This window comes from Urtica dioica, chromosome 9 (genome assembly GCF_054948205.1).
Source record: "Urtica dioica subsp. dioica isolate 48M chromosome 9, U.dioica_male_clone48M_v1_H2, whole genome shotgun sequence".
Taxonomy (NCBI): Eukaryota; Viridiplantae; Streptophyta; class Magnoliopsida; order Rosales; family Urticaceae; genus Urtica; species Urtica dioica.
In genome coordinates this window covers 6,720,701-6,792,789 of record NC_142764.1, presented here as the reverse complement: position 1 = coordinate 6,792,789, position 72,089 = coordinate 6,720,701, and the positions used below count along the sequence as shown (strand labels likewise).

At 40.9% G+C, this 72,089-nt stretch overlaps 2 protein-coding genes and 1 long non-coding RNA gene across 5 annotated transcripts; 2 read left to right on the top strand and 1 right to left on the bottom strand.

The window, feature by feature from the left end:
• The first annotated feature begins 24,038 nt into the window (after positions 1-24,038).
• Positions 24,039-24,390, top strand: LOC149384737 (uncharacterized). Its single transcript, XR_016301185.1, has 3 exons — positions 24,039-24,075; positions 24,173-24,222; positions 24,310-24,390. It is a non-coding gene; the product is annotated as an uncharacterized LOC149384737 (long non-coding RNA).
• Positions 24,391-31,382: 6,992 nt separating this feature from the next.
• HAP2 (hapless 2) lies at positions 31,383-38,940 on the top strand. Its single transcript, XM_089626146.1, has 18 exons — positions 31,383-31,592; positions 31,666-31,809; positions 32,122-32,210; positions 32,297-32,336; positions 32,505-32,562; positions 32,788-32,848; positions 32,949-33,027; positions 33,130-33,264; positions 33,353-33,547; positions 33,670-33,750; positions 33,849-33,949; positions 34,048-34,165; positions 34,282-34,314; positions 37,552-37,645; positions 37,758-37,846; positions 37,941-38,056; positions 38,141-38,241; positions 38,315-38,940. The coding sequence occupies exons 1-18, from the start codon at positions 31,383-31,385 to the stop codon at positions 38,725-38,727; spliced, it is 2,157 nt and encodes a 718-aa protein (XP_089482272.1). The 3' UTR covers positions 38,728-38,940.
• Positions 38,941-39,301: 361 nt separating this feature from the next.
• LYK3 (protein kinase family protein / peptidoglycan-binding LysM domain-containing protein) lies at positions 39,302-44,175 on the bottom strand. 3 transcript variants are annotated; one of them, XM_089625656.1, is made up of 11 exons: positions 43,242-44,173; positions 42,317-42,394; positions 41,771-42,070; positions 41,248-41,393; positions 41,034-41,123; positions 40,842-40,947; positions 40,464-40,615; positions 40,286-40,380; positions 40,066-40,207; positions 39,810-39,917; positions 39,302-39,701 (listed from the first exon to the last, which is right to left on the bottom strand). In XM_089625656.1, the coding sequence occupies exons 1-11, from the start codon at positions 43,852-43,854 to the stop codon at positions 39,537-39,539; spliced, it is 1,995 nt and encodes a 664-aa protein (XP_089481782.1). In that variant the 5' UTR covers positions 43,855-44,173; the 3' UTR covers positions 39,302-39,536. The 3 variants fall into 3 exon arrangements, with proteins under 3 accessions (XP_089481782.1, XP_089481783.1, XP_089481784.1); XM_089625657.1 differs by having other exon boundaries at positions 41,909-42,070; XM_089625658.1 differs by lacking the exon at positions 39,302-39,701 and having other exon boundaries at positions 40,061-40,207; positions 43,242-44,175.
• Between the last annotated feature and the right edge of the window lie 27,914 nt (positions 44,176-72,089).

Below are 72,089 nucleotides of genomic sequence, written 5' to 3'. Positions count from 1 at the left end.
TTCTCAAACCCTAGATCGATTCCAACAAATGGTATCAGAGCTATGGTCAAAGATTAGCATGTACATGTTTTTAAAATTATGAGCTTGAAAATCGTTTTCAAAAGTTTACTAATTTTGTGACAAGTTAGAATTGTTATCTTAGATTTTTTTTTAATTTATTGCTCTTGCCTTTAAATTAAAAACCATGTTGTTTTTCTATGATTTTGGGATGTTTTTAAAACACATTAGAATCAGTTCTAAAATTTTTTAATTTTTTATATTGAAAAACGTGTTTTAAAGGTTTGAGAAATTTCGAGTAAAATTTTGTGACTAGTTTTGATATCTTGCTAGTTTCTTATTTTTACTTGATTCGTTTTATGCTTGTTGTTATCTCTTTTATTCTATGTTATTACCCTGCTAATAAAACACAAATAAAAGCTTTAAAAAACATCTTAAAACGTTCCGTTACACTCGATTCTTTTTCGCACCTAAAAAGGACCAAACTTTAATTTATTTCTTTTTCTTCGAGCTGGAGTAAACCCGCATTAAAAGTGGCATAACTCTCTGCTCAGAAATCGAAATTTAATGATTCTTGAATCAAATTAAATCTCTGTCTGTCCTCTGTCCAATGCCACCGGTTTCGGCTGAAAAGGACATTGGAGCCGCCAGATATGGCGATTTTACTCCGAGGTGCGCGGCTGTTTGAAACTCCAGTTTTTTAGAAATCCGGATTTTCAAACCCCTCTACCATGAGTTATAGAACTCTAATGAGAAAATTTTCTTGAGCAAAAATGTTTTTCATATGATTATAAACATGATGTGTAAGATTAAAATGTTTTGATTTTTGAAAGTTTAATTGAAATTGAATTTTTACAAAACTAGTTTGAATTTTGAAAAACCGTTTTCACTTTCAAACTAGAAAATATTTTGTCATCCAAATCAAATAAATTTTCAAAATGTTTTCAAAACTATATCTATATCACATATGTTCAAAATCTATATGCTCTTGAAAATTTGAGTGGGAGGTCTCTTTGTAGACAAGCCGAAAAATAAAAAGATGTGTAATATCAAACTTTCAAGTGTTCGAGTGAGTTGAAGTTCACACTTCCCTCACGCACTTTCCCGAAATAGAAAATAGGAAAAGATCGAGTATGTACCTTGTGCCTTTATGCACTAATACTGCTCTGAACATGTCGATCTAGGATTCTCTTCTAGTTGTCCGCTCTGTCGCTCTCTAACTAGGAAATCTGTTTCCGAAATTATAAGGGTCGATGAACCAACTCCAAAAACTAAGTGGGAGGGTTATACTTGTTGTTTGTAACCCACGATCCCCAACACTAATGAAAAGTGCAAGTGTCGCCGGACTAAGAGTCACCCTCGTGGCCCTCTCTTAAATGAGAGTACTCAAGGGCGCTTTGCTCTGATCATTGCTCAATGAGCTACGTCCGAGAGTGAGACGATGATGGCAAGGCCTCCCCTTGGGGGATTGTTTTTCAAAGTTGACCTTTTGGACTAAGTGGTTGGTTGCACACTTAGGCTCAATCCCTAGTAATCCTCCCTCGAGGCCCTGCGAAAGGATGTGAGTGATCAAACCAATTTACAAGGTGGCTAGTCAAAATTGATGTATTGACATCTTGGCTTAGCATTAATGATGTGTCATTTACTTATAAATGGAGATTTTTTGCGGCCTTCTCTTGAGGGAGTAAATTATCGTTTGGTTTATAACACCTTTGGATTTTATAAATGTCTTAATAAAACTTAAATCCTAAACCAAAGACTAATCATAAACTTGTTTCAACTTTTATAGGCAATATGTCTCCCAACCCTCTCTCTTTCATTCTTTCCTCGAACAAACTCGAAAACGAAAACTACATAGACTCGAAACGTAACCTCGACATAATCCTTACCAAGCACAAATGGGTACTCACCACCCCGTGTCCTCCTCTGACGAATGATGATTCAACTCAAGAGGACAAAGACGCCTTGGCGGCCTGGCTCTGCTCCGATGAGATTGTGAGGTGCTATATCTTAGCATCAACGAACAATGTGTTGCAACAACAACATCGTGACATCGAGACTGCCGCCGACATGCTCACCAATCTCCATGAGATGTTTGGAGGGCAAAGGCGTCAAGCAAGGCAAAAAGCAGTCCGACAGTTTATGAACTGTCGCATGAAGGCTAGGACTCCTGTTGGAGACTTTATGATATTGATCATTAGTCATCTGAGTAAAATGGAAATCCTAGGATCTGAGATTGATGGGAAGAATGTCATAGATGTGATCTTAGAAACTCTCCCCGCATCTCTTGATACCTTCAAAATGAACTACTCCATTAACAAGCTAGAGTACACTGTTACCAAGCTTATGGAGGAACTTCACACTGCTGTAGGTTTCACTAAGAGAAAGAGGAATCAAGGAGAGGCACATGCTACTGAGCAAAAAGCCTCCGCCTCTGGAACTGTGAAGAGACCTTACAAGGCCGATAAAAAGAACTGTCCCGCCTATCTCAAAGCAAAGGAACATAGTATTGTACTAGTTACCGAAGCATGCTTAGTAGCTGATAATGTATCATTGTGGATTATTGGCTCCGCTGCTACTAACCATATTTGTTGTTCCTTGAATGGTTTCAAGAAAACCAAAAGCTTAGAGGAAGGCGAGTTTTGTTTCAAATGGGGTGATGGGAGCCTGGTGTCTGCAAAGGCTGTGGGATCCGTGACGCTGTCTTTTGAAGACCGCACTTTAAACTTGAATAATGTTTATTTTGTTCCTACCTTTGGGAAGAACTTAATATCCGTTGCTCGTCTTCGTGAGCAAGATTATTGTTTAAAGTTCATTAAGAATGGAATTCGTATTTCGTTTCCTGATAATTCTTTTGTCACTGATGCATGTATGAAGAATGCTCTTTTCTACATCTATCCCACTCAACCTTCTCTTTTAGACACCGAAATAGATAATGATCTAATTAGGGAGCCAAAGAGGATCAAACTTTCTGAATCCTCCGATCTAACAAAATCAACATACCTCTGGCACTTAAGACTTGGTCATATCAGTTTAGATAGGATTAAGAGACTTGTGAGGGATGGTCCACTCCAAGCCTCTGCAATAGGTTCACTACCTACTTGTGAATCCTGTATAGAAGGAAAAATGATAAGCGACCTTTCTCTGATAAGGGTCGAAGAGCCACTGAGTTGCTGGAACTAATACATTCTGATGTATGTGGTCCGCTCAACTAACAGGCACGTGGAGGATACGAATACTTCGTTACCTTCACTGATGATTACTCAAGATATGGGTTTGTCTATTTGCTCAAACACAAATCCGAGACCTTTAACGTATTTAAGGTCTTTAGGGTTTTAGTGGAAAAGCAAACTGGCAAAGTGATCAAAACCCTTCGATCCGATCGAGGTGGTGAGTATATGTCTGGAGAGTTCGATGACTTTCTTAAAGAAGAAGGTATCGCTTCTCAGCTTACCGCACCTGGCACACCTCAACAAAACGGAGTGTCAGAGAGAAGAAACCGAACTCTTATGGAGATGGTTAGATCAATGATGAGTTACGCATCACTCCCGCCTTCCTTGGGGGGATATGCCCTTGAAACAGCCGCCTATATTCTGAACCAAGTTCCGTCCAAAACGGTTTCTGGTACTCCTTATGAACGATGGACTGGCCGTAAAGTGAATCTTGGCCGCATCCGAATTTGGGGTTGCCCTGCACACGTGCTGAGGCAAAAGACTAGCAAGTTGGCTAGTAGGTCAGAATTGTGCCTGTTTGTAGGATATCCGAAGGAAACCAAAGGTTTTACTTTCTATAGTCCCGAGGACGATAAGACTTTCGTTAGCACGAATGCTCGTTTCCTCGAGGAGGACTTTATGAAAGATGCAAAACCTAGAAGCAAAATTGTGCTTGAAGAAAAGTTGGGTGAGGAAGCTTCTACCTCATCTGTAAGAACTGTTCTTACCCCAACTGAAACACAACCTAACTCATCAGAATCTCGTCAAGTAGTACTTAGACGTAGTGGGAGGGCTACTCAAAAGCCTGACAGGTACATGTCTTATGGAGACTCTCTTGTAGCCGTCTCTGACATGGATGACCCTGTTTCCTATAGCCAAGCGATGGCTTGTTCTGAATCAAACCTTTGGCTTGACGCCATGAAAGTTGAAATGCACTCGATGTATGTCAACAAAGTCTGGAAACTTGTAGACCTTCCTGAAGGGATTAAACCCGTAGGGTGTAAGTGGATATACAAGAAGAAAAGGGGTCCTGATGGGAACGTTGAGACGTTCAAAGCACGACTTGTGGCGAAGGGTTATACCCAACAAGAAGGGATTGACTATGAAGAAACCTTCTCACCAGTCGCGATGCTTAAATCCATCCGTATACTCCTATCCATAGTTGCAGCTCTCGACTATGAGATCTGGCAAATGGATGTCAAGACAGCCTTTCTGAATGGCAATCTTGACGAGCGCATTTACATGGCTCAACCAGACGGTTTAGTGGATAAAGGTCAAGAGACCAAGGTTTGTGAGTTGCTTAAATCCATTTATGGACTAAAGCAAGCATCTAGGTCATGGAATATTAGATTCGATGAAATTGTAAAGAGCTTCGGCTTTGAACAGTCAATAGATGAGCCTTATGTTTACAAGTTAATACACGAAGGCAAAGTTGTGTTTCTGGTACTATATGTCGATGATATACTACTCATTGGTAATGACGTGGGTAAGTTATCTGAGGTTAAGGTCTGGCTAGCAAAGCAATTCGATATGAAGGATCTACGAGAAGCCGCGTACATTCTGGGGATCCAAATCTTTCGAGATAGGAAAAACCGGACCCTGTCGCTCTCTCAAGCATCTTATATTGATAAGGTGATGGATCGCTTCTCGATGCAAGACTGCAAGAGGGGTCAAACACCCTTTAGGCATGGAGTTTCACTCTCTAAGGACCAGTCTCCCAAGACTGCACAAGAGATTGAAGACATGAGGAACATTCCTTACGCCTCTGCCGTAGGAAGCCTCATGTATGCTATGCTTTGCACTAGACCTGACATCTGTTTTGCCGTTGGCGTAGTTAGTCGTTTCCAATCCAACCCTGGACCCGAGCACTGGATTGCTGTTAAGCATGTTCTTAAGTATCTTCGAAGAACTAGGAACTTGATGCTTACATACTCAGGTACTGACCTGACTATGGCGGGATATACCGACTCCGATTTTCAAGCGGATAAGGATTCCAGGAAATCCACTTCGGGATCTGTGTTCATCCTTAATGGTGGAGCTGTTGTGTGGAGAAGTATTAAGCAATCTTGCATTGCTGACTCCACAATGGAAGCAGAATATGTGGCTGCTTGTGAAGCATTCAAAGAGGCTGTATGGCTTAGAAAGTTCCTTAAGTATTTGGAAGTTGTTCCAAACGTCGATGAGCCCATGACCCTTTATTGTGATAATAGTGGGGCTGTCGCTAACTCAAAGGAACCTAGAAGCCATAAGCGCTCTAAACATATTGAGAGGAAATACCATTTGATTCGAGAAATCGCGCAACGCGGAGACGTGGAGGTGAAGTAGATCTCTGGAAGATCCATTCACCAAGGCCCTAGCGAACATGGTCTTCGACCAACTTCGAGAGGGATTAGGCATGTAGGACTACACACATCTTCTTTGAGTCAAGTGGGAGTTTGTTGTCAATGGTGCCCACAAGAAGAGTAGTAGTGTCTATTTATGTACATTTGATGTCATATAGTCTTACGAAGACTCTTGCTTGTAATTGCTTATTCTTTAATAATAAAGTTGAAACGTTCATTCATTCTTTCTTTGTTTGAAGCTTTATGATAAAACCTTAGTCTTTTAGTCCATAAACAAACTAAACAACTTACGAAGAGACAAATGTAGATTTGCATGAACAAACTCTTCGTAGTTTGCTTAAAACGATATATTCGCAATCTTAGGGTCAAAGGACTATTGACCTCAGTATGATTGTTAGAAGAATCTATGATGTCTGGTTATGAGGCATTGAGAGTTGGGGACTCTATAGTTCTTCTAGGTATCTTCCGAAGGTACTGAATTGACCAGTGCACTTCTAGAGACAATATAAGAACAAACCATTTAACCTCTTATGTCTCGAAGTCACTATGTATGAATTGCATCATGCTTACCTTAATCCTGAAATGAGACATGCCATTTCACACCTTAGTATTCTCATTTGAGAAAGTCAAAGTTCGGACTCACTATGTGATTCCGAACAAGGCCTATTGGTGAAGTACTAAGTTGTGAGTCTGTCATGAGTAACTTTATGAAGTTCTCATAGATATGGAATTCATGTACAAGATTGCTGAAATGCAATGTATGTCACCTCATGCTTTGTTCCTTGGAGTGTGAATAAATGAACTGGCCAGTGTCCAAATTGAGTCCTGACTCTTTTGGATGAAACAATGTGACTTGTTAGCTCCTCGTCAATACATTGTTTCTAACTTATTCACAAGCGACAAAGGAGTTGAGGAAATAACAGCTAGAAGGGTAAAATGGTAATTTAGTAAATCCCGACTAGCTGATGACATTCATGAAGGGTAAACATAGATAATATTCAGTGGATCCGCTCATCATAATTAGGTCGAATTCTTGAGTAGAAAATAAATTCATTTGAACCGAGAGATTTTCAGTGTCAACTCTTTAGTGGAGTCAGTTGGCATTAAGCTAAACTTGGAAAAGGTTTGTGAACTTTTGAGTCCAAGTGTTTAGCTCAAGCTTTGTTCATTTGGGTCCATGAGGTCACTATCACGAATCACATCGATAGGAATAGTTAAACTGGAAGCTAAGTCAAAACAAGAACGAAAATTGTCAATAGGGTATTTTTGTCTTTTGAGACATATGATGAAATGAATGTCAATAAATTTTTTGACAAGTTCATTTGATGACTTAATGTCACTCGGCCATTACTTGATTATTGGGCCTTGTGAATTAATTTCATTTCATAAGAATTTTATTGAAAATTCTTAATGGGCCTTTTCTTATGTTGTCATGAACAAGTGAAGAAAATTCTAGAAGCCTTTTCTAGTGAATATAGGCGCCCAAATACCCTAGAGATAGAGAGAATATTTTGTGCATAAATGTATGAAGATACTTGCCAAAAGAAAAAGAGGAAACAAATTTCCTCTAAAGGAAAGAAGAGGTAGGCGCCCAAGTAGAGAAAGAAGCAAGGCAAGGAACAAAAAAGGAAACAAATCCAAGGCTTAATGAAGCCTACCTTGGCCGAGTGCATCATAGAGGAAAAGAGGAAATTGGCTCATGAATATGTGATATTCTATAGAAGAGGAAACTACCTTATTGAAGGTGAGACCTCTCCTATAAATAGGAGCCTCATTCTTCTCATTTTTCTCATCCCACATAAGTTAGAGATTGAGAGTCTCTCTCTCTAGAACTTGTGGCCGAAAATCCTCTCTCTCTCTCTCTAGTTTATTTTCGATTTTTTATTGTCTTCGCACCTAGGTCCTCACTCGACCTAGTGTTTAGCTCTGCGACTTCAAGACTTGTTCTTAAGTCGTAGTGTTTAAAAGTGCCCACTCACTGATTCCTTCTTTTCGAGTGATTTAGTGATAGAAACTTTCGTGGTTGCTCGAGGTGCCGAGGAAAGAAAGAGAGACGTGCTGTGAGGGGAGACGAGTGTTGCAAACTTTCCACAAGCTTCTTCAAAGTTCAAGCTTCAAGAAAGGTTAGTAAACTTCTAGCTCATATTGGTTTTTAATTACATGTACTTGCACTTGTCTAGGTTAGTAAAAACTGTTTTACTTGTAAAAGAAAATTTTTAAAATTCCGCCGCTTATCGAAGCGTTAATTATTTTCTCAAACCCTAGATCGATTCCAACATAAGTGACTTACGTTCTTGGAGCGATGACACAAAAAACTTAGCAACCCTTGTCTCACCTTTGTCTTCTTCTTCTTCTTCTTTTTCGAATTTTCTCGGTTGCGAATAGACTTTGCCTGCGAGACATAAATTCATTTCATTCGATAGTATAAGAAATTTTTTAAAAAATTCAACTCATACCTTATGCTCTGGCGTTTCGAACACATCTATTGCCTTCAACCAAGCTTCTTTGTTATAGCCCTCGGGTGTTTCATTTTTGGCAAGATCCTTACTCCCGCAAAACTTCTTGAAGAATAACTGCGACAATCTCAACTTTTAGCCACGTCGCATCCTCTTGGAATCGCGAACGATAGCCATATCAATCTCATGACGAATGATATATGCTGACACTAGCTGGCCAGTCACTGGATCACTGTACACGAAGCGGTACTCGTTATGGATCGAACTCATCAGAGCTGCCACACTCTGAGGGTCTACATGTTTCCAGTCAGGGAGGTCGACGGGAATGGTGCTCCTGATCAGGTTTCTAATACGGTTTTGGAAAGTGCCGATCAATGGATTTTATTCCCTGACGTCTTGAAAGAACGCCTGTTGTATCTGATCGTAGCGAACTACGTTCGCACTTGGAGTCTCAACTCATGCTCTCGTAGAAACGATGTCAGTCGTTGGTCCCCGCTTCTTCTTCGGTTCCCCAGAACCTGGCGTCTCTTGGGGATCATGGTATCCTCCTAACGAATCCTGGCCTTCACCCGCTCCTGAAGAAGTCACCATCCTGCAAAATGAAAAATTTTAGTATTACTCATTAAATGTCAATATTACTCATTCATCGTCATCAATTATGTTATTAATATTCAATCGTGATTCCATGGTATTACTCATTCCTCGTCGTCGCTCGATGTAATGTTAGTACCCACTTCTATATCGACATCAACATCTTCTCCCTAAAAAATGACGCATGCCTCATCTTCTTCATCGACCTCTTCATCATCGTCAACAATTGTAACTAGCTCGGCCGCAGCGGTTTCATGTCGATGATTAAGACGGTCGATGTTTGAAAATTCTATTGTCAACGGGACCGAGGCTGAGGTGGTCAGATCAACTTCAAGAATGTTCCATATCCCTCGATGATTGCATTCTTAAACGATTTCCTATTCACGACCCTTAACGAGATCTTGGATGTAAATGACTTGCTTAGGCTGAGTCGCGAGTATGTACGGCTCTTCTGTAAACCACTCTTTAGCGGTATACGAACTCGTCGCTCCGGTGGTCTTATCAACATGCACCGTGCGCCCTGCATTGTACTTGTTACTTGGATTTGACATTCTGCTGAACGAGATGGTCAAAGACGGTTATTGTTAAGGGACGGGGAACGAATTTAATAGAATGAAAGAGAGATTATGAAACTAATTAAATCGAAACTCTACCGAAATTTCGGCTGAGTTGCCCCTATAATACTGATAAACCAAAAAACATGCAAACATGTTTAAAATAATATACAAACCATCCAGAGCTATCATATTAATAAACTCAACTCTAAGGCACTAACATTTTACCTTAACATAGCAATTATAGGTTAATTTCCTAACAATTGTAAATGAAGTAACAATTGTAAATCCTAAACCGAATAAATATTAATAATTAATTAAATGCTACACATATTAAAATTAACTTAATTTAACTCATTTATAATTATAATAACTTAAAACAACATCTTAAACATGTTACTAAATTTATTACAATTAAATTTAAATCACAATTAAATTAATCAAACTACCTAGCTAATTTTAACATGTAAAATTACAATTAACTTAAACTAATTATTCATATTCTAAACATATTTTAAATTAAGTGAAATTAAAATACTTCATTTGTAATTAACAATTATTATCCTAGACTAATATTACTTACTACTAATTATTAATTAGAATTAGAACTAATTATATTTACTTACTAATTAAATAAATACATAAAAAAAAAACTTACTTTGGACCGTTTTTGGCACGGAGAGGCAAGCTGGGACAGCGGCGGCAGCAGACTCGACAAGCCGGGGCTGCGATGGCGTTGGGCGGCTCACGAAGGTCGGCTCCAGAGAGGCAGCAATGACGTCGAGGCGTTGGTGACAATGGAGGGCAGCAGTGACGTAGAGTGAGCGAGAGGATGAGGTCCGGCAGCGAAGAGGGGCGACGCGCGGTGGCCAGATGGGCTGAGGTTGTCGGCCGACATATCGGAGAAAGAAACTGAATTAGCTACGCTCGGCGAGAGAAAAAAGAGTGAGAAAGAGAGTGAGAGAGAGAGATCTTACCTTGGCTCGGCGGCGAGGAGGAGGGGCGGCGACGAGGAGGACTGGCGGTCAGGGCTAGTTGGAGAGGCCGGGGAGGGCTGAGGTCATCGGCGGCGCTGATCACAGCCAAGCGAGCGGCCGGGCGAGCAACACTGGTCGCGAGCGAAGGTCGGGCACAGGCGGGCGAGCGCGCGCAGCGGTGCTGGGTCACGGTCGGGTGCGGGCGGCGGTGCTGGGTCACGGGCGGGCGGGTGGCGACGCTGTGTCGCGGGCGAGAGAGGGTGAGAAGGAAAAATGTGCAGAGTGAGGAAGAAGAAGAAGAAGAAGGAGTCCGGGTGGGTTTTAAATAACCTAAAAGTATCAGGTGCGACGACGTCGCACCTATTGGGCTTATCAGGTGCGACATGTGGCATGTCGCACCGGAATATTCACTGCGACGACGTCGCACCCGATACCACTTATATTAATAAAATAATTTTTTTGCGTGTTATATTTGGTGCCACTTTGAACATATTAGGTGCGACATGTCGCACCTATTGGGCTTATCAGGTGCGACATTGTCGCACCTAAATGTAAATTCCACAGTGAAAAATATTCTGAGGGATTTAAGGTCCGCTTAAAAATTTTGAAACCTTTAGGTGCGACAATGTCGCACCAAAAAATATTAGGTGCGACTTGTCGCACCGGATACCACTTAAATTTATCGAAAATTTTAGTTTTCCGGAAGGGTATCCGGTGCTACATATCGCACCTAATACCCACTTAGGTACAACTTTTAAGTGCGACATGTCGCAACTAATACTCTTCCGCACCAAAAAACTGAATTTGTAGTAATGGTTGTTTAGAATAGCATATGAGAGTTTATTTATGATGTAGGCAGAAGTTCTAACAACCTCATCCAAGAATTTGAAAGGTAAAGAGGCCTGAGATAAGAGAGTTAAGGTTGTTTCTACAAGATTCCTATGCTTTCTTTCTACTAAACCGTTTTGTTCATGTACATGATGGCAATAGAGTCTATCTTGAATTCCCATTTCTAACAGAAGATTTATGAAAGACCTATACTCCCATCCCCAGTAACTTTGGATTGCCTTAATTTGGAATCCTAATTGTAAATCAACCTGGGCTTTGAACTGTTTAAAGGTGCTTGTAAAGACTCAGATTTGGCTCTAAGGAGATAAATCCATGAATATATTCAAAAACTGTATGCGAAATGGATGTAATACCTAAAGCCATTTGTGAATATTGTTGAGCTAGGACCCCATAAATTAGTGTGTACTAGTTCGAATAGTTTTGTATATTTTATTACAAGAGTCTGAAAAGGGCAATTTGTGTAATTTTCCATGACAACAAGCTAAACAGACAAAATCTTGCATTTTTATTTTGAATTGAAAAATTACACTTTCTTAACACGGTCTTGATCACTTTATCAGGAGTGACCAAGCCGGTTATGCCAGATTTGAAAGTTGGGTGTTGTAGATTTACATTGCACTCAAGATTGGGTAACAAACTTGTAGACACTGAAAAACACTTTGGCATTGGACTAGGATTTTGTGTACATTGACCTCTTGGTATTGATTTTGTGTTTTTCTCTGAAGAATTGCTGGCATGGCTTGATTGTTGAAGATTGATCTGTGAGTTGTCAAAGATTTATAGACCTCCTTTGATTTTGCCTTTCATCATAATGGAGTTGTTGTCAATGTCCTTAACAAAACACACCAGGTCTAAATTCAAAGAACACATAATTATCTTGTGCAAATTTAGATATGCTTAGAAGGTTCTTTGTGATCTTTAGGACATGAAGTAATTGTTTGAGACACATTAGTTTATTTTGTGCATATGGAGATTGAAAGCATGTATAACCAATGTTCTGAATACTAATTCCCTTACCATCTCCCATATGGACCTGATATGTGTTATGGAATTCTTTCTTTGTGGTGAGGATGCTCATATCCGATGTTAGGTGGTTTGTGGCTCATGAGTCCGGGTACCACTCTGCTTCTTCATTTTGACTCCAGCTTGGGTCTTCATAGCTTGATGAAGATGCAAACATTGCAAAGGCACTTTGATCTTCAGAAAATTCTTCAATTTGACACATCTGAGCATAATAAGGATTAAGCTGGGTAAATCCTTGGTCCTGATTCAGATTAGCCAAATTTCCTTGGATTCGTGCTTGCAATTGGTTTGGTCCGGAGAAGGATTGATCAAAACAATAGTAACATTGTGTTGCTATGTGACCAATCCTTCCACAGACTTGGCATTGAACACGATTATTCTGCCAATGACCTCTTCCATGTGGATCTCTCCACCTCTTCTTCGTTGTCGTTGTTGTTGAGGACCACCTCTTCCTCTACCATTGTTAGAGTTGAATCCGTTGTTAAAGCTTTGACCTTGCAGATTTGGGCATTGTTGATTGTAGGTGGTAGAGGAGTAACTGTTGGACTGGAAAGGCTTTCGTGGATGGTGATTTCCTTTCGCGTAGTTCGCCGATGCCGTATGACCTAAAATCTCGCTCTCATTGTTTTTCCTCTCAAACATGACTTCATGATTGAGAAGCAATGATTTTAGATCTGTGATTGAATATGGCTCTACACAAAGATTGATAGAGGTAACGAAAGTCTCGTATTCCTCAGCCAGACCATTCAGAACTGCATCGATTTGCTCTTTTTTCGTTGTCTTGTGACCGACTAGGGATAAAAGATCCACCACGAAATTGCGAACCTTCATGAGGAATTCATTGATTGTGCGAGATTATTTCCTTGTATTTTGCAGAGCAAGCTTGTATTGTGAGACTTTGGCGCAGACTTGAGATTCGAAAAACACTTTCAATGTAGAAAGAAGTTGAGCCGTGGTTTCGCAATTCAAGTACCTAGAAACTAGTGTCACTCATCGAGGGAAATAGCCAAGGCAATATCAATTGGTCTTGCTGTTCCCAATCCATGAATTTTGGATTCATTATGTCGACGCATTCATCTTCTAGTGATAGAAACTTCATTGGTACTCGATAGGTTGTGGACAAGAAATTTTCAAGTCGATGACCTCGAATTGCCAGTAAAACCTGTTTTCGCCAAGAGAAGAAGTTGTTTTGATCGAGCTTTGTTGCAATCGGATGATTGAACGAAACTGGTGAGGATGAACGAATTGTCGCCGTTGTCTCTAACGTTTGATCGTCGAAAGTTGTGGCGGTGAAGATCTGTGGATTGACCTGCTCTGATACCATGATAGATTTCAATGTTGAACGAAGAGAATCAAGAACGATGTATTGAATGAGAAGAATGTTGTGAACAATACAATCTCTTCATTGAATGATACAATGTTAACTAACTATATTATATACTATTATTACCTCTAACTAACTAACGATCTATCTCACAGAATTACAACAATGCCATTAGGCTTAACTACCTGACAATGAGCTTAACTAAGGTCGATGTTCAGCTGGTGTGCCACCTCACCCATCTATTCTAATAGAGAATTTCATCGAACATCTGATGAACAATCGTCAAAATCATCGAACACTGGTTAAGAGTGAACCAAAAATAAAGCCAATTTTGACAGAAAAGAAAAGCAAGACCCAATTTCCAATTCACGATCTTTTTCGGTCTTACTGTCTGTCGTCTCAACCTATAAGCTAGGCACGCAAGTGGATCTCACTGTTCTTTTTTGTGACAAGAGCGCCATGAAGATGATACCTTTACGGCACAGTCGCCATGGAGCTGCGCAGCTTCTAGAGGATCGACAACAAAGCAACTGATGGTTATGGCTACGCAGCTCTCCTTCGTCCATGCAAAAGGCTTCGGCCATGGAGGTTTGGTGATCGGAATGGTTTTTTTTCATTCATTCATTGGCTTGATAAAAAAAGGGTCAGGAACAGCACGAAGAATGATAAAATAAGAGAGAGAAAAACTTTATTTCTAAATCAAATAATAATAAAAATGAAATCAATAACTATTAAATCTAGACCATTGAGCTGAAGTAAATAGTAATGGTGGAATTATAATGTAATATTAATTATTTTTGCCGTCGGAAAAAAAAAAGAATAAACAGTAAAATGTATCCAGACCAAAACATTAATTAATTTTACCGTAATTTCCTCTCTCTTTCTTGCTCTCTCTCTTTCTTGCTCTCTCTCTCTCTATATATATATAAAATAATAATGTTGGTATATTGCATCCAACGATATTATTTTATAGAAAATAAGAGCATCTCCAATGGAGACCCTCAAACTTTCATTTTGAAGGTTTTTGGACCTCTAATGGAGCATAAAACCCTCATTATATGTTTTAGGACCTCAACGGAGCACCAAACCCTCATTATGAGGTTTTGAATAGTGCACCCTCATATTTGAAGGTGCACTATTTGGATCCTCAAAAATTATGGTTCAATTATTTATTAGCTATGGTCTTTGTATAACTTGATAAAAATTATCCCATTTTACAAAATTTAGTAAAAACATTTATTTTTTGGTACATAAACATAAAATATTTATAATTATATCATTTTTAATCAATTGATATATTTACTAGTGGATGAATAAAAAAACACACATACTATTAATATTATAAATTTTAATTAGCACAAACTATAATTCAAGAGTACAAAATGTAATATACTAGCACTCAAATTATAAATAATAAAAAAAAACATTAAGACTTAAAAACACAAGATACAGCTTTGCTAAATAAAATTGAAACATACTAATAATCTGGCAAATCAAACCCCAAACTTCCAAGGTCACTAAAAACTTGGCCATAGTAAATAGGCACAACTCGTGGTTGTTGTTGCCTGTTTTGATTTATTCTTTCTTGCTCGGACCGAATAAATTCACGTGTATCCGGATCAGTGATAGATTTTAAATCCGTTAACAATATTTAATTTTCCTCCTCAATTTCTTTAAGGGCTAACTTTTTAGTTCAATTTTGTAACGTTGTTGAGCTATCTCATTATTTTTAGGGCACTGTAGATATGTAACCAAAATTAAACTATAAAATTGGGATGTAGCTAATGTTTGCAAACGTTTAGGAAAATAGTCAATAACAATTATATTTGACTTAAATATCCTCATATCAAACATGTTATAATTAACCAAAAAAAATATAAATAATTTTAAAAAATTCGACAATTAATTACAATTAATGTACCACTGGTGAACTCTAGCGGAATTCTACAGTAGTACATGTTGTCGCTCGTTTTCGGACAACGATTTAGGGACCGAAAGCGGTCAAACCCAAGGCCGGACCAAGTGATCTCGCTTCGGTTCGAGCGTTTCGGACTTGGTATCCCAAGTCTTCCCTTAGATGTTGATGATGTCTATCTCGTCCAAACACCTGAAAAGCAGAAAAATGAATGTGAACTACAAAGGGGAAAAAGAGTGAGTGCCTCTGTTTACCTCTCCGACGCTCAACATTAGTAGGATTGAGGTGGATATAGAGGGTTTAGGTGTTTAGAGGCCAAATATGAGCGAAACGAGTGAGGTATGAATTCGACAGCGTTTCAGGACTAAAAAATGGATTACCTGTCTCAAGGGGTCGAGCCTCATATTTATAGGCGACCAAGGGACGTTTTGAAGGTCCCTTGGCCGAGTGAAGCTGAGTCAGCCATCGGCCGGGTGAGACTCGGTCGGCCGATGGCCGAGTGAAACATTGGACGCCGGGAGAGGTTCACTCGGCCATTGGCCGAGTGAATTGCTGGACGCCGGATGAGACTCACTCGGCCATTGGCCGAGTGAAATGCCTGGGCCGAGAGAGGATTCACTCGGCCATTGGCCGAGTGAACTGTTGGGCCGGCTGGAGGTTTCACTCGGCCATTGGCCGAGTGAACTTGATGAGCCGGCTGAGGGTTCACTCGGCCATTGGCCGAGTGAATCTTGATGGGCCGGCTGAGGATTCACTCTGCCATTGGCCGAGCGAACTGCCTGGGCCGGCCAATGGCCGAGTGAACTGGGCCAGCTATTGGCCGAGCGAGCTTGTCCGGCCGCCCGAAAGATCGATCGCGTCGTCGGACCTCGTCGGACCGATAACATTAGCCCCCCGAGTTTGCCACCGAGCGTAGCCCGTGTGGTAAACTCAAGTGAGCTCCGCCCCTCGTCGTTTCGTCGGACCGCCTTGTATTGAATCGGTAAGCCTCCCTCTCTTAATTATTATTTTATTATTTTTCTGACGCCCTCCTTGTTTTACACATGCTCATGGGTCCCGCCAACTACATGTCGGGGTGTGGGACCGTCGAAGATGACCTTTTCCTTTTCTCGGGAATCAAAACGTGGATTTGGACAGTTTTTGGGCACAATTTTCGTCCCCTTCGGTCACCTGCAAACACCGCCTTCATTCTCTTCGGGCAATAGCGTGGTAGAAATGGTTGGGGGCGATTTTTCCTCGATAGAGGCGTGGCTGGCTGGCGGGGACGAGGACGCGCGCGCTGGAGATGGCTCATGCCGTCAGGGGGACATCGGCCCAGGAGCGCCGGGCGCTGGGGAGAGCCGAGTCGACCGGCGCGGGACCGGCCCGGTCGAGGGATGCGCTAGGAGCGTCGCGCGCGCAGGGTCGGCCGCCCAGGAGGTCGTTGGCGAGCCATCCAGCGCCGGGGAAGCCGCTTCTGGTGAGATTGGCGTCGGGGAGGCGAGTCGGCCATGGGCGGCGCAGCGCAAGCCGCCGCCGGCGTCGGGGGAGGCCCCTCGCAGCCGGGGAGGGGCGATCGGTCGCGCCCAAGCGTTGCAGGTGGCGCGCACATCCCGGGAAGAGCCGCGCCCGGCGAATCGATCGCCGGAGAGGGCGCGCCGTCCCTGGACGGCGACGCCGGGGCCGCTGTCGGCGCCGAGAGGGACCCTACCCTCTCGGGTAGGGCTGTTCTGCAGGTGGATGGCGGCGATGGAGGCCCAAGAGGCACGGGCCGGGCCGCGCCTGAGGATGCGCGTGGCAGTGGCGGGCAGCCGGAAGCGGGCGACGCTGCAGGCGGGGGCGCCGGCGCCGGGAAGGACCCCACCCTCTTGGGTGGGGCTGGTTTGCAGGTGGCCGACGGCGTTGGAAGCCCGGGAGGCTTGGGCCCGGCCGCGCCTGAGGGCGCGCGTGGTGGTGAGGGGCCGCTGAAGGCGGGCGACGCCGCTGGTGGAGGCGCCAGCGCCGGGGATGAGCAATGCCGACCGGGCAACGCCGGTCGGGGGGTGGCGGTCGAGGCGCTGTTCGCCCATGCCCTAAGGGCTGGTGGGCTAGGGCTACGCGAGGGCAGCCCACCCGGTCACGGGCCGGGCCGCGCCATTGGGCCGGGAGAAGGCCCAGTAGGCCTAGGCGGCCTGGGCGCGCGAGGGAGTGCCCCAGCCAGGCCGGACGCCGGTGAGGCCGGCCCAATAATCTTGGGCGCTCAACGCGGGGGCCCGGATGGGCTCGTTGGGCTGGACGCGCATGGAGGGGCTCGTTCGACCGGGCCAAATACGGGCGAGGATGATTTTTGGGCCAAATACGGGCGAGGATGATTTTTTGGCCGGCCCGGGGGCGAGGAAGCACGCCCGACCGGCCCGGGCGCCGGCGTGGAAGACCACACGGCCGGCTCCAGCGCGAGCGAGAGGACTCAGCCGGCCGGCCCGGGTACTGACGAGGGAGCACGATCGACCGGTCCCGAAGGCTCAGCGAACTCGGAAGGCTCAGGTGAGTCCCTTTTACTTCATTTGCCGGCGGCCGAGGTGCGTACCTCGACCGCTCGAGAGGAGGAGCGTGCCTCATCATTCCCTATAGGGGAACCGGTGATTCGACGCGGCTTTGATTGTTCCGGGGTCGACTTCCCGAGCTCTCTTTCACTTGCAAGTTTCAGAGGCTTGAGGAAGCGATTCAGCATCCCAACCTCAGTATCGTTGTTACGACCATTGCCTGACGATCTTCCGACTCGCCCGCGGACGGGGTATGCCGCCGTTCACGAGGCGAGTCTTCGCGGGGGGTTACGGCTGCCCTTTCAACCCGTGATCCAGGATCTCCTGGCTCGACTCAACGTCCACGTGCCACATGATGTTCTACCGAGCGAGGAACAGGGCCGTGACGGCCGACGATGTCTGGAAGCTCGTGTCTGTCTACGATGTCCCTGGGAAGCCGGGCTTCTACAAGGTTCAACATCGCAAGCGCTTTCCCATACTCACCAAGCTATCTTCCAAACACCGCTACCCTTGGGTGTGGGTATCCGAATCCGCCTTCGGGGCGGCGCCTCTCACCTTCGGCCCTGCGGCCGATTTTCCGGCCTATCACGACATCGAGAGTTTCGAGCTCGCGCTCGTGGTTGGGGCGGTACCGGATTCGAGGCGACAGAGATCGGTCTTCGAGTCCCCAGATCTCATGGCGACTACCGGGTGGTTCGTGCCTGGCGATGAAGGTCCCCAATGCCCCGGCCCCGGCGCGGAGGTTGCGGGGGACCCCGAGTCAGAGGCGGGGGGCTCGTCTGCTCCCCTTCCCGACGTAGGGGTATTAACCACACATATGCTCTGTGCTATCGCAGCTTCCTGTTGTTTACGCTTATTGTTACGTTTTAACCGACTGACGCCTTTTCCTTTTTGCAGATACCATGGTCCGGAATCGATCGCGCGCGCGAGTGCCGAGGGTAGAACCTACTGCTGAAGCTGTGGCCGCGGCTCGTTCTCGAGTTGAGGCTCGTCGCGGGGGATCGCAAACACGGGCGAGGAACGAGGCGATCTCTTCGAACAAGCGACCTCGTCGTCGATCTCCCTCGGCTCACCCTCCGGCCATAAGCGTGCTCATACGTCGGCAGCGTCAGACGGCATGGATTCGATGCTCTTAGCGGAGGCGGCGGAGCTGAGAGGCCAATGTTCTCAGGGGATCCTCGAAACTTCCCTGCGAGACTTCAAGGGTCTGCTGACGACGAGCGACCTCGAGTACTTCCAAAATGGAATCAGCGACGCTCGAAAGGTATGACTCGCTTGTTTGAATTACGCATAACCATTATACTTGTTCTGATTGTACGTACAACACCCTTTTTCGCAGATGCTCGCACGTCAAGAACGAGGCAACCGCATTCTCCATGACCTGTTGCGGCGAATGCAGATCATGAAGAAGGACATGGAGAGCGCGGCGGCCGACCACGCTGTTGCTTTAGTGGGGGTTCGAACAGCCCTAGAGTTTCAGGTGCTCGAAGAGGAGTCGAAGCGAACCCGCGAGGAATTGATGGCCGAGAGATCACTGCGTGTGGCTGAGCAGGCGTCTCGGGAGAAGGCGGAGCAAGCCGCCGACACCTTCTTGGGGGAGACGAAGAAACTCCAAGTGGCACTCTCGAGCCGAGACGAGGAGCTGAACATCGTCCATGCTCGACTATCGGCGAGCGAGATCTCTTGGGTCAAGGCCGAGAGGGAGAGGGATTCTCTGCTAATGGAGATGCAGACCCTCATCGAGGAGAAGAACGACACCGTGCGATCCAAGGCGGACCTAGAAGACGATTGGGACCTAGCGTTGGAAGAGGCTCATTACGCGGCGGCCATACGAGTTCGAGATGCGACCGCGAAGGAGAACGCGTCTCGCGGGACCACCTTTTCCTTTTTCGACGCCATGTTTCCTCCTCTATACGACGCGCCACAGGTGGGCGACCCGCGTCCCCAGGTTCTCGCGGAGGCTGCTCAATCAACGAACCGCCTGCTTGACGGAGAGGCTACCGACGGGTCAGGTACCCCTCGTCCTCAGGATGATGAGGAGCAGATCGACTTCGGTTCCGAGTAGTCGACTCTATTTTGGTTTTCTGCGCACTTGTTTAGCGCTTTGCCTTTTTTCCTTTCGGATATTTGTTATGATTTCTTCAGTTGGATATTCGTCGTGTTTCCATGTTCTTTTCATTGGGTTGTTTATGCAACATTGCTTGTTTTAGTTAAAGCTTTTCCAAGTTTATCATGCGTCTTATTTTCTCGATTTACTATGCTTAGCGTAATCGATTTGCGCGTGTCTTACAATCCCCGGCTTACTATATCTAGCGTAACCGGTTTGCACGGCTTAGTGCCGCACCTGGCGGCGAGGTTTTCCGCAGACGCTAGCTAGACCAGTTTCGTCGGGCGGATGCGAGTCTTTGTCGTTCATTAGTAACTCGCTGCCTATCGGCGCGTGCGAGCTGAGCGGCTATCGCGCCCACCTTCCGGCATGTGCGCTACCTGTCGGCGTGCGCGTTGTGCGCCAGAATGGGCTTGAGGCGAGCGCAGTTCCCGGCGAGTGCAATACCTGTCGGTATGCGCATCACGCTTTGGGCTTTGGCTGCCAAGATCAACAGTCCGATGTGCGGATGCGATCAGTCGATGCCCCACTACCTATCGGTGTGCGAGGCATGGAATCGTGCGAGAGCGTCGCGGAGATGTACACGGTCAGAGATCCGGTGCGTGGATCCGATCCGTTGACATTTCGCTACCTTTCGGTGCGCGAAGCGTTGAATCGTGCGAGAGCGTCGCATGAGAGATGTGTACCTGTTACCCATTAGCCCCCCGAGTTTCTTGTGTACTCGTAGATGATACTAGAAATTATGATACTATAGGATAAAGGTTTCGAAGCGAAATGTAATCCGATTACCATGTCAAAATAGTTAAAATTGTAGTACTTCTCGACCTTCCTCTTCTGCGCAGCAAGGCGGGAGAGTGCGTCCCCCCTCTTCTCGTCTATGAGGTCCAGCTCGAGCCTAATTGCTTCGTCATTGGCAGTTTCTTCATACTCTTCGATGCGAAAGGTAGGCAGCTTGGTCTCGACAGGTACCACGGCCTCGATGCCGAATGCAAGAGCGAAAAGGGTTTCGCCGGTCGCGTTCCGCGCGGCGGTCCGATATGCCCAGAGGACCATAGGAAGCTCTTCGGCCTAAGCTTCCTTTCTTTCTTCCAGCTTCTTCTTCAGGTTCTCTTTGATTGTCTTGTTAATCGCCTCGATTTGACCGTTGGCTTGAGGATGGCGGGGAGAGGAGAAAGTCTTGCTGATGCCCAACTGTTCACACATGTCCCGGAGGCGCGCATTATCGAATTGCTTTCCGTTGTCGATCACAATTGACGCGGGGATTCCGAAGCGGCAGACAATATTCTTCCAGATAAAGTTCGTCGTGTTTGCCTCAGTGATCTTCGCTAACGGTTCGGCCTCTCCCCACTTCGTGAAGTAATCGATAGCCACGATCGCGTGCTTGTACTGCCTTGGGGCCGTAGGCAGCTCACCGATGAGGTCGATTCCCCATTTCGCGAAGGGTCGAGGTACAATGATCGGGCACAATGGGGCCGACGCTTAGCGTGGGATGTGGGCAAACCTTTGGCATTTGTCGCACCTTTTGGCCCATTCATGGGAATACTTTTTCAAGGTAGGCCAAAAGTATCCGAGCCTTAGCAGCTTCAGGGCCAAAGATTGCCTGGCGGCATGGTTTCTGCACACCCCTTCGTGCACCTCGCGGAGCGCTTTCTTTGCCTCGAATTCGGTCAGGCATCGGAGAAGGGGCATGGAGTATCCTCTCTTGAACAAGTTATCTTCCCTCATCGTATATTTTGGCGCCAAGCTTCTCAGCTTTCTAGCCTCTTCTTTGTCTTCAGGGGCGACTCCTCGCTTGAGGTACTCCACGAACGTTGCCATCCATGAGGGGGGCGGAGTTCCATCAACCACCCCTACGTCGCCTCTCGAGATGTAAGGTCGGGTCAGTACTTTTATTGGGACGCTGCCTTCTCCTTCTTCGTCTATCCCGGACGCAAGGCGCGCTATGGCGTCGGCGTCAATGTTCGCCTCTCAAGGAACTTGGACTATCTCGAACCACGACAAGGCCTCTAGATTCTTCTGGGTCTTTGACAAATATGCGACCATGTTCGGCTCTTTGGCTGCGTAGTCGCCCTTAACCTGGTTCACAATCAACTGCGAGTCAGAGTGGATGCACAGGTTTTGGACGCCTAGCTTGTTCGCCAATTCCAAGCTAACGATCAGAGCCTCGTACTCTGCCTCGTTGTTGGAAGCCTTGAACTCGAATCGCAGGGCGTATCTCAATTTTTCCCTATCGGGATTTGTGAGCACGACGCCGGCGCCAGCCCCCCGGGCGTTTGACGTGCCATCCACGTGTAAGTCCCAGACCGGCCCTATCGGGTTATTGGTCCTCTTCTTCGATGACCCGTCGTGGTCGTTCTCCTTGTCTTCCTCGTTCTCGTTGTATTTGTTGCCCTCGTCTGTTGAGGGCGCATCGGTGAATTCAGTCACGAAGTCGGCGAGGGCATGGCCCTTGATGGCGGTTCTCGGTTGAAACTCGACCCCGTATTCGCCCAGCTCTTGGGACCATATGGCCATTCAAGACGAGGTCCCTTTTTGTAAGGCCTTCTCGATGGGATGTCCCGTGCGTACCACGATTGGGTGCGCTTGGAAGTAGGGGCGAAGTTTTCTCGCGCTCGTGACAAGGGCGAGCACTACTACAAATAAGGCTTTCTGGTGCGGAAGGGTATTAGGTGCGACTTGTCGCACCTAAAAGTCGCACCTAATTAGGCATCAGGTGCGACTTATCGCACCCAAAGGGCTCCAAAAAAAAAATTCGCTGATTTTAAGTGGTATTGGGTGCGACTAGTCGCACCCAATAGTTTTGAAAACTTTCAGGTGCGACTAGCCGCACCTGAAAGTCTAAAAAAAATTAGGCGCTCAGTTTCTCCCCCTCATTTTTTCATTTGTCCGGAATTTTTTTATTTATTTACTTTCAGTGCGAATTCTATCAGAATAAACAAAACAAAAACAACTCTTTCTGAAAAAAAAAACCTAAACTCCACTGTCTCACTCTTTCTCTCTTTTTTCTCTCAAATTTGTCTCTCCCTCTCATATTCGCCGTCGCCGTGGTCCACTGTTCTCCTCCGCCACCAGGAACCCAAACCAAGCGAACAACACACGAACGACTGAGAAGCCTCACGAACCAGGAACCCGAGAAGAGAGAGGATTCGGCGCGCCATCACCAGCCGTGACCCATCCTCCACCGCGCGCTTCAGGCCGAGGAAAAGAGACGTCGCCGAGAGTCGCGAGGACGCCGGAGCAAGAGTGACCACCGAGGAAGGAGTGAGTGGTTGCCGGAGAATCTAATTCCACGAAAATAAGGTGAGGAAGTCTCTTTCTCGAATGGATTTTCGAGCTAGGGTTTATCGCTCATAGTTTGGGGATTTTGATTCCGGGATGATTTCTAAGCAATTGATTGTGTTTAGTTGATCTTTGGACCCGATTATTGATGTTGAGGACTTGAAATTGGTAATTGGTTTCGGATTTCTTGGTTGTGGTTTGAATTTGGCCGAATTTTTGAAAAAGAAAAACTGTTTGAACTGCCTCTGTAAATCGACGTGGACAGACCGATATGATCTGAGTTCTTATTTTTGGATATTTTTCATGGATATTAGACTGTATGAGCTTTCTAAAATGACCAAGAACATGTAAATCCATTGAGTATGGAATGAGTTATGAATTTCCAAAGTTTGTGTTTCGCAGCAGTAAAACGGGATTTCCGGAATTGTAACAGTGAATTACGGGCTGTTTTTGAGATAGCTATTCTTGTCTTATATATGCTTGTAATATCTCGTTAGAAAGCTACATGAGTCTACTTTCATTTTCCGCTAGAATCAATCGATTTCAAGTTTTGTAGCTCAAGTTATGATGGCTTAAGCGCTAGTAGGTCAGGCTGTCGGGAATTCTTTTGACTTGTTTATTTTTGTCGAGCGTTCGATTCTTGTGAGACCGACGCCGCAAAATCCGAGGAGGAAGAAGGAGTGCGGGTCCGTGTTTGCTGATTCACGTGGTCAGGTAAAGATCTGAGATGTTTTCCCCAATTTCTATTCCGAAAATTAGGGTTCCAATTCGGATTTGATGCTTCTCTCTCTGCTTTAATTTTTTTGTTGTTGATTGTTTGGTTTTCATGCTGAGTTATGAGGGGTTTTCATGTGGTTTATTGACAGATATTACCTCTAGTGGAGCCAACAAAAGTGATAATGGAAATAAAAATCAATGATTATCAGTGGCACGAATTCTTTCCACATGGTGACACTTTAACCCACCTTTTATTTTTTAATTTAGTTCTCCTAGTTTGCTGTTTAAATGTAGCTGATCCCTGTATTTTCCTTTATTACTTCTTTAGCGCCGCATAACATTTTTGTCATCATTGCAATATGGACACCCATTGTTCTGGTAAGTGATAATTTTTTTTGACAAAATTAGTTTTTATGCGTTAATTTCAAACATTTCTGCAATTGTTTTTCTTAAATGTTTGGTTAGGTCTATTTTATGGATGCACAAATATGGTATGCCATATTCTCTACTCTGTTTGGTGGGATACACGGTGCCTTTAGTCACTTGGGCGAGGTTAGTATCGATTCATCTTCCGTAAAAAGCATTGCTAACATGGCTGCAGCTGTAATAAAATATCGGTTTGGTAAACAAAGGAAAATGTAGTTTTGTGTAAAGTAAACTCCACTGAGTTCATTGAATAAATAAGGTGAATATATATAAAGTCATACACACTATGAGATTAGAAGACCTTATCAGCAATAGGTTCTGTTTTCTTCTTCCTCAAAGTAAATTTGCTATTGTAAATGAGCTGTTTTTAGTTTCTGAGTATATCTTCTTATTGGTATATTTTCAGAGATAGAGACTTGTTGCTTGTTCCATATTATTCAAATAACGTTTCTGTTATCCAGTGGCCACCCTTCCTGCTCGCTAGCAAGGTATTTGTCTATCTTGAACATGAAAAGGAAAAGAGATTTCTTTGCATGGTTTATTGGCAACGATAATTCTTGAATCCTTTTTTTTCTTCATACTACAGATTCCTATAGCAGTAGACATGGCAAAAGATTTCAAAGGCAAGGACGATGAGGAGTTATTTAAAAAAATGAAGAATATTGAATATATGTGCACATCAATAGTGGAATGCTATGAGGCGCTAAGGGATGTAATTTCCGTATGAGTGGACTGCTCTCTCTGAGTGAGAGGTTGGAGAAATTCTTGACATTACTGGTAAACAATCTTCCTCTTTATTTGTTTTTCTTCTCAAATTTTCTTATGCAAAACGACTTGTTCTAAGTACTACATGCTGGTATATGACAGCTATCCAATGATCCGAAAGACCAAAGTTGTTACAGTAACATTCTCAAGCTTATGCTATTGTGACTCAGGAGAGGAAAGATCTTGGGAGGCTCTTAGGGAGAACAAGGAGTTTGTGAATCGAGCTGATTTCAGACAGCAAGATGTAAATAGACCCGTGTGAATTTTTTAATTTATCATAAGTTGCATGTACTCTATCTTCTTTTGTGAAATCAATTTCCGAAATCTAGATTTATAAGGAAAAGTTTTGATTAAATCTTGGCTGATTTTTTTTTTCAAAAACGAAATAAGAAATGAAGTCACTTTTAAATAAACTGACATCCAAAAAACTGCTCTTTTAAAAGATTTGACGTCGCTTTTTTAAAAAGCGACGTCTAAACCACTGTTTGGTGGGAAGACTATTGGGTGCGACATGTCGCACCCAAAAGTCAAATTCCCGCCTTATTCTTGAGTTCCCACGGAAAAATAGGTCCGACTTCAGGTGCGATAACTCGCACCCAATAGTGTCGCACCTAATAGTATATACTATTGGGTGCGACATGTCGCACCCAATAGTATTAGCTGCGGACTTTTAGGTGCGACTTAGTCGCACCTAAAGTCGCACCCGATAGTACTATCGGGTGCGACTTTTTGGGCATCTGATGCCCATATTTGTAGTAGTGGAGGGACAATTTCTCGATTTCTGGGTATCGAGTCTCGGCGTCGAGGAGTGCCTTGCTAACGTAGTAAACCGGCCATTGTACCTTGTCTTCTTTGCGTATTAGAACTGCGCTCACGGCCATGTCAGAAACCCCGAGGTAGATATACAAGGTCTCGCCATCCTTTGGTTTTGCAAGGTACGGGGGGGAGGGGGGGAGCTGAAGTAGGCTTTCATTTCGCGGAACGCCTCCTCGCACTCCTTCGTCCAAACAAACCCGTCGGTCTTCTTCAATGCCTTGAAAAATGATTGGCACTTATCGGTGGCCTTGGAGACGAATCGCGTTAAGGCGGCGATCCTCCTTGTCAAACTTTGTACTTCTTTGACTTTCTGTGGTGACCTCATCTCTAAGATCGCCTTAATCTTCTCGGGATTGGCTTTAATCCCGCAGCGGCTCACCATGTAGCCCAGGAATTTTCCGGACTCAACCCCAAAAGCGCACTTATTGGGGTTGAGTTTCATCTTGTAGCGCCGCAAGATTGTGAACATCTCCCTGAGGTCTCGAACGTGGTCGTGGGCCTTGAGGCTTTTGACTAGCATGTAATCCACGTAGACCTCCATCGTTTTGCCAATTTGATTGGCGAACATTCGGTTCACCAACCTTTGATACGTTGCTCCCGCGTTTTTTAGGCCAAAGGGCATGACCTTGTAGCAGTAGAGTCCGCGGTTCGTAACAAAGGTGGTCTTGATTTGATCCGGCTCGTGCATGCGGATCTGATTGTAGCCTGAGTAGGCGTCCATGAAGCTTAGCAGCTCGTGGCCCGCCGTGGCGTCCACAAGTTGCTCGATTCTCGGGAGAGGGAAGCTGTCTTTCGGGCAGGCCTTGTTGAGGTCTTTGTAATCGATACAAATCTGCCACTTCCCGTTTGGCTTCTTAACCATAACGATATTGGACACCTGCTTGGGGTGTTCCACCTCCCTGATGAAGTTGGCGGCGAGAAGTTTGTCAACTTCTTCACCAATGGCTTGGTACCTCTCTCCACTTAACGCCCGTCTCGGTTGGATGCGCTCGGTCACCCTCTTGTCGTCGTTGAAGCGGTGGACCATTATCTCGGGGTCGATCCCCGGCATGTCGGCGTGTGTCCACGCGAAGACATCTTTGAACTCGCGGAGGAAGGCTGCGAGTTGGAGTCGGATTTCAGACGGGAGCTGGGCGTCTACCTTGACTACTTGGTCAGGCTTGGCGTCATCCAGCACGACGGGAACGAGGTCATCCGGCGTCTCCACCTTCTGACGCTCGACATCGTCCCTTTGGTCCAATTCTCCGAAGGTGCCCCTTCCTCGATCTTGCATGGGAATTTATCTCCGAGCTGGAAGATGGTGCTCACCATCTTTCCCTTTCCCTTTCCGTCCACACCTTGGATGTAGCACATCATTGCCATCGATTGGTCTCCCAATATTATGGCAATCCCTTTCTCGGTTGGGAATTTCATCAATGGGTGGTAGGTGGACATTATGGCCTTCAACCAATTGAGAGTCGGGCGGCCGATGATGATGTTGTACGCTGATGGCTGGTCCACAACCAGGAATGACACGATGTGGGTGACCGGGAAGTCGATGGTGCCCTCCGTCATGACCCACTCCCCGGAGAAGCCGAAGAATGGGGTCGAGATCGGGGTCGGTCTCAGCCCGGTCAGCTTCATCCTGTCCAACGCCGATTTGAAGATGATGTCGGCAGAGCTGCCGTTGTCGATCAGGATTCTCCGGACAAGATTGTTGGCGACCGGGGCCGAGACGACTATCGCGTCATTGTGCGGGTGGATCACTCGCACCGCCTCTTGGCTAGTGAAAAACATGGACTCGAACGGGGCCGGAGGAGGAGCCTCGTACGTGTGGTTGATGTAGTGCGCTATCTTCCCTTGGGAGACCTCTCGCACGTACTTCTTCCTTTGCGTGTCTGAGTCCCCGAACTCCGGGCCGCCCATGATTGAGCCCACGACGTGCATTTGTGAGCTCTCCGGTTCTTGGTTCGCTGCTCGGTCTGTAACAGTTACCATCGCCGGACCTTTCCTTTCTTGCCGCGGGCATTCTCCGTTTGCCGCGACTGTCCCGATCGTTCTAAGGATGTATTCTTTCAACTTCCCATCTTGAATGAGGGCTTTGATATGACGTTTAAGCTGGTAACATTCGGACGTCAGATGCCCAAGGTCTTGATGGTATTCGCAGAATTTGCTTCGATCCCGCTTTGCGGGATCCTTCGTGAGGGGAGCGGGGCTTCCTAGCTTGTCACGGTGCAGTGCCAGGATCCGCTCTTGCGGAGTGTTCAGGGGGGTGAATGCTGAAAACTTTCGGAAGCTATCGACATGTGAGGGTCTCGGCCCAGGGATGGAGCGACCGTTAAGGGCCTGGCCTTCCTTGTTCCTCCTCTTTCGAGGGTCGGGATGATCTCCGTCCTGATTGTCGTGACGACGACCGCTCTGTCCCTCTGACTTCCGGCCATCTCGGCTGTCGAGGTAGTCCTCGCTTCCCATGTAGGTGCGGGCTCTCGACATTAGCTCCGCCATGTCCCGCGGGACCTTTCCAACAATAGATTTGAGGAAGTCGCTCGTGCGAGCTCCCTCGGTGATCGCCGTGATGGCGTCTTTGTCGTCGAACCCTTCGACTTTGTGAGATTCTTCAGTGAAGCGAGGGAGGTACTTCCTCAAGGTCTCGTCTCTCCCCTGCCGGATAGACAGGAGATAGGTTTTCGACTTCTTTTGCGCCACGAGAGTGGCAAAACAAGCTATGAAGGCTTCTCGCAAGGCCCGGAAGGACGAGATGCTCCCTGGCCTTAGACTTCGGAACCATTCAAATCCCGACCCTGTGAGGGTCAGGCTGAAGGCTTGACACAGGGTGGCGTCTGACTGTCCATGCATCGTCATCACGTCTCGTAGTGTTGGATGTGGAAGTTCGGGTCCGTCCGCCCGTCACAGGGATGGATGGACGGTAGTTTGAAATTCCCCACGCAAGGTTGCGCGAGGATTTGAGCGGCGAAGGGAGAGTATGACTCCTCGATCCCTCCATAAGGCCTTTGCCTCCCCGACTCCCTCATTTCGATGATTTGGTTTTAGAGGCTTTGAATCATCGTTACCATGTCGAGCCCATTAGCAGGGCTGACTGCCGGGATCGCGGGAGTCGCCTGTTGACGCTCGTTGGACACTTGATCCCCGGCATTGGCCTGAGGTCGGCCAAGAGTGGTGGCAGGGAGTGCGTCCCATTGGGAATTGAGCCTTTGACGGAGATCCTTCCCCCGAGAGTTTCTCTGCGCCGTTAGGCGTTCTCTCAGGTCTACGCTCGGCGCCTGGCGGGGCGAGGTCGCCCTTGGCCGGATTGTCCGGCGAGCGCTTCGGCTATCGGCCCCATCGTCCCCTAGGGCCGCCCTTTCCCCGGCGAGGGGCCGTGTCCGGCCTCCTCTTGAAACCGAGGGGGTGAGTCCTCGGGAGTGTGACCGTGCCTGTTGTCGCGCCGGGTGCGATGGTCCGGCCAAGGCACCATTCTTCCTTTCAGACCGTGATTGGGCGAGGCTAGGGGTCGCCTCGTCGGTCCTTAACTCCCACACGTAGTCGGGGTCGGAGTTGTCTCGGGCGGACCTATCCTCGACGTCGCAGCCGAGAAGGTCGGCGATGAGTGTGCCGTCGACGCCGGGACGGTCTAGGAGCTCGACGAGCCTTCGAGCCGTGTCCTCTCGGAGCGCGGCCTCGGGGTCGTTCGCCGGGTCCTGGGGCTGGCCTCCTAGACGGTGCGCGAGGCTTCGGAGGCCGTATCTCGAGCTCGTCGCTCGAGTGCCTGCGGAGGTAGCGAGAACTTGACTCATCTCTCGAGAGTCGTAGAAGTAGTAAGAGAAAGGATTGGAAGGGAAAGCGTCGCCAAGGTCGGGAGGTCCCCTCCTTCTAGCGCCAAAATGTTGTCGCTCGTTTTCGGACAACGATTTAGGGACCGAAAGCGGTTAAACCCAAGGCCGGACCAAGTGATCTCGCTTCGGTTCGAGCGTGTCGGACTTGGTATCCCAAGTCTTCCCTTAGCTGTTGATGATGTCTATCTCGTCCAAACACCTGAAAAGCAGAAAAAGGAATGTGAACTACAAAGGGGAAACAGAGGGAGTGCCTCTGTTTACCTCTCTGACGCTCAACATTAGTAGGATTGAGGTGGATATAGAGGGTTTAGGTTTTTAGAGGCCAAAGATGAGTGAAACGAGTGAGGTATGAATTCGACAGCGTTTCAGGACTCAAAAATGGATTACCTGTCTCGAGATGTCGAGCCTTGTATTTATAGGTGACCAATGGACGTTTTGAAGGTCCCTTGGCCGAGTGAAGTTGAGTCGGCCATCGGCCAGGTGAGACTCGGTCGGCCGATGGCTGAGTGAAACGTTGGACGCCGGGAGAGGTTCACTCGGCCATTGGCCGAGTGAATTGCTGGACGCCGGATGAGATTCACTCGGCCATTGGCCGAGTGAAATGCCTGGGCCGAGAGAGGATTCACTCGGCCATTGGCCGAGTGAACTGTTGGGCCGGCTGGAGGTTTCACTCGGCCATTGGCCGAGTGAACTTGATGGGCCGACTGAGGGTTCACTCGGCCATTGGCCGAGTGAATCTTGATGGGCCGGCTGAGGATTCACTCGGCCATTGGCCGAGCGAACTGCCTGGGCCGGCCAATAGCCGAGTGAACTGGGCCGGCCATTTGCCGGGCGAGCTTGTCCGGCCGCCCGAAAGGTCGATCGCGTCGTCGGACCTCGTCGGGCCGATAACAGTACACATGATTCATCTAACACAATAGGTCTATTTCTGAGCTCTCCTCGTCACGAATCCGAAGAATTTGAAATCACTCAATTTCGAGTTCATATGAGAAAGATATGGATTTTTGAAGTTTTAATGAGGAAAAAAATTGTACAAGAGAGAAAGAGTGACAAATCACTGTAGCAGAAAAAAAAATGTTTTAAACAAATGGAAAAATAGAAAATTCAAACGGCTTATTCAAGTGTCACCTCGTCTCATCTATTCGGCTATTTTTAATAAGTTTTCAAACGTTGACTATATCCCAAATATTATGTTTGGAATGACACAATAAGTTACAAATTTCTTATTTTTACCGCTGTTTGATTAACTTTCTTTTAAAAAATTCAGAATTCCTTATTAGTTGTGTGTAATTTATTTGTGTAGGCTTTATAATTATTTGTGTGTAATTTTTTTTAGTTTTATTAAAATGTAACACTTTATTTTATTAATAGTTGTGTGTAATTTATGTTTAATTAAAATTTGGCTTTATGTTTTTAATATTAGGTATAAAAGTATAAATTTGATAATTAAAAAATGTATGAAAGTATAATATTATTAAATATTGAGCATTAATATGCAATATCTAAAAATAACGAAGTTTGAAGTTTGAGAATAACGAAGAGCATCTGTCATACTTATAGAGTTTTCAAAAATAAAAATAAAAATTTGCGTGATGAAGGTTTGACTTATGGCAAGACCGATTCTGGGCGGGAGTGACGGTTACGCTCCGAGGCAGTTACCTAAGCAAAAAAAAAAAAAAAAAAGAGTAAAAAATTGTACTTAACTAGAAATTTAAAGTAATGCGAACCTCCCTCTCTTGCGAAATGAAGAGACGAGCCTGGAATGTGACGATCTTCTTCTTCTTCTTCTTCTTCTGTATCCACATCGTATTTGGCGTTCAGATTCTGTCAAAATCCAAGCTTGAGAAATGCGAGAAGACTTCCGATTCCAATGCCGAACTCAACTGCACCAGGAAGATCGTTCTCAACATGGCCGTTCCAAGCGGTTCCGTAAGATACAGATTTCACTTTATTTCTTCCACACCAACGGCAATAATAGTCTTTTATGTTGAATCTTGTGAAGAGCGGAGGAGAAGCGTCAATCGTGGCTGAGATTGTGGAAGTGGAAGAGAATTCCACGCAAAAGATGCAAAATTTGAGAATTCCACCCGTGTTGACGGTCAACAAATCAGCAGCCTATGCCATTTATGAACTCACTTACCTCCGAGTAATTCTACAATACTCTTGCTCATCCCTTTTTGGAAATCGCTGATTCTATTTCTAACTATCGATTTTGTTGAATATTGATAATAATTAGCTCAAACATTTGATATTCCCCAAATTTCTAGTTTATTTTCTTCTCTTGTAATGATCAAACGTCGGTGGAGTAATTTTCATAGTATTCTCTTCTTCATGTATTTGAAAAATAGTACCTGGTCTGGCGTTATTCATATTAAAATAGGAGCAAGTCTATTGTGTATTATCTCTTATTCGTAGACGAGATTAGTGAAATTCATTTTCTTTAAATAAATTTCTGCAGGATGTGTCATATAAACCGGAAGAGTATTATGTTAAAACGCGCAAATGCGAACCGGATGCTACTGAAAAAGTTGTCACAGTTTGTGAAAGGTAAAGAAATATCTAAAACCTTGTTGTCAAATTTGCTTTTAAATTAAGAGTAAATGAAGGCTTTGAAAGATAAAATGTTTGTGCAGGCTGAGAGATGAGAATGGCCACATCATGGAACACACTGAGGTGATAAATCACATTTAAGTTCATTATCACCTAGCCTAGAGGTTTTAGTTTTATTTATTTTTCCACTAAGATTTTCTATCAAGAATTTCTCTTAGAGCAGTTTTCTTTTTCTACTAGCTTTGCGAGCGTTTGTTAATGTTCTGTCTAATTATTCATTTCTCTGAGCAGCCAATTTGTTGTCCTTGTGGGCCGCAGCGGCGATTGCCTTCGTCTTGCGGAAATGTTTGTAAGTTCAATTGTTCGGTAACATGATTGATTTTGTTCGAGAATAAATAGAAGAACCAAGCAAGTGAAAGACAATGATAAATTAAGTAAAATAAAAATAATTAATTTGTATATTAAATGATTTATAAATTTCAAACTAATTTTCGGTTTCATATCTTACTAATAATTTGATTTTATGGACCATGGTTGATGTTTTTTTTTTTCCCTTCTTTTCTTAATTCACTAGTTGATAAATGGATGAAGGGAAAGCCAAATACTGCCCACTGTGTTCGGTTCCCAGGTGATTGGTATGATCTAATTTAGCCAAAACTTTATTTGGTGAAATAAAATTACTACATCAATACAATATATCTGATCTCATATATGTGTATACATACATATACGTAGGTTTCATGTTTTTAGCATTGGTCAAAGATCTTTAGGATTCAGCGTTAAAATTCAGGTGAAGACTGGATCAAAAATTTCGGTATGTTATCTCTGAATATCACTTTGTCCTTTCGAGTATATTTTCTATATTTTGATTTTTTATGTTCAACTGACTTTATTAATATGTAATTCTCTATAATAGGAAGTTTTTCTGGGTCCAGATAATAGAACAGCAACTTCAAGTGACAATTTCTTAAGAGTTAATCTGATTGGAGATTTTGCTGGGTACACAAATATACCCTCATTTGAGGATTTCTACCTTGTTGTACCTAGACAGGTATGTAAAAAATAAATATCTTAGCAGTGGACAATATTATTATACTATGCAAGTGTATTTATGTGTATATTTATTTGTTTTTGTAAAGGGAGGTCCTGGTCAACCACAGAGTTTGGGAGGGAATTTCTCAATGTGGATGTTGCTTGAGAGACTCAGGTTTACATTAGATGGGCTTGAGTGCAACAAAATTGGTGTTGGCTTTGAGGCTTTTAGTGACCAACCAAGCTTTTGCTCTTCACCATTTTGGAGTTGCCTTCATAACCAGCTTTGGAACTTTTGGGAGGTCATTTTATAACAAGCTTTCACATTTTCATATGACTACCATGTTTTTATGATTAATTAAATGTTTAATACTAATGATCATTATTTTGAAACCCCTTTTCTGTTTCATTTTTTTTCTTAAAGGCTGATCAGAACAGAATAAAGAGAAAGCAACTGCCTTTATATGGTGTTGAAGGAAGGTTTGAAAGGATAAACCAACACCCAGTTATGTTTCTTTCTTCAATCATAAGGTTTATTAGACTTTTTTTTCCATTATAATTACTCATTAGATTTGATATGTAAATTTTTCCTTATTATTACAGAATGCGGGGACACATTCATTTTCCATTGGAGTCACTGAAGTTTTGAACACAAATCTCTTGATAGAATTAAGCGCCGACGATATCGATTATGTCTTTCAACGGTTTGTTCTTCTTTAGTAAAACTTTGTCACTTGAGAGTTCGAGTTCATCTCTTTTAATTATGTTTTTAGCTCACTAATTTAGAAGGTCGGTATTTTAGGAGTCCCGGGAAAATATTGAGTATTAATATCCCAGCATTTGAAGCTCTTTCACAGTCCGGAGTCGCAACTGTCACTGCCAAGAACACCGGTGAAGTTGAAGCATCGTACAGTTTAACGGTATTTCATATCCACTGTTACACAAGAGTATAATGATATTTTAATAATCAGCGTGGCTGTTTGAAAGCACTTTTTCCGGCCTAAGGTCTTGATATGATTTGCTGTTTCTTTTGCAGTTTGATTGCTCTAGAGAAGTCACTCTCATGGAGGTACTTCCTGGCTATACTAGTCAACTTTTTTTTTTCTTTCCATACCATATACTATCCCGACCCGCGAGCCTTCACTCGCTCACGAGCCTCGGCAGGTTTCTTCGTACATAACATATATTGAAAAGTTTCTTCACCGAAACTAAAGCTTTGAATACTTTAAATAATATATTATAGAAAAATACGTAGCGGAAGGATAATTAATAACTTAAAATGCAAAAAATATTTTAGACGTTTACTTAGGAAAATACGGGCAAACTTTTTTTTTTCTATATATATATATATAAGTTACACAAAATATTTCTTAACATATATACACGCAATTGAGCACATAAGCTCCGTGTTTAGAACTTTAAAGAAACTTCAGGACGTTTAGAGCTTATCAAAACACTTTACTTACTTACTTACGTCTCTGTTGACTTCTACTCCTCCTTAGCCTTGCCTTTATCTACAATATCAAGATAATAACTATGAATGGAGAAACTCAGTAAGTGGATCACTACGTCTACCATCTAACACATAAGAAACACTTTATCATATCATCAGCACTACTATTAAGAACTCACCGGTTTAGATCCCGATCGTTCTTACTATCACATACACATAAAGTACCACTCGAAGTGGTCGTTCATACTTTCGCCTCATACCTTCCATTTCATCATCTTGGCGTCTATAGTCGCATTCTTAGCCTGGGATCCACTAATGGTAACCGCAACATTAATCCATTAAAGCGCCGGGTAAGGGATGTACTTACTCACGAAGAGCGCCCCACGCTCCAACATGTATCGACTACTTCGCAAAGTCCTACTTGGTCTTACTTTTCATCTTTACATCGTCCATAGAGTAACTAAGTCCGAAGACAGCGGTACAATCGACACGTTCATAAAAAATACTTTTCGGTGTCTTGACACATCAGACAGGTGACTAATTAACCTAACTAGGAGACCATGAGTACGGGTTAAATCCCGTTTTTTCATAATTCAAGTTTTCTTCTCCTTAAGCAATTTAAAAAGATCTCAAGACTTCACTCTGTTGATCCTTAGAACGTGTCCCTCGTCTTGAATACAAGGGTTAATATTCTTATCTGGTCTCCTAAAATAAGCTCCAGTAATCCAACTAGAGCTTAACGATAAAAAGGAATAGAAAACATATAACAAAGGCTTGGGGTGCCTAGTTTCCTATACTCATTCTTTGTTAGTTGGACTAATCCGACCTTCGCATTCAGTTAGCGGGACAAGCTCTTATCTTCATCGTGACTTAGCTTAAAGTTCAACTTAGTTTTACTTTCTAAAAAGCACATAAAAGCACAAGAATATATATTTACTATTTCTTGATATTGCAGTGCTTAAATATCCACTTACCCGGATGACGATTCTTTCGAATCTTGAAACCTTCTCTTCCAGGAAAAAGGGTATTCCTCATCTTCACTAAAAACCCAGTTCACGTAGGCTCCTTCTTGCTCGTTGTTGATTCTTATAGCAACCTGGACTTATGTAAGGAAGAAAAAGCTCGAATATCAAGCGGGCTTAGTATCTCGTCCATCGATATACTAACGTACATACTCCAACTAAGAAGAAAGCTCACTTGGAACGTATTCAAAACGTACTCGTAGTTGTGCTACTCAGAGCGTCTCAAACACGGGCAATAAAGAACACACGAAGATATAGATCGAATGCATAAAAAAGACTTGAACTCCAATATACGATATTGACATCTCCCATCCGATCAAGGCTAAGGAACGTCTCATAAATATTCGACCATCTATTCTTTATGACTGGACAAATCCCATTGCTTAGAATAGATTCTTGAAGTCAACAACTAAAAGAATAGAACGTCGAAGAAACTATCACTAAAGATTTCTAACTTATATAAGTTATTCGAAAATAACTCTTATTGTCCAAGGTATTTTATAGCTCAAACCGTTTAAAATAATATAATAGATATGGAATATAAACTTGAGTTAAGGTTCTATTTGCATTAAGCTTTTATACCTACAATATAGCTCATTTGTATAAGATAATAAAAACCGAGCTCTTAGGTTCGTATATGAGTGTATGATAATTAATCGAACCCTTTTATTTGTGTACATACTATATTTTCTTAGTTTTGAAAAGAAACGGACTAAGGTTTGAGTTTGGGCTTGAACGGAAAAAAAAAACAAAAAAAAAAAACAAAAAAACATTTAACATTTAACATTTAACGGACTCAGCGTGTTTCAGATTCACGCTCAGTCTCTGTCTCGTTCTCTCAATCTGATTCTCTCGCTCTCTCTCTCTCTCTCTCTCTCTCTCTTCTCTCCCTCTCAATCTCTCTGTCCATCTCTCTTGTTTGCTCTCTCTATATTTGTTTCGTTCGTTTTTTTTTTCCGTTGTTTTATTGCTTTAATCGATTACAAGTAACGATGGAAAGGCAATGTAAGTCGGTTCAAGGTGATAAAGATAAGTAAGAGACAATCCAAAATTGCCATTAAATCTTTAAGTACTTGCAACCTTTTCTATTTACATCACAAAACATCTTTTTTTTTTCATTAATTCGTTGCAAATAAATCCTTTTTTTTTTTATTCCTGTCTCAGGAGATGGGAAATATGACCGAAAATTTAATAAAATAATTTTCTCATCTATTAAAAATATATTCAATATCTTTAAGAATTTATTTTCACTTTCGTGAGTTTTCATAAAGTATCGAGAATTAACCGAAAATCCTTTGTTTGGTAACTTAACGTAGTCGGGACGAACTCGAGATTTTCTCGAAATTATTCCAAAACTTCATTTGACCTTAAATATTCTTAGATTTTCATCGTTTGACCATTTTCACATTCGAAAATTATTTAGGGTCCTGTGGCTATCTAGCCATACGAAACCTTAGAAATTTTGAAATAGCCAACATTTCGTTAATTTTTTGTAAATAGCCACGTAAATATATTTACGCTATCAAAATAATAAAAAACGCAGAGTAAATTTCTAGTAAATATGATTATTTATGAAATATTTACAATAGTTTTTTGCTATTTACGAAAAATTTACAAAACGTTGGCTAAAATGCAAACGCTTGTGTTTATGTGGCTTATATCGCGAAATTTTTGAATTATTTATTTGCGACAATAGAGGATTTATTCAATAAACGTAAATATATAAAACCTTTCGCTCGAGGTTTTAAATTTACGAAGGGAATTGTATAAAAATCCATACTTTACTCATACGTTTTCGTCAAGTTTTTTTTTTTTTTCCTTATTTGCACAGGAACAATATTTTATTTTGAAGCCCGAAGAAGTGACTAACCGGTCGTTTAAGCTTTACCCGGGAACCGATCAAGCTGCAAAATATGTGTGTGCAGGTAAAATCCTAGCTAGAGACTTGAAAATGGATCATATATCAAGAGATTTACTTGATGAAGCGCAAAACTAACAAATTACCCTTGCCCTAATTATGCACGAGTTTGAACTCAGCTACACTCAAGGACTCCGATTACAACCAAGTTGATAAAGCCGAGTGCCAATTTTCGACAACTTCAACGGTCCTTGAAAATGGAACACAGGTTCATAACAGCATTGATAAGTTCTTTCGCGGAGTTTGGAATGATTTTACGTATGTAAGACTTCTCACTTCGAGGTTATTTTATTTTTCTGTAGATTAATCCACTTCACCCGTTAAAGCACGGCATAGCTGGTTTCTTTGAGTCTATTGCCAAGATCTGGAATGAACTGTGGAACGGTTTGGTAGATTTCATTACCGGGAATACTTGCAGGTATGTACAAATCTAAGCCGTTTTAAACCAAGGCTTTCTCTTTCTTGACAATCAAATATATATAAAAAAGAATTTTGTTGACAGAAATAAATGCTATGGATTTTTCGACTTCAAATGCCATATCCAATACATATGCATGAGCTGGCTAGTGATGTTTGGTCTCTTTTTGGCCATCATCCCGACAGGTAAATATAATAAGATGAAATAAAATTCTAGTTCAGATATGTTTTAAGCGCAATATGTATTTTTAAATTGCAGTGATTGTGCTACTATGGCTTTTGCATAAAAAAGGACTGTTCGATCTGGTTTACGATTGTTGGGAAGATCACTGTTGGAGCGAAGAGGAGCACCGGAGAAGGGATTTTCAAAGGCATAGAAATCATCACCACAACAAGCATCATCACAGGCACCATCACCATCATAATCACCACCACCATCGCCATCATGTGAATGTGAATGTGGGTCAACACAGACGAAGAAGCTCTAACAAGCACGTCCACACCGAGAAACAAGGCGATCTCGATCGCTATCTTCACCGTCTCAACTCTCACGAGGAAAAGCACAAGCAACGGGCAGTTTATGGAGAAGAAATAATGGCCCGTGGCAACCAAAGAAAGGAAAGGGAAAAGGAAAAGGGTGTTGAAATTGGTTATTTTGATGTCACGCAATGACAGGCTAACACTAGACAAGGACATATTTATTGTATTAATCTTTACCAACTGTTCGTCAAACGTCTCAACATGCCACATAGCCTTTATTTATATTTTACACAGAAAAAACAAGACTTTAGGTCTGGTTGTATAGCTGGCTTTTATTTTATACAAAGTGGACCTCATTATTTATTACAAAATTGTACAGCCTGTCAACTCTTGACAATTAATTTCTTAATCATCTATCTCTCTCTCAACTACACAAACTTTTACAATCACTTCGTAACCAAGCAACCCCTAAAGTGAAGGAAAAGTGTCATTTGAGCCTAGAAGAATCCATTCCACCACAACAGAGCCTTAGAAATTTAATAGACACAAAAAGTTGGTGTAACATGTACAATAAAGTATGAGACGTTTCATGAATAAACAACAGATGTGTAAAATAATTGGAGAAGAATACCATATTATATTATCTTTCAATATCACGCACGTACTACAACTTACAAGACAGCCTCATAAACGGTATTCCCTTCAAAGGCCTCAAAACCCTTGGCTCTATTCTTACTGAATATATAAAATTGCCAACAATAACCAGTGAAACAATCAACAAAGAAATCAATAAATAAATAAATGGAAAAATACAGGTACCACTACCAGTCTCCTTGAACACCCACTATATGTAGTAAGACTATACAATCACAATCACGATTACGCAGATTGAATATGAAGTTCGAGAGAGAAAAACATGATAAGGAAATTTGTAATTTTAAATTCTGAATTAAGGTTTTTAAATCCCGGGCCGTATCAAAACATGTGGTTGAAAAACAGACTCATCTTCCTTGAACAAGACCACTGAATACTTGGCTGGTCCCGGCGAGAGTGGCTTCCCATTCGACCGAGGAGAGAAGAGTCTGTGACAGAGATATTACTATCTCTTTCATGTCTGGCCTTAGCATCGGATCGTCTTCAACGCATGATTTTGCCACCATCGCCATCTGCAACGCACCCCACACACACACGCACACAAAAAAAAAAAAAAGAGTAAGTTTTTACCATTGAAAGCTGACGAGACTAAAAGTAAATAAGGTTTACGACAAAGTTACCTTGAATAGGCAATCGTGCGGATACAAATCCATCAAGTTTGGATCGATATAGTCTTTAAGGCTTGACATACTCAAGGAGTCAGGAGAGTTCTTTAGGGCTCCTAGCATCTGCAATTTTAATGTTAAATTAGTTTGCTCGGGAGAAATCGGAGAGGTTCCTCGGTGCTTACACCAAATATTGGCGACATATGACAAAAAAAAAGTACCTTATGAAATCAAAACAATTCAAAGTTAAAGGGTATTTCAGAAACGTTACAATGGAAACCAGTGAACGCCTTTCGGGGTTTTTCATGCCTTCGGTTCGGATTGTTGCCTCTTTTCCGGAAATAAGCTCGAACAGGACAACTCCAAAAGCATAAATATCGCTTTTGGCTGTAGCGCGGCCATCGCTCAAGTATCTAACAGAGACACGGATTCCAGAAATTTAATTAACCATACTTAAGAAAGACAACCCTAAATCTGAGCAAACTACTTACTCTGGAGCTAGATAACCAAATGTACCCACAACTTTTGTCGTAGATTCTCCTTCATTTTGTATGCCAACAAGTTTTGCCAACCCAAAATCCGAAATCTAAGTATGGTGAAGAGTTCAGTTAGCTACAATAAAATTGTTAAGCAAATAAAACATATCAGCGTGCGACCGGGGGAGTTAACCTTTGCCCTGAACGTGCCATCTAGTAAGATGTTGCTTGTTTTAATATCTCGGTGGACATAATGAGTTTTCGTGTGCTCGTGGATGTACTCGAGACCTCTTGCTGCATCAAGTGCAATCTGGACCCTGATGATCCAAGAAAGTGATGTATGACCTAAAATAAGTTTGTAAAATAAGGAATTAATACCATAATCATAAAAGCAAACATTTCATCCAACACAGAAATTCAAAAATTATACCGACTCAAATCTGACACTTGAGCATACATGAAGAGAGAGAGAAAAAAAAAAAAAAAAAAAAAAAAAAGGTGAGACCGATTTTGATGTAACAAAATACTAGTATTCACATTAGTCGTCACAAAAGCACTGATTTTGTCATACCCTTGGATTGAGGGTCATGTAAATGACTTCTTAGTGAACCTTTCTGTGCATATTCATAAATTAGAAAGAGCTCGGCATCAGTCGCTGCATAACCAATCAATTCTACCTGCATATATAGAATCATATTATAGGAAATGGTCCATAGAAATACTGTTTAAAATATAACTTGAGTAAAAAAAGAGCCAGCATTACCAGATTTGTATGATGAACCTTGCATAATACTTTCATTTCAGCCAGAAATTCTTTAGTTTTTGTAACTGTCATTCTTTTAATGGCTACTTCCTGAAATGTGCATAAAACTCTGTGTCACATCCGTGTTGCATGAATTCTGCAAACGAGACTTCTGTTTTTTTTTTTTTTTTTAAACTCCAACTGCAAAGAAACCTTATATAGAGATCACACACACCTGGTCATTAAGAACACCGTAGAAAACAGAACCATAAGTCCCGCTACCTAGAAGATTTGAATCTGAGAAGCCTTCACACGAGGAGTGAATATCTTGGTAGGAGAAAACCACAGGCTTCTCCACTTCAAATACATTTGTCCCAAGAGCTTCAAAAACAAAGACAACCCAGTCAGAAATGTTTGCAAATACGTAAAACTACCCCAGCATCTTATAGTTCCTATGCGATGAAATTTTCAAGGTCCTCTCTTGCACAGTGATAATCTATCCACCATTAAACCTCCCAATCCAACAGCGTCCATACAACCACCGACATTCCTCTCCTTGTGATTTCTTTTTATGGCTTCTTTATTTCTGAATTTACAACGGGGAAAATGATCAAAAAGAAATTTCTCTAATTAGCGTCTTTTACTATATGATGACCATATGACCGTTAACAATGACTAGAAATTTCCTACAGCAACAATGACACAAAGCTACTTCACCAAGCTACTCGACAACAACAAAAAAATGATAGTAAGTTAACCTTTGGGGATGTTACTTTGGTGGCTCTTAGGCTCGCTTTTGTTCTGCTTGAAATCTCCAGACTTGCAGCAGATAAATCGTCCTGAAGCACAACAAAAACTTGGCTTCCGTAGTATTTGGAACTTATAAGAATCCTTACTCTCTGGATCTTTCGGGTGACCTCTTCGTGATTCGCCAAAGCAGTTTGATGACCTCATGAAAAGATATACCAATATGCCTATCACAATAAGAGTAAGAACAAGGCCCAAACTCCCCACAATCCAGATATACGGTGCATGAGCTTTTTTGGTTCCTTTCGTTTCTGTTGACAAATAGCCACAAGTTATCAGTATTCGCCACATGAATCAAAGTCTCTTAAATTGGAAGGGACCATTTATATGCCAGAAAATTCATCAAAAATGTACTTCCGAAAGACAACTTTCCAAAAATCGATTCTCTGTTCTTATCTAGAAATTTACCCAATTCTTTAAGACCAATGGAAAACTTTCAAAAGCAAGCAAGAACTAGGAAATAAAAACGAATTTCTTTCTAGAGCGAAAGACATTACCTAAGATACTGTCATCTGATAGAGACGGTGCAGGAGATGGAGAAATTTCAGACTCCATAGGATAAGGATCGCCAGGGACTATGATTCAAGAAAAAAGCTATTAGTCAATAAACTAATATGAGAAAAATAGATTCCCAATTAATGCAACTCTTTCTCTGAGAAGGTAGAAAATCAATCTTGTTCTTGTAAGTTCATAATGTGAACTGAGCACTTTCTGTTCAATTCAATAATGAATAGAAAAAGAAAAAAAAAAAACTAAATTGTCCTTTAGATGCCTAGTAACTATTCAACATAAGAACACTTTGTGATAAAAGGCCACTCTGAACCCTGATTATATAAGTTTGCCACGGAAAATAGGCATTGCCAGCAACAAACAAGAATTGTTCAATGAATTGATAAACAATAAAGTAGTAAACAGAGTCCAACCTAAATCCAAAAACCATTATAAAAAAACAATTAAAAAAAAAGACAGAGGAAAGAAAAAAGTTAAATTGTTCCCATTCCTAATAGTTATTTATTAACGTGACTCTATGGACATGTTCATGGTTTTCCTCGTTTTTCCAAAGAAAACGACTGTTCCTATCTCAACTGGACCAAACAAACTAAAACTATAAATTCAAAGGAAAAAAAAAAAAAAAAAAAAAAGAGACAGATATTGGCATTAACATATACAATGCAGTCAGTTCCACATCACAATCCACAGCTAATGAGATTAATGGCAAGTTAGTGGCATAGCTCATCAACTTCACCATTTGAGAGATCATTTCAATCCACAGTCTTCCTTGCCAAATATAATAAATAAGACCATCACTAAAGTCAATCCTTACAGATTTGCCTGAAATAACACTGCTATTAAGCAACACCTAACAAAAACATAGCAAGTAATCAAAGACAAAAACTGAACCAAGGAATCATGATCACAAACCTGAATCAAGAGGAATGTAGTAGAGAGAACCAGAAGTGATATTGTTTGGATCGGAAATCCCATTGACTCGCTCGATGCTGTCCATACTGACACCGAACCGACTCGCGAGCGACTCCACGGAGTCGCCGTCCTCCATGACGTAGCTGACGAGGTAGTTCCAGAGGCCGCTGGAGCAGCCGCAGAGGAGCCGGAGCGACACGACGGCGCCGAGCCTCGCCGGCCGGCGATCAACCGCGGTGTCGTTTGAGAGGTAGGCGAGGCCGGCGTAGGCGTCGGAGACGATTTCGCCGACCAGGCCGCGGCTCGACGGCACCGTGAAGGTCGTGTTGGTGAGATACACCGCGGCCGGAGCGGCGCAGGAACAGTTCTTCCGCACGAAGACGTAGCCCCCGATTCCGGCGCCGGGGCTCTCGACGGTGACATCGCCGGCGAGGACGTCGAACATGCTCTGGATGACCGCTAGGGTTTGGCCCGGGGAGGGCCTGAAAGCAAGGAACGAGGTGCACAGCCGAGACGTGTCCGTACAGTTCATCGGCGCAGCATCGGACGGAGATCGCGACGCCATAATCAGAAGAAAGAGAAGTGAAAGAGCGGAGAGAGCTTCGAACCTCATGGCGGATTGGGATTCGAAGAACAGAGGGAGATTTGTTTGTGAATAAATATCTTTGTAATTGACTCAGTTAAAGAGTGATACAGAGAAGAAGAAGAAAGAGGGAAAGATGAAAGAAAGGAATTAAGATAGTATGATGATGAAAATGAGTATTAGACAGAAGCATTGTGCGTGTGTGTCGTTGTTAATAATACTTGGTCACTAAACTCTGACTGCCTTTCTGGGTAAAAACTGCTTTGCTTATCACTTAACATTATTACTCAGCAACTCTTCTTTTTCTATTAGTAAAATGTGTGCGTGAGTGCGAGAGACAGAGAGAAGAAGAGAGAAGAAGAAACGAGGAATCGGGTCCCACCTTCAGGGAGATGGGAACACTTTTTATTGCTGTACCAAATTACCCTTTTCTGCTAATTAGATATCTATACGAGGCTTGCGAAATATAGAGGGGATTTGTTTTCTTGAGAACAACATCTTATATTATAGATTTAAGGGATTTTGTGTTTTAGTGAAATGTCGAGTTTAACCTTCGATTTTCAAAAATGTCGAGTTAATACCATCTGTTTAACTAAAATGACGAAAGTATATCATCTGTTTAACTAAAATGACGAAATTATACCTTGAAATAGACAACAGTGTCATGAATATTCTTTTTACTGACTTTTCATTAACGTTGACTATAATATTTATATATAAACACTAATTATCTTTATTCATTCGCGCCATATATGTAATTTATTTAAAAATTAAAAAAATAAACAACAGTCTCTTAATCGTGAATAACACAAAAAGAGGCAAAGGGGTAAACATCGATAGTCGATAGTTATCAAAATCGCATATTCGAACAGATAATCCAGGATTTAGAGTTACAATTCGAACACGGAATGAAGTCATTTCTTAGGAGGTATGATTTTTATTATTTAATTTCAATTTAAGACTATTTTTATTTCAAAATTGATCATTTGGAAGTTAGGGTACTGATTTAGATTTGATTCGATTTTTCTTTGATGACAAAGTTCTCCGATCCATTCAACTCATTTATTAAAACTATCCTAATCCAATTAGATAATTTTCAAATAAATGAAAGACTGTGACACCCACGATACAATATCTAAGTTATAGCATTCAAAACATGGAAAAGCAATTAAATAAATAAGCATAACAAGCAAGTATGGTTTGATTCGGTTTGATCGTGTACTATTTGATTCTTAATAAATAAATCACACATGAGCCCAATCCCATTGGCCCATGAATTCTATATAGGCCTATATCTATGTCCCATTGAAAAATAAATCAATATCAAATTATTTATATTTTCATGTTTTTAAATAATTAATATGCCCAGCCCATTTAATTAATAAATTTTAAAAACATTTTTTTTTATTAAGTGGGCCCACGGCATCCGAGCTTAAGCCCGTACGAATCCTCGAGCCCACCCGACATGGTGGGACTCGACATGATGGCATGGACCGTGTGCCAAGAGGGCAGCACGGCCCATGATGCGCGACAGCAGGGAAGAGGCGAACAGCAAGTCCGCCTCTTTTGGTCATCGGCCCCGCCACCACGGCGGGTTGGTTCTTTGGTCGTGGAGGCCCTCCTTCGTTCCTTCACTTCTCCTCATTGTGGGTCCGTCTCTCGCCGATCGTTGTGATCATCGGATTACAACAATAATAATCATAATAAATTACAAAAATCATATACCCTTTGAATTTCGGGTTTACAAAAAATCTAGAAAAGCGAGAATCAAATATTTTGCAATCAACCCCGAATCACAATTCACATAATCATATATTGAATTGCATGAATAACATAATCACATATAATTTCATTCAAACCATATTAAATTTAATCACAAGAACGAATCGATTAATTCATTAAATCAGCATGGCCCTGATACCACTTGTTGTGGTTATGCACCAATATAACCATGCGGAAAATTAATTACACTAACAAGAGCTAATTAATATTAACTACATAACAAGATCTAGATTTTTTTTAACTAATATTAGGCATGCGAGCAATATAAAGCAACCGAACTAAACAGAAGAGTCATTAGAAAAACTTACGGGTTTCTCCTTAACTATAGAAACGTTAATCGAGTTCTTCAAGATCCCGCTTTGAGCTCCAATAACTCAATCTTCTAGATTTAGCTCCTACAATCAGAACTCCGGGTACTCTCGTGGTGATGAACTTGATGATGACACCTTAGTCTTCCGAAACGTAATCTCCGTAACGAATAAGAAGAAAGTGCGGGTACACCAAGAGTTAATATCAATGAAAGGGAGATTTATGACGCTGTTATTCATTTCAGGGTATAATTTCGTCATTTTAGTTAAACAGATGGTATAATTTCGTCATTTTAGTTAAACAGAGGATATGAACTCGACATTTTTGAAAACCGAGGGTTAAACTCGATATTTCACTAAAACACAGGGTATGAATGTGTTATTTTCCCTAGATTTAAAGACAAGCTAACACTAAGTAGACAGAATCTCGTTCGTTTTGTATATAAACAAATGAAATGACAAAACGTACATAAAAAATTAAACACTCATAAGACTCTTTCAACATCCCAACACAATTTGTAAATAGATTCAATCATTAAAATCAAATGATCATGAATAATATTATTTTTTTAGCCTATAATGATCTAACAGAATATTCAAATCGAAATAGAGGATGACGATTAATCCGTCTCCCATCAAAATCAAATCAAGAAAAATTCAACAACATAATAAAGAGTTCACCAGCAGCAAAGATATAGAAATACAATGTCAAAAAACAATCAAAACAGTGAAGAAAAAAAATTAAAACAAGAAATTAAATGTAGACCCAACAAACATGGGTCTTCAAAATCCAAAACCCACTCAAAGTCGATTGCCACACAGCCTCTGGTCTCCAACACTCCTCGCCAAGGACAAAAGCTCCATCTACCAAAAAAACTCCAATTTCTAGACACTCGAGTTGGTGGACCACCACCAATAGAACCTCAAATGTTGGCCTTGTTTGTTTTTGACAAGGTCAGGCACCACCAACAAGAAGGCAAGAACCATCTAAAGCCATTGGTCACTTACGCCATCGTCGTATGACCACTGTGGAGCGACCCCGATACATACGGAAAAATATTCAGCGGAGACACTAGGAGAAAAAAAAACCTTTAGAAGTGCTAAAAGTCGCTTCTAAATGCCAAAACAATGCTTCTAAAAGTTAATTAGAAGCGATAATGCTCCCCTTCTAAAACTCCATCGCTTATAAAGTCGCTTCTAATACTCCGCTTCTAAAAGTATGTCGCTTCTAAAATTTAGAAGCGACAAGTCTTCTCTAATGTCGCTTCAAAGTCCTTAAAAATGTCACGGGAATGGACTTTCGTTAAGTGGCAGAAAAACATTATAAGCGACTTTAGAAGTGGAATTTCGCTTCCAACATTTTTCTGCCATTTCGCGGGAAATTTTTTTTGAAACCTTGACTCTGCAGCAAAGTTCAGATACTTCTCGTCCAGATTCTTCCACGTCTTCCCATCCGTCGGATGTCGTAGAACACTCTTCTCCTTCACTCATTCTTTTTTCGTTGCACTGCCTTTCGTGACTCATGTATCGACATGCGTACAACCGCTTCAGCCGATCTTTCAGCAGGATTATGACAAAACTTTACATGGTACTTTTTATCCAGTCACCCATCTTCTTTCGTTGCAAACAGGACAAACGTCAGCGCTCTTCAATTCTTTCCATAATAAAATGCAGTCGTTCGAGCACACGTCGATCATCTCATATCACATGCCGAACTGATTCAACTTAGCCAAGTCGCCTCGTAGTGCTTCTCTGGAATCTTGTTTCTAGCAGGTTGCGGCTTCTTCAGTAGCTGCAAAAAATTTTGTGAACGACTTGTCTGTCCAACAGTTTATGAGTTTGATGTGCATCAACGAAACCAAGAATGATAATGACAAAAACTCCTTGCTTCCAAATCGACGAAGAGATCCTCAACTTGATCTTCTTCACACACTTCACTCGGGATCGGGTCGATGACATCATCATAATAATCAAAATTCATGATATCATGAATGGCATCATATAATTCGGAAATGCCTCGCTTGTTTTCAAAGGTTGCCTCTTCAGTAACGATGCATGTCGTGGCTCACCGTGATGATACCATTGTGTGTGGTACGGTGTAAATTCATTGGATAAGAGATGCTCCCTAACTACTCCAATATGTTGGTTTCTCGCGTTATTGCAAACGGAAAGGACACCTGACTTCACGATCGTTATTTAGTTGGAAACGTGCCAGGCATATAAACTCATTCACGCTAGAATTAAATTGGAGACTCGATCGATCTTTCTCAGAAATCAAATCTCTATTTGGATAGAAAGAGTTCTAAATGAACTTTTAATTATACATAGAGAACGAGATCGATAGTGAGAGATAGAGGATATTATTTTTGAAGTTTGATGTTGGAGACTTGTGATGATATAACCAAAATTAAACTTGATTTTTGAAAAATATGACAATTTGGACAAAGTGACTAAAAACTCTACGAAAATTTTGGCAGAGTTTTCACTATAATATGGACATATCCGAAATCCTGCAATTTCATATATACCAGTTTCAACTATCATAATGATAACCTAAACCCTAAACTGAGTCTGATGACCCGATCACAACAATTTAACAATTAAATGCAATTAAGTATATATAACTAGTATGAATTACAATTTCAACTTTTAATTAATTTAACAACTAATATCTATATAACCATTGATTCAAATGATTTACAAATTCAATTTCGAATCAAATTAATTCCTAATTATTTCACTTTGATAAAATTAACATATTAAGCTAACTAAACTAATTTACAAAAAGAAATAACTTGACATAATCATTAGCAAAACTAATTAAAACAGTTAACAATATTTAACTAATTAACTAAATTAACTTAATATCAAACTAATAACAAACATAACTTATCATATTGAAATTTAAATTACAAAATCAACTTAGCTTATTAAATTACGTAACACAATTAAACTACACTAACCTATTAATTAACTAACAAAATTTAACATACTAACAAAATATAAGTAATTAACAAAACAAAGTTTACTAACCTATTAGCTAATTAACAAAATAAACTACACTAACTAATTAAATAAACGATACCTTCAAGTTGACAAGGCAAAGCGGCAACGACGTGAGGAAGGTTGCTCGGGTTGGGGGGCGGGGCTGCGGGATTGCGAAGCGGAGCCGTGAGGCTGTCGAACAAAATAAATACAGTTAGAGAGGTCTTGGGTGAGGTATTAGGTCAATGTGGGTGTTGGGTGAGGGCTACAGAGTTGATGTGGCTCTCGGGTGAAGGATTTGGGGTCGGAGATGGGGTTGTGGGGTCAGAGATGGGTTGTGGCAGACCGAGGTGATAGCGAGTCAGAGATGGTGGTCGGAGGTGGCGGAGGAGGTCGGTCGGATGTGGGACATAAATTTTAATTACTCGGTGATTGTCGTGGAAGCGACAAGTCGTTTCTAATATCAAAATGTCGCTTCTAAAAGTACTTTTTGTAGTAGTGAGAAGACATTTGTAGGCAAGGGGAATTAGAGAAAAATGGAGAGAACCAAAAGGGACATACTATAAATGTAGGAGAAGGAAATAGAGGCAATAACAAAATAAAAAAAAAATCGGGTATATATTACTCGCGTGAAAGGTTTAGGGTATGAGATGGGGATGTGTGGTCGGGTGAGGGTTGTGGCAGATCGAGGTGGTAGCGGATCAGAGATGGTGGTCAGAGTTGGCGTTAGAGGTGGGTCGGATGTGGGTCTCGGAGGTGGCAGGTTAGGTAGCAAGGGAGGTGGGTCTCGGCCGGTGGGTGGTGGAGTGGTCTCGGCCGGTGGGTGGGTTTGGCTGAAATACCTAAAAAATAGAAAGAGAGAGAGAGAGAGAGGGGGGAGAGAAAAAAAAAATGAAGAGAGAGATAAATGAATCTCACCGGAGCGTGGCAATGAGGCGGAGGCAAAGACGAGCTCATGCCAGTGCGAAGAAGGCGTATGAACATGTGTGGTAGACGGAGCTTCCAATATATATATATATAATATATATATATATATATAGAGAGAGAGAGAGAGAGAGAGTTGGAGGAGACTCACATGAGTTGGAAGAGTCGGATAGAGGGTTTGGGTCACTTGAGTCGGAGAAAAATTTGAGAGAGGGAGAGTGAGCTTTGAAATTTTGGAGAAAAAATTGAGTGAGGAAGAAGAAGAAAAACTTGATTTTATATTGTGGCCAAAATTTTAGAAGCGACTTGAACTGCTTATAAACTTTAAGTCATATGGAACAATGTTGTTTCGTTAAAAACTGAAATAAATGGGGGACAAGATGAACCGCTCAATATATCACCAAATGGTGGGCGACATGTAGCTTCTAGAACGTGGGAAAATATTCGCTTTTAATATAAAAAATTGACTTTTTGAGACATAAATTTTAATTACTCAGTGATTTTCATCGAAGCGACACGTCGTGTATAATATCAAAATGTCGCCTCTAAAATTAATTTTGGTAGTAGTGAGAAGACATTTGTAGGCAAGGGGAATCAAAGAGAAATATAGAGAACACGGAGAGACATACTATAAAAGTAGGAGAAGAAAATAGAGACAAAAACAAAAAAAAAAACTGTTCTCCCCATTAGGTCGGGGTCACGCTCGGACATCCGAAACCCACAAAGGAGAGAGAGCGGAGCTGCTAAAAGAAACTTTGGGTGTTTTTTTTTTAAATGAGAGAACGGCGTTGTTTGGCATGTATGTTTGCAATTATTTTCATTTTACGTTCGTTTCTTTTTCCTATTTGTATTATATGGTGGTGTTAATTTATGTTTAGAATTTAGCATTTCCAACCAAAAATTTTAAAATGCGGTTTTTTGCACTTTAAAATACATTTTATATCACATCAAACAATATTTAATCTCTAACTCAATATTTCATTTTTAACACAAAAACCGCATTTTGAAATTCCTCTATTCGTTTAATAATTTTATTAACTTTTTGTTTATTACACTATATTTTAATTTATATACTTTATACTCAATAATGTTATATTTATTTATTTTTTTATAAAATAAACAAACATTACATATAGAATTTTGTAAGGAACTAAGCATGTGTCAAACTTATGAATTTCGATGTGGCCTATATTTCTGATCCTTTTGATATATAGTCTTTACACTTACCTGGCTATTGTATCACAACTTTTTTGTACCGATATTATCCTTACTAATTGCTTTTTGAGTTCTTTTATTAAAATAAAATCTTAATTGACATTCATTCAAGCAAGCTGCTTGAGATTCTATATTTGAGGAAACAGTTATTTGACTCTCTCTCTCTCTCTCTCTCTCTCTCAAATGCAAACCATGCCGTCCTTTTTTATCATGCCGTAAGATTCCACATCTACGACGCCAAACTCACCGCCTTCAACCTCTCCGAGTCTATCGCTGCTAACAACCTCAACTGCAACCTCGCTATCAACATCTTTGTCCAAAACCCTAACCAAATACATGTTTATATTTTTTTCCACATGTTAAAAAAACAATACGATAGACTGAATTAGGGACGGCAATTTGACTCATTACCCGCGTTCCGGCTCGTTACCCGATTTATTCGGGTCGGGTAATACCCGTTGTTTTTGGGTAAACAGGTAAACGAGTAATACCCATTAAGGTTTTAACGGGTACGGGTAACGGAATAGTCATCCCGTACCCGGTTACCCGGGACCCGACCCGTTGCAATGAAGATGACCAAATTTACAATGAAGATGATCCAATTTGCAATGAAGACTTCTTTTGTATTTTTTATTTACTTATGTTGAATTTTATTGTTCTTTATATTGTAGTAGCACTTTGATATTTTTCACCTAAATTTTATTGTTTTTAAACTTTATATTGTTGATGGATTTTTATTTTATAAACGGGGAAACGGGTAAGCGGGTCTACCCGATCCGCTACCATTTTTTAAACCGGGTAAACGGGTAACGGGTCCAATATTTTTAACCTGCTTACCCGGCGAGTATCCCCGTTACCCGGCCCTTCTCAAAATCCGGGTAAACAGGTCCGGGTAACGGGTAAAAAATTATAACGGGTACGGGTAACGGAATAGGTGTACCCTGCTTTACCCGTACCTGTTGTCATCCCTAGACTGAATATGTCGTATATTAATTCACTGGTTTTCTTTCCATATTAATAGCAAGCAATTAATTACGATTGTTTGATATTAATTTTGAAAACAAATATGGGCGGTAAATATATCACACTTTTTTTAGAGACAATTTTATATTTTTAGAAATTTTACAATTTGACATAATTACCATTTATTATTGTTATATTGCCATTTATTACCATTTATCAACATTATATTACCATTTATTACTCAATACCATATTTTTTTCAAATACGCTTTGAGTTTATATAGATGTTGTATATTATCATTATATTACTTTATATTATCATGTATCTTGTAAGAGTTTTTTTTTTTTCCCCAAAGATTAATTTTTCTATTATCATTATACTACCATTTATTATCTGCCGTTTTTGTTGAGAACATGGTATCTTTTCTGAGATTTTTTTAGTTGACGTTTGGTTTTCATTTTTCAAGTAATCCGTTGTGTGTATGCTTGAATTTTACCTCATTAATCGCTTCCATTTTTTCATAACTAAGAGCAATTGCAATGCTAAAAGATGTTCAATCTTAACACATTATCAAAAATATAATATATTTTTATTAAATACTACTTTTATACTATTAATGGACAATAATTTTACAAATTACTCAAATGTGGGCATCTCTATAAGTTGTTGACTATGATATTATTTTAGTGCATATTATTTATTTTTTATTCACTTTATATTTGTTTATGCATCAAATATTAAATAGTGAGCATTGGTTTCATATCTGAGCATCATTACCCTAATGATTATGACACTCTAAGTTGTTCACAATGCAATAGCAAGCCAATGCGCTTTCCATCTAAACTCCACCTAATGATGAGCACCTTCCATTGAAGATGTTCTAAGGCGGCGTGACCGAGCTGCATAGTTGAGACTATGGCTATAGATTGGGTGGCATGGAATGGGTCGGGCTAGGATCTAGACCAGGCCGTGGGACCAGCGAGGTTGGACAATGCCACAAAGCCAACGGGTCAGATATGAAGCTACAATGTCATATAGAGCAGTTGGGCTACGGGGCTAAACAAGACGACGCACTAGCTTCACAAGGTTGTGGTGCAGGGGCAAATACCAAGGCATATGACCGAGAATCCTAGATGAAGGCATGATGTCAGAGATGTTGAGCCAAGTCACGACACATTGAATTTTGATGGGCGAGGCTAAAGGACTAGACCAAAGCATGGGGTCAAGACAGAGGACAAAGACTGCCCTGGCTCCGGTATGCTTGCTTCAGCTATAGGATGTGTCTCTCGTACTATCTTTTGTGATGTTTTATTTTTAGTTGGGGAAATGATGTACCAAGAATAATTCTTTTGTAGTATAATAATCAAACAAGAAACAATAATGTATATAAACTCAAATAGATTTTGATATCTTCAACCATTAAGAAAGATTTTCTGTCCGATTTCAGTTGTCGGTCTGAATTTATTTATTTTTCAATTTATTTTTACTGTCTTTGTGTCCTAATTCATAATGGAAAAAACAATTGCCTACGGGTGCACATGTGTGTGTCGTCATTTCATTTGTACCACTCAAATGAAACTTTGTAATTTGTTTTTTTACTTGACATCACAACATTTTGAATTTATTATTATTGAGTTATATACACCTTCTTTGTTAACTATTATTTCATCTAATATTTGTTGAAATATAGCATTTTTGAACAAAGTGTATATTATCATTTAAATGCATGGCTGCGAGTGCTCAGTATCATATCAATGTATCATGTCGATGCTTACTTTTTAATATTATGAGCTACAATTTTAAACAAGTCATTTTAACACAGATTTGAGAGCGATTCAATTTTCAAATGTTAATATTTTTCAGCTAAAGAATGGCTAAGTAATCAGCCCAAGCAGTCTCATTATTTTAAAATTATAACTCAATAATTAATATATTTAAAAAAAGTAATCAATTTATTAGAATAATATTTCAATATTCTAATAATGCAAGAGTCAATATTATTAAATGTCAGAGTATATAATATTAACCGTAACAAGAAAATAGGAAATCTTATTAACGGAAACAATAATAACAATAAATATTATTAACGGTAACACAAATAACAATAAATCTTATTAACCATAACAAGAATAACAGTAAATCTTATTACTAGTAACAAGAAAAACAGTAAATCTTATTAACCGCAACAAAAACAATAAATTTTATTAATTGTCATCTCCGTTGTCTTTGGGGCCGAAATTCGAGTTTTCATCAGAGTTTCAAACGACGAAATTTCAGCCCTAGCTTCCGATTCAAACGTCACCGTTAAGTGGATGGCATCCAACGTCGCTCCATTCTCCGACAGAGACTCACTCATCTCCATCGGAAACGAGGTCTTGACATTCAGCGATGAAGCTCTCAAATCTCACTTCTTTCAAGAATTTCAAGACTGGACTTGCGACTTCAACCGGTTGGATCGACACAGCCCCAGAACTCGCTGATGTTCGGTATCGTTTTCAGAGGAGAATCGTCACATGTAATCGGATTAACTTCTCAATTAATCCAATGAACTAACAGAGGTAATATGCATAAATGGACTTGCGACCTTCAAACGACCGGATCGGCGCAACCGCAGGACTCGTCGATGTTCGAAATCATTTTCGGAAGAAGTTTGTCACATTAATCGGATTAACTGTGACAGTTAATCGTATTAACTATCACCGAAATGGAATTTAAAACTTCGTTTAACCAGCTCTTCTCTCTTGCGTACAGTCGCTCTCCTCTTGACGATCCAGTTTCTCTCCTCCGATCACAGCTCTTCCATCTTCGCCAAATTTTCACCATCGGCGAGCCATACGTGAGCCATCGCGTCTCCGAATCTCGTCAGTTTCACGATCTTTCTCGTCATCCTTCTCTTTCTCCTAATACAATCGGCCTTGCACATCGCGGTGCTGGATATAGCCGATGCTAAGAGGCCTTGATTGGACTCGCGGTAGTCGGAGTGGATCTCCAAGCGGCGGAGAAGAATGGAAAGTACTGAGAAGCCGTGATCGGCCGACAAATTTGGAGTACCGTGAATGATGAAGTCTTTGATCGCACGTCAAGGAGGTTTCCAGTTAGAAACTAGATCGCTTCGATGAGCGAGTCGCGAAGGCATCCAATAGCGTAGATATCGGCCTAGATGCCGGAGGTGATGCGGAAAAGGAAGTGGTTGTTCCACGTCGGATTCTCGCCGCTGTCTCCATCGACTATGGTACGGAGCTAAGCAGGGATTAGGTTTATTTCCAGAACCACCGAGGCTTCTTCTTCCTCATCTGGTCTCTTAGTGGTGATAATCATTGTTATTATCTGGCGAGAACCACAGTTCTGATTCGATCGAGCGATAAGAGAAAAGATGAATGGACGCTCGAGATTGGATTGAGCTGGGGTTGGTATATTGGCGATTTTTTAAATCCACTTTAGATCTAGATCTGACGAGAGATGAATCATGAATAGCTTTTTGGGAACTTTAATTAATATGGGATACTTCTCCAAATAAATGAATAGTTCAGCTATTATTTTAAACTCCCCACATAAAAACGGCTAATTACTAACAAATCTCAAGAAATTATATAAGGGAAACCCCGGTAAAATATTATCTTTAAATGGAATACAAATGGTTGGAAATTTGTGTGTTTTAATGATATTAAAGAGTATTTAATATAACTGCATTGGCGGATTTGTGGAAAATATTTGAGTGGGGTCCACTCATTGAAACTGAAATGTTATGACCGATTCTTATTCCTCATTGTGAGAGGTATATGATCGGTTATTTATTTGCCAAACTAGGAGCTAAGATGAATGAGTAATTGATGTTCAAAGTGTTGGAATAGATCTAAGATTAAGAAAATATTTATTGCTTCTAGCAAGCGACGGAGTATAAAAAGTTTCTTTAAAAACTCGTAAAACATTTTTACAACCTAGACAAAGCGCATCAACATATAATTTAAAATTTTAAAACTACATTTAGTTTTTACTCGGTACCAACCTTGAATGGAGCTTGAACGTTGAGAAGCCTTAGGAAGGTTGAAACGCTCGTCTCCCCACGCAGCTCGCCTCTCCTACTAGTCTTTTGAACCTGTGAGTAACCACGAAAGTTTCTACCACTAGAGTCTTTAAGTATGGTTAGGATTTAGTGTTTGGGCACTTTTATACACTATGACTCAAGAACAAGTCTTTGATCCAAAGAGCTAAAACAAAACGCTAGATCTAATGAGGACCTAGGTGCCAAAACAAAAAGGACAAAAAGAGTAAGAGAGAGAGAGGGTGGGCAGCTAAACAACTTAGAGAGAGAAGCTCTTAATCTCAAAATTGTGTGTTGTGAATTGTGAATGAGGTGGAGTATTTATAGGAGGAGGATAACCTTGAAAAAGTAGTTTCTTCTTTTCTATTGAATATCACATATTCATGAGCAAATCTTATTTCCTCTTCCTTACCCCTTGCACGTCTAATCTTATGTTATTAAGGCCTTGGATTTGTTTCCTCATTTGATTTTCTCTTCCTTGGTTGCCGCCCATGTGTATTGCTTGTAGAATCAATTTGTTTACTCTTTTTCTTTTGGTAAGTATCTTCATACATTAATGGTCAAAATAAACTCTATTTCTCTCTATGATGGTGCACAAAAATAGGCCTTCTAGAACATGCTTCTAGATGTTTCTTTATTTGTTCATGACGACATAAAAAAAGCCCATTCAGAATTTTCACATAAAATTCAATGAAATGAAATTCAATCCTCAAGACCCAATTCCTTAATGTGGCCGTGTGATATAGACTTTATTGTCATCATATGACAATGTCAAAAAATTTATTTATTGACAATCATACTATTCTATGTCCAAAAGGACAAAATTACCCTTTAGATAATTTTCGTAAAACTTGTCTAGTTCAACATTTGAACTTGTTTTGACTTAGCTTTAATGTTTAACTAATCATACTCTAATGACTTGTGGTAGTGACCTCAAGGATCCAAATAAACAAAGCTTGAGCTAGCATACTTAGACTTACAAGTTCACAAACTTTTTCCAAGTTCTAGCTTAATTTCAACTGACTCCACTAAAGAGTTGACAACGAAATCTCTCGGTTCAAATGAATATATTTTCTACTCAAGAATTCTACTTAATTGTAATAAGTGGATCCATTGAATATTATCTATGTTTACCCTTCATGAATATCATCAACTAGATGGGATTTACAAAATTATCATTTTACCCTTCTAGTTGTTATTTCTTCAACTCCTTTGTCGCTTGTGAATAAGTTAGAAACAATGTATTGACGAGGAGCTAACTGTTGTCAATGGTGCCCACAAGAAGAGTTGTAGTCTTTATTTTTTACATTTGATGTAATAAAGTCTCACGAAGACTCTTGCTTATTCATTAATAAAAAGTTGAAACGTTCATTCATTCTTCCTTGTCTGTTTGAAGCTTTATGATAAAACATCAGTCTTTAGTCCATAAACAAACTTAACAACTTACGAAGAGACAAATGTAGATTTGCATGAACAAACTCTTCGTAGTTTACTTAAAACGATATATTCGCAATCTAAGGGTCCAAGGACTATTGACCTCAGTACGATTGTTAGGAGAATCTATGATGTCTGGTTATGGGGCATTGAGAGTTGGAGACTCTATAGTTCTTCTAGGTATCTTCCGAAGGTACTGAATTGACCAGTGCACTTCTAGAGACAAAATAAGAACAAACCATTTAACCTCTATTGTCTCGAAGTCACTACGTATGAATTGCATCGTGCTTACCTTAATCCTGAAATGAGACATGCCATTTCACAGCTTACGTATTCTCATTTGAGAAAGTCAGAGTTCAGACTCACTATGTGATTTCGAACAGGACCTATTGGTGAAGTACTAAGTTGTGAAGATGTCATGAGTAACTTTGTCAAGTTCTCATAGATATGGAATTCATGTACAAGATTGCTGAAATGCAATGTATATCACATCATGCTTTGTTCCTTGGAATGTGAATAAATGAACTGGCCAGTGTCCAAATTGAGTCTTGACTCTTTTGGATGAAAAAATGTGACTTGTTAGCTCATCGTCAATACATTGGGCGCCTACTACCCAAGAGAAAACAGAGAATATTTTGTGCATAAATGTATCAAGATACTTGCCAAAAGAAAAAGAGGAAACAAATTTCCCATGCATGCATAAGGGAATTCGGCCAAGTGAATCAAAGGCAAGGCAAAGAACAAAAAAGGAAACAAATCCAAGCCTTCTAGAAGGCTGCCTTGGCCGTGTGACATAAGTGGGAAGGAGGCAATATTTGCTCATGAATATGTGATATTCTATAGAAGAGGAAACTACCTTGTTGAAGGTAAGACCTCTTATAAATAGGAGCCTCATTCTTCACATTTCATTCATCCAAGTTTTAGAGATTTGAGAGCTTCTCTCTCTAGCTTGGTCGACTCCTCTCTCTCTCTCTCTCTATTCAATTTCGTTTTTGGTTTTGGCACCTAGGTCCTCATTTGACCTAGTGTTTTAGCTCTTTGACTTCAAGACTTGTTCTTAAGTCGTAGTGTTTAAAAGTGCCCACATACTAATTCTTTTTTCTCTCGAGTGATTTAGTTATAGAAACTTTCGTGGTTGCTCGAGTTGGCGAGGAAAGAAGAGAGACGTGCTGCGAAGAGGGAGACGAACGTTGCAACTTTCCAAAGGCTTCTCAACATTCAAGCTTCTAAAAGGTTAGTAATCTTTTATGCTCATAATAGTTTTTATTTACATGTGCTTGCTCTTTGTCTAGGTTAGTAAAAACGTTTTACTAGTTAAAAGAAAAATTTTAAAATTCCGCCGCTTAACGAAGCGTTAAACTTTTTCTTAAACCCTAGATCAATTCCAACATAATGGTATCAGAGCTATGGTCAAAGATTTGCATGTACATGTATTTAAAATTATGAGCTTGAAAATCGTTTTCGAAAGTTTACTAATTTTGTGACAAGTTAGAATTGTTTTCTTATATTTTTTTTAATTTATTGCTCTTGCCTTTAAATTAAAAATCATGTTGATTTTCTATGAGTTTGGGATGATATTAAAACACATTAGAATCAGTTCTAAAATTTTTAATTTTTTATATTAAAAAACGTGTTTTTAAGTTTGAGAAAATTTCGAGTAAATTTTGTGACTAGTTTTCTTGTCTTACTAGTTTCTTTTATTTACTTGAATCGTTTTATGCTGCTTGTTATTTCTTTTATACCATGTTGTTACCTTGCTAATAAAACACCAATAAAAGCTTTAACAACTTCCTAAAACGTTCCGTTGCACTCGATTCTTTTTCGCACCTAAAAAGACAGAACTTTAATTATTTCTTTTTCTTCGAGCTGGAGTAAAACCTGCAGTAAAAGTGGTATAACTCTCTGCTCAGAAATCTAAATTTAATGATTCTTGAATAAAATTAAAGCTCTATCTGTCCTCTTTCCAATACCACTGGTTTTAGGTCAAAAGGACATCGGAGCCGCTGGTTATGGCGATTTTACTTCGAGGTGCGCGGCTGTTCTGAAAGTCCAGTTATTTTTTTAAATCCGGGTTTTCAGCCCCACTACCATGAGTTATAGAACTCTAATGAGAAAATTTTCTTGAGCAAAAATGTTTTTTTAAAGCTTATAAACATGATGTGAAAGATTAAAATGTTTTGATTTTTGAAAGTTTAATTGAAATTGAATTTTTACAAAACTAGTTTGAATTTTGAAAAACCGTTTTCGCTTTCAAACTTAAAAATATTTTGTCCTCCAAATCAAATAAGTTTTCAAAATATTTTCAAAACTATATCTATATCACATATGTTCAAAATCTATATGCTCTTGAAAATTTAAGTGGGAGGTCTCCTTGTAGACAAGCCGAAAAATAAAAAGATGTGTAATCTCAAACTTTCAAGTGTTCGAGTGAGTTGAAGTTCACACTTCCCTCATGCACTTTCCCGAAATAGAAAATAGGAAAAGATCCGAGTATGTCCCTTGTGCCTTTATGCACTAACACTACTCTGAACATGAAGATCTAGGATTCTTTTTTAGTTGTCTGCTCTATCGCTCTATAACTAGGAAAACCGTTTCGGAACTTATAAGAGTCGATGTACCAACTCCAAAAACTAAGTGGGAGGGTTATATTTGTTGTTTGTAACCCACGATCCCCAACACTAGTGAAAGAAGCAATTAACGTGGGACTAAGAGCCGCTCTTGTGGCCCTCTCTTAAATTGGAGTACTCTAAGGCGTTTTTGCTTCGATCATTGCTTAATGAGCTACGTCCGAGAGTGAGACGATGATGACAAGGCATCCCCTTGGGGGATTGTTTTTTCAAAGTTGACCTTTTGGACTAAGTGGTTGGTTACACACTTAGGCGCAATCCCTAGTAATCCTCCCTTGAGGCTCTGCGAAAGGATGTGAGTGATCAAACCAATTTAAAAGGTGCCTAGTCAAAATTGGTGTATTGACATCTTGGCTAAGCATTAATGATGTGTCATTTACTTATAAATGGAGATTTTTTGCGGCCTTCTCTTGAGGGAGAAATTATCGTTTGGTTTATAACACCTTTGGATTTTATCAAGTTTTAAACAAAATTAAATTCTAAACCAAAGACTAATCATAAACTTGTTTAAACTGTTATAGGCAAAATGTCTCTCAACCCTTTCTCAACCATTCTTTACTCGAATAAAAATCGAAGGCGACAATTACGTCGACTGGAAATGTAACATCGACATAGTCCTTACTGTCGACAAGCAAAAATGGGTTCTCACCACCCCATGTCCTCAAACGAATGAAGATTCGACACAAGAGGAAAAAGACGCCATGGCGGCCTGGCTTCGATCCGATGAGATTGCGAGGTGCTATATTTTAGCATCAATGAACAATGTGTTGCAACAACAACATCGTGATTTTGAGACTGCAACCGATATGCTCTACAATCTCCATGAGATGTTTGGAGGGCAAGGACGTCAAGCTAGGCTACAAGCGGTCCGATAGTTTATGAACTGTCGCATGAAGGCTGGGATTCCCGTTAGAGATCATATGATGCTGATCATTAGCTATCTAAACGAAATGGAGATCCTTGGATCTGAGATTGATGGGGAGACTAAAATAGACATGATCTTAGAAACTCTCCCCGAGTCTTTTGATACCTTCAAGTTGAACTACTCTATGAACAAGCTCGAGTACACTGTTACCGAGCTTATGAAGGAGCTTCAAACCGCTGAGGGACTCACTATGAAAAAGAGGGCTCAAGGACAGGTACATGCTACTGCCTCCACCTCGGGATCTAAGAAGAGACCTCGCAAGGCCGAGAAGAAGAACCAACCTAAGGTTCAAATGAAGAAGAAGGCGCCCAAGGCTCCAAAGGTGGACAAGTCTAACGACAAGTGCCACCACTGCAATGAGCCTGGTCACTGGCGTAGGAACTGTCCTGTCTACCTCAAAACCAAAGTAAAAGGTATTGTACTTATTACTGAAGCTTATTTAGTAGCTGATAATGTATCATCGTGGACTATTGACTCCGCTGTTGCTAACCATATTTGTTGCTCCTTAACTGGTTTTAGGAAAAGCAAAAGCTTAGAGGATGGCGACTTCTGCTTCAAGTGGGGTGATGGGAGCGTGGTGTTTGCAAAGGCTGTGGGATCCGTGACGCTATCTTTTGAAGATCGCACTTTAAATTTGAATAATGTTTATTATGTTCCTTCCTTTGGGAAAAACTTAATATATGTTTCTCAACTTTTCGAGCAAGATTATTATTTAAAGTTTATAAAGAATGGAATTCGTATTTCTTTTTCAAATTCTATTGTCACTGATGCATGTATGAAGAATGGTCTTTTTTACATTTATCCCACTCAACCTTCTCTTTTAGACACCGAAATAGATAACGATCTGATTAGGGAGCCAAAGAGGATCAAACTTTCTTAATCCTCTGATCTAACAAAATCAACATACCTGTGGCACTTAAGACTTGGTCATATTAGTCTAGATAGGATTAAGAGACTTGTGAGGGACGGTCCACTCCAAGCCTCTGCAATAGGTTCACTACCTACTTGCGAATCTTGCATAGAAGGAAAAATGACTAAACGAACTTTCTCCGATAAGGGTCGAAGAGCCACTGAGTTGCTGGAACTAGTACATTCTGATGTATGTGGTCCACTCAACCAACAGGCACGTGGAGGATACGAGCACTTCGTTACCTTCACCGATGATTACTCGCGATATGGTTTTGTCTATTTGCTCAAACACAAATCCGAGACCTTTAATGTATTTAAGGTCTTTAGGGCTTTAGTGGAAAAGCAAACTGGCAAAGTGATCAAAACCCTTCGATCTGATCGACGTTGCGAGTATATGTCTGGAGAGTTCGATGAGTTTCTTAAAGAAGAAGGTATCGCTTCTCAGCTTACCGCCCCTGGCACACCTCAACAAAACAAAGTGTCAGAGAGAAGAAACCGAACTCTTATGGAGATGGTTAGATCAATGATGAGTAACTCATCACTCCCTCTTTCCTTTTGGGGATATGCCCTCGAAACAGCCGCTTACATTATGAACCAAGTTTTGTCCAAAACGGTTCCTGGTACTTCTTATGAACGATGGACTCGCCGTGAAGTAAATCTTGGCCGCATCAAAATTTGGGGTTACCCTGCATACGTGCTGAGGCAAAAGACTAGCAAGTTGGCTAGTATGTCAGAATTGTGTTTGTTCGTTGGATATCCAAAGGACACCAAAGGTTTTACTTTCTATAGTCCCGAGGACGATAAGACTTTCGTTAGCACGAATGCTCGTTTCCTTGAGGAGGACTTTATGAAGGATGCAAAACCTAGAAGCAAAATTATGCTTGATGAAAAGTTGGGTGAGGAAGCTTCTAACTCATTTGTAAGAACTGTTCTTACCCCAACTGAAACACAACCTAACTCTTTAGAATCTCGTCAAGTAGCACTTCGACGTAGTGGGAGGGCTACTCAAAAGCCTGACAGGTACATGTCCTATGGAGACTCTTTCGTAGCCGTCTCTAACATGGATGATCCTGTTTCCTATAGCCAAGCAATGGCTTGTTCTGAATCAAACCTTTGGCTTGACGCCATGAAAGTTGAAATGCACTCGATGTATCAACAAAGTCTGGAAACTTGTAGACCTTCCTGAAGGGATTAAACCCGTAGGGTGTAAGTGGATATACAAGAAGAAAAGGGGTCCGGATGGGAACATCGAGACGTTCAAAGCACGAATTGTGGCTAAGGGTTATACCCAACTAGAAGGGATTGACTATGAAGAAACCTTCTCGCCAGTCGCGATGCTTAAATCCATCCGCATACTCCTATCCATAGCTGCAGCTCTCGACTATGAGATCTGGCAAATGGATGTCAAGACGGCCTTCCTGAATGGTAATCTTGACGAGCGCATTTATATGGCTCAACCAGATTGTTTCGTGGATAAAGATCAAGAGACCAAGGTTTGTGAGTTACTTAAGTCCAAATGGACTGAAGTAAGCATCTAGGTCATGGAATATTAGATTCGATGAAACTGTGAAAAGCTTCGGCTTTGAACATTCAATAGATGAGCCTTGTGTTTACAAGTTAATACACGATGGAAAAGTTGTGGTTCTGGTACTATATGTCGATGATATATTACTCATAGGTAACGATGTGGGTAAATTATCTGAGATTAAGGTCTGGCTAGCAAAGCAATTTGACATGAAGGATCTAGAAGAAGCCGCGTACATTCTGGGGATCCAAATCTTTCGAGATCGGAAAAACCGGACCCTGTCGCTCTCTCAAGCATCTTATATTGATAAGGTGATGGATCGCTTCTCGATGCAAGACTGCAAGAGGGGTCAAACACCCTTTAGGCATGGAGTTTCACTCTCTAAGGACCAGTCTCCCAAGACTGCACAAGAGATTGAAGACATGAGGAAGATTGGCAATATGGCTATTATTTTTTTTAATATTATGCAATTTGTCTATTATTTTTTTTAATATTATTAGCAATATGGCTAACACAAATAAGCTGATCTTTACATGGTTAAATAATTTTCCCCTTTTTAGTGGTTGTCTATTTACATTGTGTTGCTTGCGTTCGCATGGATAAATTCTAAGAGAAATTTCATTTTGTAGACTTCAAAAGTCTCAAAATATCAAGACTAGACTCATTAGTATAATAATATCCAAAATTGGACTTTTGACCCATTTTCGGATAAAAAAATACCCTTCCAGCCAACACAACCCCTATGTCACTCAATCTCTCTCATTCTCTCTAATTCTCTCTTCATTTCGTGTCTCAAATTGGTTGAATTCAGTAAAAAAAAATGGGTAAATTTGCTTCTCTAATCATCTTTTATAGACTTAGTGATATATTTTGAGGAAAATCAAATATGTAGGTAGATTTAGGTTATAATTTTTGGAATTTTACGTTATTTCCGATGAAATGCAATAGTTTAGAATGAAATGCAATAACTTTTTCCAATGAAATTCAAAGTTAAACTATGTTAATCTTCGATAGAATCCGATAGGTTGTCGAATTCAGATGAAATTCGATGAAATCTAACCGGTTCCGATGAAATCCGACATCATTCGATAAAAGCTGCTAATTTCCAATAGCTTCTGATTATATCCAACCTACCTTCTCAAGATACACATAGAACCCACTCGTAGATCTCCAATTATCTAGATTATTGGCATAATCAGCATCTGCAAACACTATTAGAGTAAGTGTGTGTGCTGGTGTAAATTGTAGTCCTTGATGTCGCGTGCCTGCCAAGTAACGTAGTAGCCTCTTGCAAGCTGCCCAATGTTTGATCGTTGGTGCTTGTAAGTTCTGACTTAGCCTATTGACTATGAACGTATTATCTGGTCTCGTAATGGTAAGATATTGGAGTGATCCAACCCTGCTCCTATACAGCGAGACATGCTCAAATGGGTCATTGTCCAATTTGCCGAGTTTAGTACTTGGGCACATTGGAGTAGAGCATGGATTTGAATCCGTCATGTTGGTTTTCTCTAGGAGATCTCGAGGATACTTCTTCTAAGTAAGTGTGAGACCATGTTCATCCATCTGTGCTTCAAAGCCTAAGAAGAAATTAATTGATCCCATCGTCTTCAGCTTGAATGACCTGCCAAGATCTTCAATTGCCTTTATAATGAGCTCATTGTTGTTTCCTGTTATTAATATTTCATCCACATAGACTAGTAGGAAAAGACACTGAGATCCACTTGTGTAGATGAATAACGAGCTGTCAAACATGGAGTTGATGAAGCCCCAGGTGATTAGTGTGGTGCTGAGTTGCTCGTACCATGCCCTTGGAGCCTGTTTCAGTTCGCACAGGGCCTTGTGAAGCTTGCACACGTGTGTTGGTTTGGAAGGATCCTCAAATCCTTCTGGTTGATAGGTGTAGACTTCTTTACTCAACATACCATTGAGAAAGGCGTTGTTGAAGTCTATCTGCTAAATGTCCCATCTGAAGGTGAGAGCGAGTGTAAAATGACCTTGAGTGTGGACAGTTTGATTACTGGGCTGAATGTCTCAAAGAAGCCAATCCCTAGGGTTTGTTCAAAGCCACGAGCTACTAGTCATGCCTTGAGCTTGTTGAGTGAGCCATCAGAGTTCTGCTTGACTTTGAAGAACCATTTATTAGACACAATTATTGTTGCTTGCCCTGTTGGTACCAGGGTCTACGTTTTATTATCCTGCAATGCTTTGATCTCAAACTCCATGTCTACTTTCCATTTTGGGTTAGACAAAGCTTCACACACATATAATGGCTCACTAGCTATTAACAGTTTGGTAATTCAGCTGAGAAGAGTTTTGGTTTTGTAATGCCTGCTTTTGACCTTGTGGTCATTGTGTGGTTGTTATGTGTTAGACTTGGTGGTTGTGTGTTAAGGTTGGGAGTATTTTGTGGAGTACTTTGTGGTCTTATGGGAAGGACTATTTGCAGGGGTGATGTTGATCTTGTGCTAGGTATATCTCTGGGTGAGGGGTCAGAGTTGTGTGATGTTGATGTGTCATTTGTGGACCCATGTGATGTACAAGTGTGACTTGGTGATGTACTTGTTGTACTAATTGGTGGGATGTTTTGGCTTGAACCAGGAACATCAAGAGAAAGATTTGGACCACTTGTGCCAGTTGGTAAGAACACTGGCAAGGTGTGGGTTTGACTGTTGGACAAAGATACAATATGATTTTTCTGATGAATCAAAGACATGTAGGGGAATTTATTTTCATAAAAAAGAACAGACCTGGCAATGTAAATCCTTCTTGTATCACTTAGACACCTATACCCTTTGTGGACATGGTTGTAGCCAATAAAGACACACAACTTTGATTTTAATATGAACTTGTTGGAGTTATAGGGTCTTAAGTATGAGTAACAGGCACAACCAAAGACTTTTAGGAAGTTATCATCTGGCTTTTGTTTATACATCAGTTCAAAGGGTGATTTGAGGTGTAAAGTGTAAGAAGGTAACCTGTTGATGGCACTGACAAAAGCATCCCACCATATTGAATAAGGATGTTTGGTTGTGGATAGAAGGGTGAGACCTAACTCTGTGATGTGTTGGTGTTTTCTCTCAGATTTCCCATTTTGTTGATGTGTATGTGGACAGAGGTGTTTAAATTGTATTCCTAGCTTGGTGAGAATAGGTAGAAGAGGCTTATATTCCCCATCTCAGTCTATTTGGAATGGCTTTTATTTTTCCGTTGAACCGTATTTCAACAAAGGCATTGAAGTTGAGGAAAATGGTTTTTGTGTCTAATTTTGTTTTGAATGGAAAAATCCAGGTGAGCCGAGTTAGATCATCAATGAAATGGATGTAGTACATATACACCCTTTTAAGGATTGATCTAGTGAGGGTCTCTGAGTGTATAAGATCAAAAGGAGTTGTTGTGTGAGTTGGAATGGTTTTGAAATTAAATTGATGCATTTTGCCTATAGCACAATCAGGAAAAAAAAAGGCTTTTTTATTGAAACATTATGTCGTACAGATTTCAGAATACATTTCATGATGTCTAGTGGAACATGTCCTAATCTTCTGTGCCAAGTATTGACATCAGAAGTCATTGACTTGTTTGAACTGGTATTGCACACAAAAGACTTTAGAGTAGCATCTGAAACATAATACTAACTTTATCAAAATAATTTGGACTCCTACACGTGCAAGACTGGCGGACTGTGAGACTTTGTGTATTGATAAGAGCGGTGTTATTCATCACATACTATTCGAGAAGATTGAGTGTTTGAGTGATTTGGGTTTTGTGTTTACGTGATTGAAGACTCACGTGCGATTGAAGACTAAAGACGACCGGACATAGGCGTTTGCTCGAAGAGTGGAATTGAGAAGGATCTCAAATTCAAGGGGAGTCTCTGGTCTAGGTATTCACTGGTGGTAATAGTTTTAGGGCTTTGATTTTGCGTTGTAATCATATAAGACCTTGCTTGTACTATTGACTACTATATAGTGAAATCTTTTTCACTGACAGAGTGCCCATAGACGTAGGTGATGTTGCACCGAGCTGGGTAACCATATTGTGTGTCTTTTCTTTATTGCACTATTTGTTGTTTATCCATTATCTGTGTTCAAACAAGTTATCGAACACATTGTCAATACATTGTGTGTGATATTTTGTCTTTGTGACTAATCAGAATTTCAACTCTAATACTGAAGATTAATTGTGTTTGTTATAAATTAGAGGACGCTACGGGATACCAGAATACCAGAGAACTTGAAATGCAAATTCCGGTGGAAAAATAAATGTTACCTTCCAATAATATTATATATCACACATTATCGGCTAGTAAATATAGCTTTGTAATTACCATTACAAGTGACAACAACTTTCATTTATATTTATTGTGGACAAAAACCATACGAAAATAATATATCATCAGCTAGGATCCAAAGTTCCACGTATATACTTCCAAATTCCAACTTCCAACAAGAACAGATTGAAAAATATTTTCAATCGGACATAAAAAGTATTCTCCCAAATCTCAATTTAGAAATTTCATTATTAAATATATTCTACAAAATAATTATTTGATGTGATGCGATGCTCAGCAACATAATTGCGTGGGAATGTATTAAAGAAAGAAAATAGAATTATGACCGAAGATTCGATTTCATGTGGAGATGTGAGACTGAGAACAGTCTCTCTAATTTTTTTTTTTTTTTTTTTAATTTTAAGGAGACTGTCTAATTCGTAGGCCAAGAAATAAGAAAGGGCAAATTTGGTATAGAAGGAGAAAAATTGCAGCTGGTGGCTCATAGAAGCACAAGTTGCGAAGAGCTGGCAACGAAACCGACAGTTAGTGGGTCCCACACAATATGGCGCCAAAATCTCCAAATGCTCGCTGATGAAACTTCATGTGCTTGAGAAGCTTCTCTTCACGAGGTATATAATAAATGTTGACTTTAATTATATGGTTGACCCTAAAACTTAATTAGCGGTATTTTCCTCATATTCGTGGAATACTCATATTCGTTTCATTCACATTTTTTAGCGCGGTATTTTCCTCTTAATTAATTAGAGGAATAATATAGTCTCTATATGTAAGCGGCTATATAGCTCGATAAAACTTAAACTTTTGCAAAATAGTCCAAGTTTATCAAGTACATACAAAATGACCAATAAAGACAGCATTAAAATTAATGAAGGCATGATTAAATTTAATGAAGACAAGATTAAAATTAATAAAGACAAGATTAAATTTAATGACAATCTGGAAATCCAACGGATCCAGCCGTCTTTTCATGTGCATCAGATCCCGCATCGGAGACGAGGATTTGAAGCAGAACCGGAACAGCTCATTCTTCGGTGACGCGATTCTTGCGTCCTCGACGCTCACGACGTTCCCGATCGCTCCGACGGCAGCGGCGGAATCGGTTCGCTGCGGGAGAAGACTCGACGGTCTTAGGACGCCGTCTTCGAAGACGATTCTCCGAGCAGCGTCGTCACCGGAGGCGGCGATGACGGAGATGGCGAGGGCGACGAGATCGCGAAGGGAGTGGTGGTAGAAGAGGACGAAGCCGATTCCGCCGATGAGGACGAAGCCGATTCCGCCGGCGGCGAGAGTGAAGCCGATTCAATCCTCTTTCTCTGGTTAAAGTTTTCGAGAGATGGCTATTTTACCAAACAAATGAAACTATGGCTATTTTACTAAAGAATTAGTTTGAATTGACCATTTCATACTAATTTTCCATGTAGCATTTGGGGTTTTTTTTTCCCTTATAGAAGATAAGACATGTCTACTAATTGTAGATATATTCTAATAATATGAATTAAATTAATTGAATTTTAATGTAAAAAAATGACTAAATGCAAGTTAAATTAATTGAATTTTATCAATTTTTTTGGTTAAATGACAATCGAATAATTATAAAAAAAAAATAGTTACTTTATAGAATAATTAAAAACGACACACCTAAGACATCAAACATGGAGCATTAAAGACACTATACATGGCGCACTCAAAGTCGTCCCTCGTGATGCACCAATAACGCCATACACGACGAACTCAAAATTGTTTCTAACGACGCACTAAAGATATCATATATGACGCTCACACAATCGCCAAGTGCAACCAAACTCGTCACTATCCGAAGGCGCGACTGTTTGTCATGGCAACACGCTCGCTCGGGAATAAGAATTTGAATTACACAACGGTTCTGCGTTGAATGCGAAAGCCATGAGCGCACTTAGTTGCTTAAAGCAACTCACAAATCCTAACTAAAAGATGTGACACACTTTCCAAAGCAACACGATCGCTCATGAGCAAAGCCCTGGCCCGTGGGATGGTTCGATGTCAAAAGGCTACAATTGCGGGTCCACATAATTGCTAAAGTACGACCCGCCAAGCTTAACCCGCCAAAATGGTAAACGTGCCGAACAGCGATGCAATAACTAAGGGAAAAAATCGATACCCGCAGGATGGTCGACTGTCGCGAACAACATCTACGGGTCAACATCCCGTCAAATACAGAAGACTTGTCAAACTTTGACACCAAGACATAATCACCGAAATACGCTACTGCTAATCGAGACATAAACATGCACAAAGAGACAGATTAAGACGTGACAAGCCAAAGAAAAGAGTTAAGTGGCTCACAATCACAAAAGAGGAGTAGCATTCAAAAGTGAAACTCTGATAAACAAAGAAAAGACAACTTCTACAAATAAACAAAGAAAGGCCACCTACGAAGCGCATGAAATTTATCTTTCGAGACGCATCCAAAATGTCCAAGCGGCAATACCAAATCACTCGTGTAGCTTACTAAGAAAGCGAAGCGGTGCTCCAAAGGCATCTAAGTGATGTGTCAACCCATCTAGAAGGTGCAAAAAAATTCGTCCAACATTGTGAGACGCACAATGAAACAGAGATTCAAGAGAACCGATTTTCCTCGAACAACCAAGAAGATCTAAAGTTCACCGCTCGGAGTCTTCCAAGCGAAAAACTTGGGGGGCTAATCTTGTCGGTCATTTTCGAAAAACCGAAAATATTAATTTTCTTGTGACTAGCATGGAAATCCACGCAAAAAGCCTACTGGGCAGTGCAGCGAGAAAAAAGCCTAGCTTTGGCCCAAGGAGAAGAAAGCCCATTCAAAACGGGCCAAATTGCACGCTCGCCCGCAGACACGCGTGCCACGCGGATGCTTCAGCGCCACGCGCTGGTGCGACGCGGAAGACCTCCCCTTACCGCATGCGTCTTGACAATCCATCTGCGCACGCCAATCCTTAGGCAAACCTTGCACTGCTTGCTGCGCACGCCATGCACTTGCCCAAGAGGATTTTTCAGCCCTCCATCACATATAAATAGACTCATCACCCAGAGGGAAGTGGTAACTTTTTCTAAACACTCTATCGAGGACTTTCGGCACATTATTTCCTATTATCGAGGCCAAAATCTTCTAAATTATTCTCTGCGAATATCGACGCCCCCACCTCAAGCACAGAAATCAGATTGAAGTTGAGCATCGGAGCGCGCGCGCCAGAGGCACTACCTCTGATGCCCCTTTAGCTCTTTTTTTTCTTCTTCTTATTCTTAGATCTTCGCGACAGACGAAGAACGTTCTTGAGCTAGATGAGTGACACTCGCGAATTTCGAATTCCTTATACCCGGCTCGGGTACGGCCACTTGGTCCAGCCTTGTGTCAAACCGCCCGAAGTCTTCGATTTTTGTTCAATTTTCAGTGACAACACTAGGTGTGTACATCATTGTAGATGGGCCTTGGGGTTTTTTTTTTGTTTTTTTTTTACTCAAAGCTCAATAGGATTCGGGTTTTTCTCAAACAAAAAATAAATAATATATATTAAATATGATCTGATTTGGTGAATATTTGATGTAATATTATTTATGAGAGTATCTATAGGATATTATCTATTATTCTATTCATAAAAGAATATATCTTATTTTGGTAAATAAATAACATATAAATTATTTCCTATTATTTATGAAAATATTTAGGAGATATTCTATATTATTCTCTTTCTATAATAATATATTCTAATATGAGAAATATATATATATATATATATATATATATATATATATATATTAGATATGATCTGAATATTTTATTTATGAGAATATCTATGAGATATCATATTTATTCTATTCATAGAATGATATCTCATATTAGATAGGATAATTAAGATCAAACAAACCCAAGAAAATGACTATTTGGTTTGACCTTAATATCACTTTTTCACTCTTGGAAAATATGCAGCCCCTCCGCGTGTGGTCGAGATTCTTCTCTCGTGACTTGGGAGAATTCGTCCACTACACGTCCCGAAAAAGTGACTATTATTTCGATACATTGTCGGAGTTATTGTGAGGCAATAAAGTTGGCCCACTCCTTGATCCTTGTGAATCCGGAGAACGGTTTAGAAGACTTGGAGTTATTGTGACCCACTACACAATGAAGAACGCAAAGATCCCGATGATTGTCAAGTAGCGGGAATGCATGTGAGTTAACTTGAATCCTTCTATCTATTTTATGCTTGTTGGTTTTGATAGTAGTTCATCGATATTAATTAAAATAGAAACTAGATTTGATGTTCATGTTTCTGCAGAACTTAATGTTATGGGGTAATTCCCGATGCCGGAAAAAAGGTCAAA

Coding starts and splice junctions, on each gene's coding strand:
- HAP2 (XM_089626146.1), top strand. CDS start 31,383: ATGCGAACCTCCCTCTCTTGCGAAATGAAGAGACGAGCCTGGAATGTG. Junction 33,265..33,352: donor ACCTTGTTGTACCTAGACAG/GTATGTAAAAAA, acceptor GTTTTTGTAAAG/GGAGGTCCTGGTCAACCACA. Junction 33,751..33,848: donor AAAGGATAAACCAACACCCA/GTTATGTTTCTT, acceptor TTATTATTACAG/AATGCGGGGACACATTCATT.
- LYK3 (XM_089625656.1), bottom strand. CDS start 43,854: ATGAGGTTCGAAGCTCTCTCCGCTCTTTCACTTCTCTTTCTTCTGATT. Junction 40,948..41,033: donor AGGTTCATCATACAAATCTG/GTAATGCTGGCT, acceptor CTATATATGCAG/GTAGAATTGATTGGTTATGC. Junction 40,381..40,463: donor ATGGCACGTTCAGGGCAAAG/GTTAACTCCCCC, acceptor CACCATACTTAG/ATTTCGGATTTTGGGTTGGC.